The sequence below is a fragment of the Theobroma cacao genome, chromosome 4 (assembly GCF_053813885.1).
Source record: "Theobroma cacao isolate CCN51 chromosome 4, ASM5381388v1, whole genome shotgun sequence".
Lineage (NCBI taxonomy): Eukaryota > Viridiplantae > Streptophyta > Magnoliopsida > Malvales > Malvaceae > Theobroma > Theobroma cacao.
The window spans coordinates 3,582,753-3,643,700 of NC_142642.1; the positions used below are offsets into that span (position 1 = coordinate 3,582,753).

At 35.1% G+C, this 60,948-nt stretch overlaps 2 protein-coding genes across 3 annotated transcripts; both read left to right on the forward strand.

Annotated features, from left to right (window-relative positions):
- Window positions 1–50,691: 50,691 nt before the first annotated feature.
- On the forward strand, window positions 50,692–52,242 carry LOC18601175 (uncharacterized). The gene has a single exon (XM_007032024.3). It carries the CDS (start codon window positions 51,290–51,292, stop codon window positions 51,917–51,919), a length of 630 nt encoding a protein of 209 aa, XP_007032086.2. The 5' UTR covers window positions 50,692–51,289; the 3' UTR covers window positions 51,920–52,242.
- A 190-nt stretch (window positions 52,243–52,432) lies between these two features.
- On the forward strand, window positions 52,433–59,233 carry LOC18601176 (P-loop containing nucleoside triphosphate hydrolases superfamily protein). Of its 2 annotated transcripts, none has more exons than XM_007032026.3 (3): window positions 52,433–52,724; window positions 52,939–53,030; window positions 56,884–59,233. In XM_007032026.3, exons 2-3 carry the CDS (start codon window positions 52,961–52,963, stop codon window positions 58,428–58,430), a joined length of 1,617 nt encoding a protein of 538 aa, XP_007032088.2. In that variant the 5' UTR covers window positions 52,433–52,724; window positions 52,939–52,960; the 3' UTR covers window positions 58,431–59,233. The 2 variants fall into 2 exon arrangements, with proteins under 2 accessions (XP_007032088.2, XP_017975090.1); XM_018119601.2 differs by having other exon boundaries at window positions 52,433–52,685.
- Window positions 59,234–60,948: the final 1,715 nt, after the last annotated feature.

Genomic DNA, 60,948 nt, shown 5'->3' on the forward strand with positions numbered 1-60,948 from the left:
TAATCAAAATGAAACACTTTTGAATCAATCTTGACCATCCATTTAGAGTTATAGGCATCAAACATGCTCCATAATTATCAAAATTAAAATTAAAAAATAAACAATTTAATTCTTTAATTATCATTTAGAGGTCTTGATAAAATAAAACTCTTTATTGAATAATAACTCTTATTTTATTATTATCCATCTTTATTTAAAAGAATTAATAATAAATGAAAGAGTGATAGTCAAACATGGAGTCTCCTTTTATCAACATGGATGTCTAGATTCATTTTATAAGAATCCTCCCAACATTATCTTAATTTAAAACAATTCTTTTCTTTAATTAAGACAAAAATATTTTATCTTGTCTAAATTCAGACAAATATGTTTTCTTGTCTAGATTAAGACAAAAAATATTTTTCTTGTCTTAAATTAAAACAAATATATTTTCTTATTTAAATTAAGACTAAGCATGTTTTCATGTTTAGATTAAGACAAACACGTTAAAACTGCTATTTTTGTACACAATTTAATTAATCGAATTAAAACATGCATTCCAACTTAAACAAGTTAAATTCTACGAAGTTAAGTGGGGAACTATTTGGACATAGATATTCCAAGTTCCAATAAACTTAGAATTATTCTTAATCTCATTAAAAATAATTCAAGTTTATTAACCATGAAATCACTCCATCATAGATTCATAGTTGCACTCTTGGATTAACAATAATTACAAGAAATAATTCAATACTTGATATTAATTATTAGTTGTCTAATTGCAAACCTTGTATTATTAACCCTCATAACCATCCAATGACAAAATATGAAATTACCATTTTACCCTTTATGTCAGTTTTGTCCTTTAGTCTTAGATTTCATCTAATTAGTGATTTAATATTCTAGATCTAATCTTTTGAGTATCCATATGTGATGAATAGCTAATTCATCAATCCACTAGGCTCAGATTAATCACCAATCTTCTTGAAATCACTAGAAGTGATGTTAATGCTATGAACTCCATTATCTAGATATATGTTTCGAGATGTTCATCTCAATTGTAATTCCAAAATATGGAGTCTAGATCAATGCTTTATGATGATCATGTTCATGGTAAATCAAAGACTATAAGGAAATTAAACACGAGTCCACTGTCTATCAGGATTTCGGTTCTACTATAAGTAAATGCATAAGTGTGAGATCAAGATTTAAGTAACGGTAAAGCTTAAATTTGATTCTCACATGATTCCAGTTCATGTTATAGTGTCATTACTTGAAGTCAACCATTTCGATGATTTGAGACTCATCATTCCTTTGAAATAAATCACATTCATTTCGTTGGCAGTAATTTGGACACTGCAGCCTTGACACAATAAAGTGACTAGCTTATTATATGGCTGTGAACAATTTTTAGATTCAATTAAAATACATGTCTCCCATGTATGACTCTTCATACAAATATATTTTAATATATCAATAGAATCATGGTACCTTAATAACTAGCTAATGAATGCTTACTAAAATAACTTCTTCGTCTTATTATCAAAATGCACTTTCATTACAAATAAATTTAATGAAATTAAGCATGAGAATATACTTGCTTTCCAAGGCACCATATTCTCAAAATTCCTAACAATATCTCGAATGAGATGATACTTCTTTCAATATATTTTGCTGCTTAATGATTCCACGGTTCTTTTGAGTTAGCCACTGCTCCACTGTTATCACAATAAAGTGTAATAGGCCTGTCTGCATCTGGAATTACTTCAAGGTCCATAAGGAACTTATAGAGCCATACAACTTCCTTTGCTACTTCACAAGCCGTAACATACTCTACCTTTATAGTAGAGTTTCCAATATAAGATTGCTTTACACTCCTCCAAACTATGTCTCCTCCTCTAATGATGAAAATAAATCCTGATGTTGAATTCCTTGAATCAACATCAAACTAAAAATCTGAATTAGTGTACCTTGCTGCTACAATATCACTTCCAAAATATACAAGCATGTAATTCTTTGTTCTATGAAGATATTTAAAAATGCACTTGATTGCAGTTCAGTGCTCCATGCTTGGGTTTGATTAAAATCTACTAACCAATCCAATTACATAACAAATATCTAGCCTAGTGCACAGCATAACATACATGAGACTTCCAACGACAGATGCATATGGAATTCATCTCATGTTTTCAACTTCCTTTGGAGTTTTAGGTGACATCTCCTTAGAAAGTTTGATTCCATGTCTAGAAGACATAAAACCTTTCTTGGAATCTTGCATAGCAAACTTGCCCAAAATCTTGTTTATGTAGGATGCTTGAGATAATGCTATCTGCTTGTTCTTATGATCCCTTATAAGTTTGATCCCCAAAACATAGCTAGCTTCTCTCGAATCCTTCATATTGAATTGTTGGTTTAGCCAACCTTTAACTGTTGATAACATTCCTATATCATTCCCAATGAGTAAAATGTCATTAACATAAAAGACTAAGAAAACAACCTTTTTATCTTGTATCCTTTTATAAACACAAGGTTCGTCAACATTTTGCTAGAAACCGTATGATTTGATAACAGTATCAAATCTTATGTTCCAAGACCTAGTGCTTGCTTAAGTCTAGAAATAGACCTATGCAATTCACAGACTTTATACTCATGGCCTTTTTTAATGAAACCTTCTGGTTGAGGCATATAAATGCACTCTTTAAGATCTCCATTTAAAAATGCGGTCTTGACATCCATATATCATATCTCATAATCCAGATGTACGACTATAGACAAGAGGATTGAAATACCCCATACTTTGATATAGTGATAAATAAAGTTGATCGAATGCAAATTGAGGTCAATTAAAATGTTTAAAAGTGATAAAAGACGAAAAGAGTAGTTTACGATAAAATATTTCGCAAGTGAGAAAATAATAATAAAATAATAATAATTTTATCAGAGGAGAATTTGTGAGATAAAAGGCAATTCAGAAGTCAAGTGAGGTATAATAAGGTATTTCAGGTACCAAGGAGACAAGATAAAATTTTTAAAATATTAATATTTAGCCGGATGTCGAAATCAGTCAAGAAGAAGGATCATATTGTGGATCCAAGTGGGGGAGAAGATGACAAGCCCGACTCTATAAAAATATTTGTCATGACATACATGTGATGGATAGCATGTTTGCATGCTAGGAGAGTCCCGAAAAATTTACAAAAGTCGATATTTTACCTAGAGGTACAACAAAGTTGATTTAAGCCTCGAACTAGATCAAATAGAGAATTTACGATGAAATTAAGAATTTTAAAGTCCCAGAATGGTTTAATATGGTGATTCGGAGTTCGAGGATCAATTTGGAGTCAAACCGGAATTTTCGCTATCTAGGGGCAAAATGGTCATTTGCCACCTGGGGACAAAATGAGAATTTTAGAAAAGATTTTTTTGGCCCCATTTGACTTATTGGAGTATAATTTGACTTATTGGAGTAAGATTTGAGGTTTAGAAGTGAAAAATTTTAATTTCGGTATAATTTGGAGTAAAAGGATAAAATGGTAATTTTGCCACCCTAGGGGCAAAATTGTAATTTTCCACCACCAGGACATTTTTCCAGCACATGGTCTTCCTTTATCCTCATTTTGACCATTGACTAATTGTGTGGTGGAGATAAAAAGGATTAAAATTTTTAAAATTTTAAAAACGGGCCAATGACTTGATGCCATGTGTCATACCTTTATTATTTTATTATTTCTTTATAAAAAGGCATAAAGTCAGCCCATCTTCCACCCCATGGCCGGCCAAACCAGCAAGAAGAGAGAGAAAATAAAAACAAAGCCCTAGAGAGAGAAAATCAAAGAAAAAGTGTGAATTTTCAAGGAAATTAAGTGAAAAAGGTGAGATTTTTCTATTAAGCTTGAGTTTTCTTATTCCCAAGCATTTCTCTTTATTTTTCATGATTAAATTACATGTTTTCATGATGAATTCAATTCTGAAAAAATGGGTTAGGAGAGAGAAAGTTGTTAGATTAATTTGATTTTAAGTTATGTTAGTGTTTTAAGTTAGTTTAGCATATTTAGGAACAAAACAACAAGAAAAGAATTTATTTTCCTCCATTACCATTATTGGCCGAATTTTCTAGGGGAATATTGGCTGATGATCTTGATGTTTATTTGAGGAATTATGATGAATAATGATGAATTATGAGCCTAGAAAAATAATGAAAATTTTCGGAGCAAAAATACAATTTTTACCCACTAGGGGTACTTTCGTAATTTGCTATCGAGACTGATAAATTGAATCTCATTCACAGTCATGGAGGTAATTTAGTTATAATTGGAGTGTAGAAAGTGAGAATAATTGATTTGGAGTTAAATTGAAAATAATAGGCCGAATTAGGTCAACACCGCATTTAAGCGGTTGTCGGATAAGTTATATATCATATCATGCATATATATCGAGCCTGAATTGATTTTATAATGGTCAAGTATTGATGTGGTAAATTATGTATTGTACATTGTGGATAGGTGGTGAACAAAGTACACTGGCAAAAGTACAGAGATTGTGCTTGGAGACTGAGATTAGGAGTACATCGACTCCTAGAACTGTGAGTGAACTTATTATCGTCTTAATTATCTAGAGTAGTTTTATACAATTGTGTGATTTTATGAAAAATGGGTTTAAATGGTAAATTGCTATGTTTTAGGAGAAATTGTAATTTTATAAAATGATTTTATAAATTTTCTGGAAAATCGAATATTGGTTTTGAAAATAGAGTAATTGGAGACTGCTTGCTTGTGTTGTAAATTTATGGTTTTAAATTGAATGGCTTATGACAATATATGAGCATGAATGGCTAAACTGATTTTGGTGTCAGAATTATTTGTATTGTGTATTCAGCCTTGAGAGGCTAGATTGTGATAAATTGCCATGCCATGCTAGAATGAATTTTATTGAATTGGTGGAGTATATATTAATTATTTACTGCAGAGGGGGTTCCGTGGACCAGCCTATTAGAGGGGCACGGTAAACTCCATTATATTATTACCTCGAACGGAGAGGCGCGTAGGGTATCTCCTGGGGTAAAGCTTAGGGTTCACTTCACGCCAAACCACCACGTGAAGGGGAACTCAGCCAACGCCAAGGAACGGCTGTATTTTTCTCAAACTAAAAATATATTTTAAGTGTATACAAAATTTTAACAACTTTGGCAGACTCGGTTGGATGCCCTGCGCAAGGTATCACCGAGTATGAGTTTTGGCACGAGCCAAAGTTTTAAGAAATTCATAAGCCAAGTTGATTACTCGATTTATATGGATTGATTTTATTTGGTTGAAATGAACTGAAAGGTAATGAAATTACAGTATGATGACTTATTTTAATTGTCTCTATTTACTCGGCTTTAGATACTTTTGATGGTATCTGTTTACTCACTGGGATTATAAAATCTCACCCCTTCTTCCTATACATTTTTCAGGCTCAGGACAGTTTGTAGATAGTCGAGTAGAACGAGAACTAAGCTCGGAACTGCATTATAGAAAGTAAGAGTTCACGGTCTTACATCATCTTGGTCAATTGGAGCCCACGTGTCATTGCAGATCAAAACTTATATTTTGGTTATCTGTATTTCTATTCATACAATTTTTACTTTACTTTCATGTGCGAAAAATTATTTACGAATATTTCTATAAAAATTTATTTTATGAGAAAATAGAATATTTTATTTATTATTTTTGAATAGTACTAGTTGTCAACAATTTGCTTTCAAATGAACGTTTTAGATACTTAATTATTTTTAAATCATTAAATATATATTTTTTGCTTACCTACTACATTTTTAGCAAGTTTTGAGATTTTTGATAAAAAATTACGAAAATGCCCTTATGAGCCAAAAAATAATATTTTATTTTTCTTATTTGAAAATGACTTATGATTTATTTAAATGCGAGATTTAATAATTGTTGCTCATCGGGGAGATGCGGAAGTTGATGCTAAGCTTTGCGGGGTTTCGATCGGCATTCGGGGTGAAGAATGTCTGTCGAGGCCTCGCGGCGGTTGTCACAGGCTCGATGGGGAGTTCCGGGTCGTGACAAGGATCTTGATGGATTTAATCATAGCAAGTGGGGAGAAGGTTTCCTCATAGTCAATCCTTTCTCTTTGGGTAAAACCCTTGGCCATTAGTCTAGCCTTGAAGGTCTCCACATTCCAATCACTTTCTCTTTTTCTCTTGTAAATCCATTTGCACCCTATGGGTTTTATCCATTCAGGTGGATCTACTAGAGTCTAATATTTGTTGGAATCCATGGAGTCCAACTCAAATTTCATTGCCTCATGCAACTCTTCAGCTTCTACATTGTTAATAGCTTCTTTATATGTAATAGAGTCAAATTCATGTTCATTTGAGAGTGCAATCATGTTTTCTCCCAAACCCATGTATCTTTCTAGTTGTCTCACAACCTTCCCACTACGTCGAGGGACCACTATTTGATGTTCAATTTGTGTTTCTATTTCAACCCTTGAATCAGACTATGTTCTGACATCTTTAGAATTAACTCTTAAGTTTGAAGGATCAGACAATTCTTTTAAGACAATTTTATTTGTAGATTTGTGATTTCTTACAAACTCTTCCTCTAAGAAAGTGACATTCGCACTAACCAAAACTTTCTTATCTTGAGGACTATAGAAGTAATAACCTCTTGTTACTTTTGGATATCTTACAAACAAGCACACCTCAATCTTTGGTTCCATCTTTGCGGACTCAGGTTTTAAAACATGTGCAAGACACCCCCAAATTCGTAAATGACGTACAGATGATTTACGCCCTGTCCACAACTCCCTTGGTGTCTTAAGCACAACCTTAGATGGAGCAAAATTGAGCAAGTACTTAGCAGTTTGCATACAATATCCCCAGAATGAGATTGGAAGGTTAGCATAGGACATCATTGATCTAACCATTTCTAAAAGAGTTTTATTTTTTCTTTCAGCAACACCATTATGTTGAAGTGTTCTTGGCGTTGAAAAATTGGAAACTATCCCATTGTCAATGAGATATTGCTAAAATTCATTTGATAAATACTTACCTCCCCGATCTGATAGAAGTTGTTTCAATGGCTTGTCTAGTTTTTTTTCAACTTCGACTTTGAATTTTCTGAACTTTTCAAAGGATTCACTTTTTCTGTGCATTAAATACATAGAGACATGTCTTGAGTAGTCATCAATAAAAGTTATGAAATATTCATAACCTCCTCTAGCTTATACGTTCATTAGTCCACACACATCTGTGTGCACCAAGTCTAGAATGTTTGGCATTCTGTTACCTTTTGCCTTAAAAGGCCTTTTAGTTATTTTAGCTTCAATACAAGACTTATATACTAGCAAAGGACCCTCAACCATGTCTGGTAGAGTACCATGCTTTATAAGCCTATTAAGTTTATTTTGATTGATATGATCTAAACACAGATGCCAAAGATAATTTTGATTTATATTAGATTCTTTGACTCTTTTAGTTTTAAATCGTATTGCTTTTATAGCATTTGCAGAATAAGTTGTAGGCTCAAGAAAATAAAGATTATATCTTACAATTCCAAAACAAATAATATCTTTATTTAAATAATAGTGAGTGTCTCACTAAAATAAACTGAATATCCAAACTTTATTAGACAAAAGACAAAAATCAAATTTCTATAAGTCTCTGGAATGTAATAAACATTTTCCAAAACTAAGCTATAACCATAAGGAAATTGAAGAATAATGGCTCCTACTGCTAATGCTGAAACGAATGTGCCATTTGCCATCCTCATCTGAAACTACCCTTTACTCAATTTTTTCCTTTGTTGAAACCCCTGTAAAGAATTATAAACATGGTTAGTGGCTCCCGAATCTACTATCCAAGTATCCATAGAATCAACCACTAAACAAGCTTCTAACATATTTAGAAAACCTATACCTTGTTTACTGTTCTAGCTTTCTTCAAGGTAAACGTTGCAATTTCGCTTTTAATATCTTTTCACACCACAATGGAAACATTTTCTTTTGGAGTTGTCTTTTGAAGCAGTCTTTTTCTTCATGGGCTTTTTCTTTGCTCCTATTGGGCCCTTAGAAGTTCTTTTATTTCTAGCTATCTTCTTTTTACCCTTGGGTTTGGGCTTAGAAGGGGAAACTGCATGTGTTTCAAGCTTCTTTTCAAATCAAGAACCTTATCTACATTTTGGAGATCATTCATTACCCCACTTAGGGTGTAATCCCTAGTGTGCAGTTCATAATCCAATTTGAACCGTGAAAATGATGAATTCAAGCTATGAACAATCATTGATATTTGTGTTTTCGCATCTATCTCAACACCATTTAGCTTTGCCTCATTGAGACAAGAGATCACTTTTAGCATGTAATCTCTAATTGGCTCCCTAGGTTTCTACTTAAGGTCCTTAAAAGTATTGATTGCTTTCATTTTAGCAGACCTTGTTTATGTACCAAACATCTCATGTAGGTGCAACATTATGTTAGCAGCATTACCCATGCCTTCGTGCTGCTTTTGCAATATATTGTTCATAGAGGCCAGTATATAGCATTTAGCCAGGTCATTTGCATCATGCCACTTTTTGTGATATTCAATATCTTGTGGAGTTGATTGGGGAGTTAGTGCTTCAAGCTCATTGTCAAAAAGAACCCATGTGATCTTGTCATAATTAAGGATGATATTAAGGTTTCTTTTCCATTCAGTGTAGTTATCACCATTCAAAGTGCATTTGTTCAGCAAAATTGAAAGTGGATTCATATTTGTGATATAGTTATGTTTCTGGAAGTACATTTTGAAATTATGTAAGCATACTAGTTATTTATGAACCTTGAACATTTCATGATGCATATATGGATGATGACAATACATAAAACCTTGTAAATTATATTATTAGTTTGACGGTCATCTACCTTTTTGTAATAAATTAACCGACTATGGGCTGTGATAATTTACTACTAGGCAAATTAGGACCTTCCCACTTAACTGTGTTGCCCAATATCTTCATACTTAACATGGTTAAGGAGCACGTTCATTTGGTCCGCTAAGTTTACTAACAAAGCTATTGTAAGCATGTTAATAATAAATTCATGTTGCATGTTGAGTGTAATAGCAATTGTTTCATTCTTTTAAGTTCCTTACTTAGTGAGCCTCTATGGGAGGTCTCACTTTAGAATCCACCTAAAAAGATTTATCCTTTCAGAGATCTAGTCCGTCATGATTTAAATTCACGTCCGCCTGTAAGGAGTGACATGTTTCACATGCCAATAGGCCAACAATGGAGACTGTGGGTTCTAGGATTACTAGCATCCTCTCCTACTCAATATTTTTATACTTAGAGTTTTGATTGACTTTTTACTGGATATTCTAGATGCATATTTAAAATATCCTAAGTCAAATTATGGGCTTGGTTTTGTTTCCAACTAAACGCTTTTAATATATAAGTAAGTCCATATAACCATCTTGTCTAGATGTGATTTATTTTCCCATATTTATTATGTATCTCATAACATAAAACTCCTTTTAAACTAAAATACATAATGTATGCATAGCATTCCTTAAGAGAAGTTGGCACCTTAATTCTAGATGACATGTTTTCAAGTATACAAATAATATATAACATGTAAAACCCGACCCTATAAATACATGTCATAACATACATGCATTGAGTAGCATGTTATTACGCTAGAAAAGCACCTAAGAATAGACGAAACCTGATATTGTACCTAACGGTACACTTAAATTGATTTAACCTCGAACTAGTTCAAATAGGAATTGTATGATGAAATTTAATATTTTATAGTCCAAGAATGACTAAAAATTATTGTTCGGAGTTCGAGGGTTCATTTGGGGTAAAATTGAAAATTTTGATATTCAAGGGCAAAATCGTCATTTTGCCACCTAAGATAATAATTTGATCATGGAGTGAAATTTTTTTTACCAAGATTAACTATTTGGAGTATAATTTAATGATAGGAAGTGAAACAGTTTAATTCTGGTGATTTCTGGAGTGTAGGGGCAAAATCGTAATTTTACCACCCACGGACAAAATTTGAGATTTTGAGAGAATTTAGATCAAATTTGACAAATTGGAGAATGGTATGAGTATAAAGGATGAAAAATATGTCTATGAGCAATTTTTCAGTTTTTTGGGCAAAAATGTAATTTTTCACTTTTACGGGGGCAAAAGTGTAAATTTCAAAAATTACTCCACCGAGACTTTGGATAAGTCTGAGAATTTTATCTAAGCTATGGATATGTGGGACAAGTGTATGGTGAATATTTGGAAACAAATGGATAAAATTTTAAAAATGGGCCAATGGGAAAGTGACACGTGGCATTGTTTTAATGAAATAATATTATTTTAATGAAAAGTCAGCCCATTTAAACCCAAATTTTGAGTGCTGGCCGGCCATAAGGAAGAACAAGAGAGGAAATAGAGAGGAAAGGAAGAAAAAAAGAAAACCAAAGAGAAACAAGAAAATTCAAAGGGAAATTCACGGTTTTCGACCGTTTACGCGTCTAACGGTAAGATTTTTCGATTTTAGCTTGATTTCTACCTTTCCTATGCCTTTATTTCCATTTAGCATGCTTGAGGAGAGAGATCAAAAAGTGATATCAAGGTCTGGACGAAATTCTAGGGGAGAGAAATTGAAATTTTTAGGTTTTGATTTTTAGTTAAATTGATAGTTTTAGTTAGTTAAATGTGTTTAGAAATTAAATTGGGCAAGAAATCATTAAATTTTCACAATACCCACTCTTGGCTGGATGCTCAATGCTGTACAATGATGATGAATTGATTTTATTCTAAGGGAAATGAAGAGAAAATGATGAAAAACGATTAAACATGATAGAAAAACAAAGTAGAAAATTAATCGAGTTAATGTCCCATTTTTGGCCGAATTTTCCAAGGAAGGGAGTGAGCTGATTTTGTTGTTTTTAGAAGGTTATTGGCTGATATTTAATGGTTAGAAATGTTGGAGAGAGAATGGGATGATTTAGAGCTAAAATGGAGCGCGTTAGCAATTTATCGGGCAAAGTGCCAAAAATAGGTTAATACTGCGTTTAAGCCGGTTTAGGCTATTGCATTTCATACCATGCATTAGTATAGGATTTAAGTTAATTATATAGTGATTTAGCATCAATGTGATGAATTGTGTAAATTTTTGTAATGTGTCTAGGAGGAGAGCCTTCCGGAAAAGGCAAAGAAGTCGTACCCGACGAGTAGTGATCGGGGCGCTTAGAAAGCTTTTAGTTTGTACAAACGGTGAGTAAACTTATTATTATTGTAAATTATCTAGAGTTTATTTTTAAATACCCTTTATGTATTTTATGAAATGAAAACGGGATTTTTGATGTTTTAGGAATAAATGTGATCAATAAAAATATATTGTATTGATTATGAAATTGAGTAATTGGAGGCTGCAAACTGACTTGAAAAATATATATTTTCCTAGGAATGGCTTATGAGAAATGAGTATATGTGGCTATATTTTGTGAGTGCATTTGGAAAATTTATATAAGTTGATTTTACTATGCAGGCTGGATAAATAAATAAAAGCCGCGTTATACTGTCGAAATTTTATTAAAATTGGTGGGTTAGTCACTGCAGTGACGGGTTTCCATGGACTGCCTATTAGAGGGGCACGGTAAACCCAGTTATATAGTTACTCCGGTTGTAGAGGCGATGAGGGTAACTCCCTGGGTAATATTAGAGCTCACTTCACGTCGAACCCCCACGTGAATGTGTAACTCGGCCAACGCCAAGGAACGGCTGGTTTTTAAAAATAAAAATGTGTTTCACGTGTGAATATTTTAACACCCTTGGCGGACTCGGTTAGATACCTCGGCCAAGGTATCCCCGAGGATTAGTTTTGGCTTGAGCCTTGTTTTAATAAAAGACATAAGCCTTAACAATTGTTTTGGTAAATTATAAATATTTTATGGTTTAAGAAATAAATTGGAAACATTATGAAATGGGTTGAAATTTGTTGTTTAAACTTGCCTCCATTTTACTCGCCTTTAGATATTTATGATAATGTCTGTTTACTCATTGGGATTGTAAAATCTCACCCAACTCCTTTCCACCCATTTCAGGTTCAGTATAGACTGTAGATAGCTTATCTCATCGAGGACTACCATTGGATCTGCATTTTCCAAACCGTAGGTTCACAGTCCTCTTTACTTTTGTTTATTCGGGGGCCCTCTTGTTATTGTAAATTAAATTAAATATTTTGGCTTACTGTATTTCAGTATGTATAAATTTATTTAGCTTTTACGCTATAAAAATTATTCACGTATAACTCTATAAATATTGTTTTATAAGAAAACAAAATATTTTCCTTAATATTTCTTTTATTTTCTTATTATATTCAAATAACCGTAATTTCGTTTTAAATGAAGATTTTAGACTTTTAAACTCATTTTTAATATGAATTATGTGTTTTGTACTTGTATATTACGTTTTAGCCAGTTTCGAAATTTTTGAGAAAAAAATGACCAAAATACCCCTGTGTGGCGAAAATTTTATTTTGATTGTTTTTTATCTAAAATAGTATATATTCTCTAAAAACTCGATATTTAACAATGATTGCTCACAAGAAAGGAAAGAAACTGATATGTAAGCCTTGTGGGGTTCCGATTGGCATTCCGGATAATGAGTGTCAATCGGGATGTCGCGACGATTGTCATGGGCCTGGGGGAGGTTCTGGGTCGTGACAATTCTATTGGTATCAGAGCTTTTAGTTTTAAAGATAAGAGTTTTTGGTTTTAAAGTGGTTTTCAAAAATTACAATATCAGTGTGGCCCCGGATTAAGTTAAGTTAGGTTGAATAGAATGCATGCATTTTCATATAGAGCCTAAAGTTCCCTAAGCTTGCTCGTTTTCTCTTATAGATTATTATGCCTCCTCAACGCGGACGCCCACCTCTCACTAGATCGGTTGGGAGGGGAAAAGGTCGTTCCCAACGTCGTCAGCTAAATGCAGTAGGGGAAGAATCGGCTGCGTCAACCATTCGGGCAGCACCTGCTGCTGAGCAGGCCGATAGTCCTCCACATCCTCCACCTCCTCCGCCACCTACAGGTGTTCCCACCATGCCTACTGAGGCAGCACAAGCATTGGCAGCTTTCTTTACCGCAATGGCTGGTGGAGCTCCGACTGGTCAAGTTTCAACTATAGTACCACCAATTACTCCTTTAGTTCCACCACCGGTACAAGATGTATCCATTTTCAAGAAGCTAAATGAGGCTAGACAGCTCGGTTGTGTGTCTTTCACGGGTGAGTTGGATGCCACTATGGCAAAGGACTGGATTAATCAGGTTTCATAGACTTTTTCTGATATGAGATTAGACGACGACATGAAACTGATAGTGGCTACGAGATTATTAGAGAAGAGGGCTCGTACTTGGTGGAATTCAGTGAAGTCTCGTTCCACTACTCCTCAGACGTGGTCCGATTTTCTCAAGGAGTTCGATGGTCAGTATTTCACTTATTTTCATCAGAAAGAAAAGAAAAGAGAATTTTTTAGTTTGAAACAGGGGAATCTAACTGTAGAGGAGTACGAGACTCGTTTTAACGAGTTGATGTTATATGTGCCGGATCTGGTGAAATCTGAGCAGGATCAGGCCAGTTATTTTGAGGAAGGGCTCCGTAATGAGATTAGAGAGCGGATGACAGTGACTGGTAGGGAGCCGCATAAGGAGGTGGTACAGATGGCTTTACGGGCTGAGAAGCTCGCGATTGAGAATAAGAAGATTCGGACTGAGTTTGCAAAAAGGAGGAATCCTAGTATGTTTTCTAGTCAGCCAGTAAAAAGAGGCAAGGACTCAGCGATTTCAGGGAGTACTACTTCTGTTTCCGTGACATCTCCTCGACCTCCATTTCCACCATCACAACAGAGACCTTCGAGGTTTAGCAGATCTGTTATGACTGGTTCTGGGAAGAGTTTCGGAGGTTCTGATCGATGCAAAAATTGTGGGAATTATCATAGTGGGCTATGTAGAGGGCCAACAAGATGTTTCCAATGTGGACAGACGGGTCATATTAGGAGTAATTGCCCACAATTAGGACGAGCCACGGTAGTTGCATCATCTTCACCAGCTCACACTGATATACAGAGGAGAGATTCTTCTGGGTTGCCACCGAGACAAGGAGTGGCCATACGGTCCGGTGTGGAGAGTAATACCCCGGCACATCCACCTTCTAGACCACAGACTCGTACCTCGACAAGAGTTTTCGCTGTGACGGAAGATGAGGCACAGGTCCGACCTGGAGCAGTGACAGGTACTATGTCTTTATTTGATAAAGATGCTTATGTTTTGATAGATTCTGGCTCAGATAGGTCTTATGTGAGCACCACATTTGCATCAATTACTGATAGAAACCTGTCACCATTAGAGGAAGAAATTGTAATTCACACCCCTTTAGGAGAAAAGCTAGTTAGAAACAGTTGTTATAGAGACTGTGGGGTAAGGGTAGGCGAGGAAGAATTTAGGGGTGACTTAATTCCTCTAGAGATCCTGGATTTTGATCTAATATTGGGTATGGACTGGTTAACTGCACATCGGGCGAATGTGGATTGTTTCCGAAAGGAAGTTGTTCTTCGAAATTCGGAGGGAGCAGAGATTGTGTTTGTAGGGAAACGCCGAGTATTACCGTCTTGTGTAATCTCGACCATCAAAGCTTCAAAATTAGTGCAGAAAGGGTATCCGGCTTATTTGGCATACGTGATTGATACTTCAAAGGGGGAACCTAAGTTAAAGGATGTCCCGATAGTAAGTGAGTTTCCTGATGTATTTCCTGATGATTTACCGGGACTGCCTCCTGATCGAGAGCTTGAGTTCCCTATTGATTTACTTCCGGGTACTGCACCTATTTCTATCCCTCCATATAGAATGGCTCCGGCAGAGTTGAAGGAGTTGAAAGTACAATTGCAAGAGTTGGTGGACAAGGGTTTTATACGTCCTAGTATATCTCCGTGGGGAGCACCGGTTTTATTTGTGAAAAAGAAAAACGGTACACTTCGGTTATGTATCGATTACCGATAGCTTAACAGAATGACCATTAAGAACAAGTATCCGTTACCGAGGATTGATGATCTTTTCGATCAATTACAAGGAGCTACAGTGTTTTCCAAGGTTGACCTAAGGTCTAGGTATCATCAGTTGAGGATTAAAGAACAGGATGTACCCAAGACAGCGTTCAGGACTCGGTACGGTCATTATGAGTTCTTGGTCATGCCTTTCGGGTTAACTAACGCACCGGCAACTTTTATAGATCTCATGAACAGGGTGTTCCACCCTTACTTGGACAAGTTTGTTATTGTGTTCATTGATGACATACTGATTTACTCGAGAGATAATGATGAGCACGCTGCCCACTTGCGTATAGTATTACAAACTTTGCGGGAAAGACAGTTGTATGTAAAGTTTTCGAAGTGTGAGTTTTGGTTACAGGAAGTGGTATTCTTGGGACACGTAGTATCGAGAACTGGAATATATGTTGATCCTAAGAAAGTAGAGGCAATTTTACAATGGGAGCAACCTAAGACAGTGACGGAGATTCGTAGTTTCCTCGGATTAGCCGGTTATTATCGGAGGTTTGTTCAGGGGTTTTCCTTAATAGCAGCTCCTTTGACCCGTCTAACTCGTAAGGGAGTTAAGTTTGTGTGGGATGATGTTTGTGAGAATCGATTTCAGGAGCTAAAGAACCGGTTAACCACCGCTCCCGTTTTAACACTTCCTGTTAATGGTAAGGGATTTGTAGTATATAGTGATGCCTCAAAGTTGGGGTTGGGGTGCGTATTGATGCAAGATGAAAAAGTTGTGGCTTATGCTTCTAGACAGCTAACGAGGCATGAAGCAAATTACCCTACCAATGATTTAGAGTTAGCAGCAGTGGTGTTTGCTTTAAAAATCTGGAGGCATTACTTGTATGGTGAGCATTGTCGGATATTTACGGATCACAAGAGTTTAAAATATTTGCTCACCCAAAAGGAGCTTAATTTGAGGCAAAGGCGATGGTTGGAGTTGATAAAAGATTATGACTTGGTGATAGACTATCATCCGGGAAAGGCGAACGTTGTAGCTGATGCCTTAAGTCGTAAGTCTTCATCGTCTTTAGCAGCACTTCAGAGTTGTTATTTTTTAGCATTAATAGAGATGAAATCTCTTGGGGTCCCGTTGAGAAATGGTGAGGATGGATCCTTATTGGCAAACTTCATTTTGCGACCTTCGTTACTTAATCAGATCAAGGACATTCAGAGGTCTGATGATGAGTTAAGAAAAGAAATTCAAAAGTTGACCGATGGGGGAGTCAGTGAGTTCAGATTTTGAGAGGATAACGTCTTGATGTTTAAAGATCGAGTTTGTGTTCCTGAGGGAAACCAGTTGAGACAGGCGATCATGGAAGAAGCCCATTCATCTGCCTATGCATTACATCCCGGAAGCACCAAGATGTATAGGACTATCAGGGAGAATTATTGGTGGTCGGGTATGAAGCAAGACGTAGCAGAATTCATAGCAAAGTGTCTCGTATGTCAGCAAGTTAAGGCGGAGCATCAGAGGCCAGCAGGTACACTTCAGCCTTTACCTATTCCCGAGTGGAAATGGGAGCATGTAACTATGGATTTTGTTTTGGGATTGCCGCAGACACAGAGGGGAAAGGATGCGATCTAGGTGATCATAGATCGGTTGACTAAGTCCGCTCACTTTTTAGCTGTCCATAGTACATACTCTATTGATAAGCTGGCTCAGCTCTATATAGATGAGATTGTGAAGCTACATGGAGTTCCCGTTTCTATAGTGTCAAACCGAGATCCTCGATTCACTTCTCGATTTTGGCCAAAATTCCAAGAAGCTCTCGGAACTAAGTTGAGATTTAGTACTGCTTTTCACCCACAAACGGATGGTCAATCCGAAAGGACTATACAGACTTTGGAGGATATGCTACGGGCTTGTGTCATTGACTTTACTGGGAGTTGGGATAGACACTTGCCGTTAGTGGAGTTTGCTTACAACAACAGCTTCCAATCTAGCATTGGTATGGCACCATACGAAGCTTTATATGGAAGGAAATGTCGTACTCCACTTTGTTGGGATGAAGTGGGTGAAAGAAAGTTAGTTAATGTGGAATTGATCGAGCTAACTAATGACAAGATCAAGGTTATACGAGAGAGGCTAAAGGTAGCCCAAGATAGACAGAAGAGCTTTGCAGATAAACGGAGAAAAGACTTAGAGTTTGAGATCGATGATAAAGTTTTTCTTAAAGTTTCTCCTTGGAAAGGTAATAATTTGAATACTTTGAAGTATTAAATCTTATTGATTATATTATCATGATAAATTATGGTGTTTTATTGGATAATGAAAGGTGTGATTCGATTTGCGAAGAGGGGAAAGCTCAACCCGAGATATATTGGACCATTCCGAATCATTGAAAGGATTGGACCAGTGGCTTATCGGTTAGAATTACCTCCAGAGTTAGATCGGATCCACAACGTTTTCCATGTCTCCATGCTTAAGAAATATGTACCATATCCCTCTCACGTCCTCGAAGCACCTCCGATCGAGTTGCATGACGATTTGAAGTTCGAGGTACAACCTGTGAGTATCTTGGATCGAAAGGATCGAGTACTGAGAAACAAGAGTATTTCAATGGTCAAAGTCTTGTGGAAAAATGCTCGAATGGAGGAAATGACATGGGAAGTAGAGCATCAGATGAGGAACCAATACCCGCATCTATTTGTCGAATCTGGTAAGTGAAATTTTGAGGTCAAAATTTTATTTTAAGGGGGGTAGAATTGTAAAACCCGACCCTATAAATACATGTCATGACATACATGCATTGAGTAGCATGTTATTACGCTAGAAAAGCATCTAAGAATAGACGAAACCTGATATTGTACCTAACGGTACACTTAAATTGATTTAACCTCGAACTAGTTCAAATATGAATTGTAGGATGAAATTTAATATTTTATAGTCCAGGAATGACTAAAAATTATTGTTCGAAGTTCGAGGGTTCATTTGGGGTAAAATTGGAAATTTTGATATTCAAGGGCAAAATCGTCATTTTGCCACCTAAGATAATAATTTGATCATGGAGTGAAATTTTTTTTACCAAGATTAACTATTTGGAGTATAATTTAATGATAGGAACTGAAAAAGTTTAATTCTGGTGATTTCTGGAGTGTAGGGGCAAAATCGTAATTTTACCATCCACGGACAAAATTTGAGATTTTGAGAGAATTTAGATCAAATTTGACAAATTGGAGAATAGTATGAGTATAAGGGATGAAAAATATGTCTATGGGCAATTTTTCAGTTTTTTGGGCAAAAATGTAATTTTTCACTTTTACGGGGTCAAAAGTGTAAATTTCAAAAATTTCTCCACCGAGACTTTGGATAAGTCTGAGAATTTTATCTAAGCTATGGATATGTGGGACAAGTGTATGGTGAAAATTTGGAAACAAATGGATGAAATTTTAAAAATGGGCCAATGGGAAAGTGACACGTGGCATTTTTTAAATAAAATAATATTATTTTAATGAAAAGTTAGCCCATTTAAACCCAAATTTTGAGTGCTGGCCGGCCATAAGGAAGAACAAGAGAGGAAATAGAGAGGAAAGGAAGAAAAAAAGAAAAACCAAAGAGAAACAAGAAAATTCAAAGGGAAATTCACGATTTTCGACCGTTTACGCGTCTAACGGTAAGATTTTTCGATTTTAGCTTGATTTCTACCTTTCCTATGCCTTTATTTCCATTTAGCATGCTTGAGGAGAGAGATCAAAAAGTGATATCAAGGTCTGGACGAAATTCTAGGGGAGAGAAATTGAAATTTTTAGGTTTTGATTTTTAGTTAAATTGATAGTTTTAGTTAGTTAAATGTGTTTAGAAATTAAATTGGGCAAGAAATCATTAAATTTTCACAATACCCACTCTTGGCTGGATGCTCAATGCTGTACAATGATGATGAATTGATTTTATTCTAAGGGAAATGAAGAGAAAATGATGAAAAACGATTAAACGTGATAGAAAAACAAAGTAGAAAATTAACCGAGTTAATGTCCCATTTTTGGCCGAATTTTCCAAGGAAGGGAGTGAGCTGATTTTGTTGTTTTTAGAAGGTTATTGGCTGATATTTAATGGTTAGAAATGTTGGAGAGAGAATGGGATGATTTAGAGCTAAAATGGAGCGCGTTAGCAATTTATCGGGCAAAGTGCCAAAAATAGGTTAATACCGCGTTTAAGCCGGTTTAGGCTATTGCATTTCATACCATGCATTAGTATAGGATTTAAGTTAATTATATAGTGATTTAGCATCAATGTGATGAATTGTGTAAATTTTTGTAATGTGTCTAGGAGGAGAGCCTTCCGAAAAAGGCAAAGAAGTCGTACCCGACGAGTAGTGATCGGGGCGCTTAGAAAGCTTTTAGTTTGTACAAACGGTGAGTAAACTTATTATTATTGTAAATTATCTAGAGTTTATTTTTAAATGCCCTTTATGTATTTTATGAAATGAAAACGGGATTTTTGATGTTTTAGGAATAAATGTGATAAATAAAAATATATTGTATTGATTATGAAATTGAGTAATTGGAGGCTGCAAACTGACTTGAAAAATATATATTTTCCTAGGAATGGCTTATGAGAAATGAGTATATGTGGCTATATTTTGTGAGTGCATTTGGGAAATTTATGTAAGTTGATTTTACTATGCAGGCTGGATAAATAAATAAAAGTCACGTTATACTGTCGAAATTTTATAAAAATTGGTGGGTTAGTCACTGCAGTGACGGGTTTCCGTGGATTGCCTATTAGAGGGGCACAGTAAACCCAGTTATATAGTTACTCCGGTTGTAGAGGCGAGGAAGGTAACTCCCGGGGTAGCATTAGAGCTCACTTTACGTCGAACCCCCACGTGAATGTGTAACTCGGCCAACGCCAAGGAACGGCTGGTTTTTAAAAATAAAAATGTGTTTCACGTGTGAATATTTTAACACCCTTGGCGGACTCGGTTAGATACCTCGGCCAAGGTATCCCCGAGGATTAGTTTTGGCTTGAACCTTGTTTTAATAAAAGACATAAGCCTTAACAATTGTTTTGGTAAATTACCAATATTTTATGGTTTAAGAAATAAATTGAAAACATTATGAAATGGGTTGAAATTTGTTGTTTAAACTTGCCTTCATTTTACTCGCCTTTAGATATTTATGATAATGTCTGTTTACTCATTGGGATTGCAAAATCTCACCCAACTCCTTTCCACCCATTTCAGGTTCAGTATAGACTGTAGGTAGCTGATCTCATCGAGGACTACCATTGGATCTGCATTTTCCAATCCGTAGGTTCACAGTCCTCTTTACTTTTGTTTATTCGGGGGCCCTCTTGTTATTGTAAATTAAATTAAAGATTTTGGCTTACTGTATTTCAGTATGTATAAATTTATTTAGCTTTTACGCTATAAAAATTATTCACGTATAACTCTATAAATATTGTTTTATAAGAAAATAGAATATTTTCCTTAATATTTCTTTTATTTTCTTATTATATTCAAATAACCGTAATTTCGTTTTAAATGAAGATTTTAGACTTTTAAACTCATTTTGAATATGAATTATGTGTTTTGTACTTGTATATTACGTTTTAGCCAGTTTCGAAATTTTTGAAAAAAAAATGACCAAAATACCCCTGTGTGGCGAAAATTTTATTTTGATTGTTTTTTATCTAAAATAGTATATATTCTCTAAAAACTCGATATTTAACAATGATTGCTCACAGGAAAGGAAAGAAACTGATATGTAAGCCTTGTGGGGTTCCGATTGGCATTCCGGATAATGAGTGTCAATCGGGACGTCGCGGCGATTGTCATGGGCCTGAGGGAGGTTCCGGGTCGTGACATAACATCATTTATATAGATAAATATAAATATATATAATAATAAGCCACATTAATGTCCATCCTAGAAAAAAATAAAAAAAAATTACAACTTGTAATTCTCTTCAATCTTGCTTGCTTCCGCTGCTTGGTAGGATCACATCCATTTGGCACTCTTTTGAATTTTATGACTATTTAAAATCCCCAATTTTAATTTTAATTTTAACCCAATTTAAGAAAATAACTTTATTTTGTCCAATTATCTAATCTCATTAATTAATACCAAAATAAAATAATTTTCAACCCAAGGGTAAAGTAAATTAATTTTCCAAAAAAATAAATTTTGAAAAAATTTTAAAAATATATATAATTTTTTTAAAAAAATTAATTGATTAAAAAAATTTGAGAAGGGGCCCACCTTAATGGGTTGTTGCCCAACAGCCTAAAGGTGGGCTATAGCGTTGCAGCAGCACTTGCTTCTTCACCTAGCAATAGCTTGTGCTGTAGTCCAACAGCACACAACAAGGGACTGTGCTGCTCGGCAGCATAACCCACCTCTCATTCCTTTTTTTTTTAAATCAAAAAAATATTTTAAAAGAAAATATATATATTTTAATAACAGAATTTTAATATAAGAAAAACTCTTTTTCTTAAAAGAAAGATACAAGAAAACTCTTTTTTCTTAAAAAAATTAATAGTTATAAAAAAATTAAAGAGACTAAATATTACCTAATTACCTTTTTCATTTTGGCTTTGAATTTCTTTCTCCATGGATGCACCAAACACATAAAGCAATATTAAAATTACAAGGCTTTTCCTAGTTACATAAATCTAAGGAAAAATAAAAAAAAATCACAAAGGAAACACGACAATGATAGGCCACCTCTCTTGTTACATAGCCAAGAGAAAAAGATTACATGTAAAATTTTCTAAGACAATTCATGTGGCAAAATCTTGAATTAGCATCATAATATACAACCATACATTGATCATATCAAGATAGTTAAATACATGTAAAGGTGCCAACCATGCAAAATAAATATAGGAAACAAAATTTGCGATAATCTTTACTTTGATACCAATTGTTAGAGTAGATATCATTAAGAAAGCTTACACTTTGTACGTTAATCTCACTCTCAACTCAGTTAACTCATAGAACTAGATGTGTAGGATGTTTGTGGGAAAAGTTTTTTTCTACCTAAAAGAATGTGACCCTTATTGACCTAAAAAGAGAACATCAAAAAGCAAAAGAGGATCTTATGGAGTACATCTAGTGATTTGGGAAATGCGTATTGAATATACAAGATTCTCATGATAAAAAGGAGCTGGTCAAAGTATGCATCCAAGGTATGTCCAATAAATATAGGGTGTATTTGGAAAACATACCTCTTCCTACTTTTGCCACTTTAGTTGAAGTTGTACAATGGAACAATAATACGATCCTAAGGGAAAAAGGAGCCAATCATTTCAACAGAAGGAACATCATTATCGTGAATGCAATTTAAAAGGGAGGTAGAGAAAGAAGAAGCCCTCAAGAGAACCTGAGGCCAAAGTGGGACAACTTTATGAGAAGGCGAGATGAAAAGGTTGCTAACACCCTTTCCATTCTCAGTTCCACTTAACAAAGTGAAGACACTCCTTCAAGAATGGATTAGAGACAGACAAATAAATTTGTTTTATGTATCGAAACCACTAATGACAAAGGAGAAGTCCAATTTGCTGTATTACAATTATCATCGCGTGGTGGGACATCTATTTGGTGAATGTAGAAATATGCATAAGATATTTCACAAGAAGACACAAACAAGAGAAGTCCTAACTAGAAACAATAGGATTCAAAATAATCCACTCCCTACTTATCCAAATGCCTGAGGACATGTAAGTGCAATTATCAGTATTCAGGAAAAGCCTACTCTTCTTTCCAATCAAGAAGAATATACATGTGCAGCTGCAATGGTTACCTCTTCCATTGCCAGCTCACTCATAAAGACACTTAGCTGTAGGCACTTCTTAGATAAATTTGGCTTCTTAGAGGAATCAAGGATGAAGGCAGCCACAATATTAGTACAAATAGTCGATTCGTAGCATGGAAAGTGTTGTTTGGTGGGACAACCTATGACAAAAATGGAAAGCGGATATAAGAACACCATAGTATTCACAGAAGCAAACATGTGCACATACCTATCACAACAAGCCACTCTATGTGGAGAACAATGTTAATGGATACCCAATACGAAAAATGTTCATTGATAACTATTCCTGGATAAACCTCATGCCACTATCTACTCTGAACACTGTGGATATATACTTAAAGAGTTTACGCCGTCCTATGACCATTACTTCCTTTGACAACAAAGAAATTAAAACTCTAGGACAAGTTATGGTGAACTTCAATATGGGATCTATTCAAGACCAGACTTGCTTCCACATTATTGAAGTTGATGTGGCCTATCACCTTTTCATATGAAGGAAATTCCTACACACTCATAATATCATTCCTTTCTTGTGCCACCAATGCATCAAAGGCTACTAGAAAGGGAAAGTAATCTTCATTCCAACAACCAAAGCACCATTTAAATGCCATGAGCTGAGTTACATCGAACCTTCATTCTTTAAGGTACTAACAGAGGAAGGCGAAACTACCATAGCTAGGCCCATAAGTGTTCCACTACCACAATGGGAAAAATACTTCCAAAAAGAGGAGGAAATCATATCAAAAAAGAAGAAGCGAGGAAAAAATAGGAGACATTCCGAAGGAAAAAGGGGAAACCCCACTAGGATAAACTCCTATGCTTGTGAAGATGGAAAGATGGTTTACTGCTTTTGATGGGTGCGAGGTTTGGATAAACATCCTCTTTTAACCCCAGCTGCTTCAAGAACAACTGAAGCCATAAGGCAACAAGTTGGAAGAGCTCAACTTAGTTGAGGAATGAGAGACTCGCAAACCATTTTTTATAAGTAAAAGCCTTTTGAAGAGGTAAAGAATAGCAATAGTTCAGCTGCTAAAGGAATTCCAAGATGTGATCGCTTAGACCTATGAGCAAATGCCCAGATTGGATGAAAAACTTGTCACTCATGAGTTGTACATCTCTCCTAAAACTAAGCCAATGAAGCAACATGCACGAGTATTCCGCCATGAAATAGAAAACCAGATAAAAGAATAAATTAACAATCTCTTCCAAGTTAGATTCATCACCCAACTTGGCTAGCAAACGTGGTGCCTGTAAATAAGAAGAATAAAGCAATTCGGGTGTGTGTGGACTTTAGAAATCTAAATAAAGCATGTTCTAAGGATGATTTTCCTCTTCCAAACATTGATACTCTTATGTATGCCACAGTTGGTCATGAAATGTTCTCATTCACGGATGGATTCACCGAATATAACCAGATAAAGATGACACCTAGTGATACAGAGAAAATAGCTTTCAGAACTCTATTTGGGAACTTTTACTATACAGTTATGCCATACGGATTGAAGAATGCAAGTGCAACTTATCAGTGTGCCATGATAGCAATTTTCGATGACATGATGCACAATTACTTGGAAGATTACGTAGATGACATAGTAGTGAAGTCCAAGAAAGCCCTAGATCATCTTGGAGATTTACGAAGGGTGTTCAAACGATCTTGAGAATATAAGTTATGCATGAGTCCCTTGAACTGTGCCTTTGGAGTAACAATTGGTAAGTTTTTAAGTTTCATGGTTTATCGGAAAGGCATAGACGTGGACCATACAAAGATAAAAGCTATTCAGTTAATGCCACCTTGATCAAATCAAAAGCAACTCAAAAGCCTTTTAGGGAAAGTTACTTACATTTGGAGGTTCATTCCAGTCCTAAGGGAGATTATTATGCCCTTTTAAGCTTTTCTCAAGATAAGGGCCCTATTTTCATAGGGTGAGCAACAATAGCATGCTTATGAGAAAAGCAAAGGTATTTTTGCTTTTCCTAAGACAATGACTATGCCAATCCAAAGGGAATCAATGAAGCTATACCTCACTTTAACTCCACACTCAATTGGTGCTTAATTTGTTCAAGAAGTGAAGGGGCAAGAACGACATGTGTATTACTTGAGTAGATGTTGTTGACTCAATGAGTTTTTGATAATAACAAAATATTCCCATTTATTAATGTCTAACTATACTACTTGAGTGTGTAGGATAAAAATGTATGTCACTTAGTAGAATAATCACTTAGAATCAAACATAAAAACTCATCAAAATAAGATGTCACAAAATGAGTTACAAACAAAAGCCTCTTAGTCAGATAACTAAGGGAGTTAGTCAACTAAAATCCAAAAGTGAAGTTAGTTGTTTCAAAGACAGTAAGTTCTTAATCGGTTAAAGTCTTATTTAACCGATTAATAGAGTAAAATAGACTGTGAGACAGAGAAGACTTAATTGACTAAGAAGTAAGGTTAGCCAGCTAAAAGCTCACTATCAAAAAATTTGAATTTAAATGTCGAACAACAAGCTAACAGTTAAAAAGGATTTTAAATTGTTTTCAATGATCTGAAGCTATCAACATCCATCAGAGTTGATTTTTCAAGTATCAAAGGCATCACTAATGGCTAAGAAGATCACGAGATGCTTCCAAAAACAGAAAGAGACCAAAAATAACAAAAATCCTCTCAATTCCTTTTGTGTTTCAATTCAATCTTTGTAATTGAGTTTAACACCTCATTTTATACCAATCAGATTAGGTTAGTGATCATAGGTACATTTTCATATTTGTATTCCTTGTTTACTTAGAGTGTGCAAGGCACTCTAAGAGATTTGATCAAGCTTTGGACAGCTTGATGTTGGCTCCATTAGTTTTTTATGATAATAAAACATTCACATTCATTCATGTCTAACTATGCTACTTGAGTGTGCAGGATGAAAAATGTATGACAATAATAAAATAATCACTAAAAAGCAAACAATAAATCCCATCAGAATGGGGAGCTACATTTGAGCCATAAAACAAAAGCCACTTGTCAGATAATCAAGGGAGTAAGTCAACTAAACTCAAAAGTGAAAATGGCCAGTTCAGAAACAAAACCAACTTAATCGACTAAGAGCTATTATTAGTCGATTAAGTGCTTACTGCTAGAAGCCGAGTTCAAAAACAGAAGCGACTTAATCAACTAAGAGGAATCATTAGTCAACTAAGAGCTTACTACCTAAAACTGGGATCAGAAGATAGAACCAACTTTATCGACTCAGAAATATGTTAGTCGACAAGAGTTCTTTGTCTGAAAATTTGAATTTGAAGCTAGAAGACAAATTAACGGTTATAACCAACTTCAAACTATTTTCAACAGCCAAAATCTATCAAACACCCATCAGAGTTGTTTCTTCAAGTATAAAAACCCTTCCCAACGGCTAAAAACAAGATTTGGTGCTTCCAAGATCAAAAAGAGCTCAAATAGAGCAAAAATCCTCTGCATACTTTCTGCACTTCACTCCTATCCTTGTAACAAATTTAAGCATTTCACTTTGTACCACTTAGATCAGGTTAGTGATCATAGGTACACTTTTATTTCTCTTCTCCTTGTATACTTAGAGTGAGCGATTCACTCTAAAGGGTTAATTCAAGCTTGGGTTGCTTGATTGGTTGTGTAGGTTCTAACTTATCCTAATAAAAGTTAGTTTGGTTTTTGGTTAATCCCGAGAAAAACCTTTGTTAAGGTTGTGACTGAGCTTGGTGGGAGCTTGGGAATTCCATAATTTTTGGTGATTTGATTGGGAAAATCCTTGGTTGAACAATCAAGGTAGTGGATGGTAGGTCTTTAACTGAACCACTATAAATTTTTGAGTATTGTCTGCTTTGTTTTTAATTTTCTTTTTCATTCCTTCTTAAACCATTCCCTTATCTTGCATCAAATCAGCCATTATTGATCTTAAACTTGCCCTCAATTTAGAGCCAATTTTAGAAAGAGCCAAAAAGTGCTATTCAGCCCCCCTCTAGCACATTTACTTAGGACCAACAAGTTGTATAAGAGTCTATCCCTCTTTCTCAAGGCTTAACATCCTAAGGGAGATCCTAATGGCTTTTAAACAATCAGTAATTGTGAGTGACAATCAACAAACAAACCACCTCTGTTTGATGGCTCAAATTACCCCTATTGGAGTACTAGAATGTCAATATATATAAGGGCAATAGACTATGAGATGTGGGATGTCATTACTGATGAACCCTTCATTACCTCAACCTTAAATGTAGTGACCAACAAGATGATTCCTAAGACAAGGTCTGAATGGACCAGAGCTGAAACAAAAAGAGTCTAAACAAATTTTAAGACAATCAATACATTGCATTGTACTTTAACTCCCACTAAATTAATTAAAGTGTCAAGCTGTACCACAGCTAAACAAGCTTGGGACAAACTTAAGATTATTCATGAAGGGACTTCACAAGTCAAGGAGTCCAAATAGCTCTCTTAACCCACAACTATGAGATGTTAAGATGGAACCTAGTGAAGATATCACCAGCATGTTAGATAGGTTCACAAACATCACAAATAAACTCAGTCAACTAGGCAAACCAATTTCCGAACATGAAATTATCAAAAGATTTCTTAGAAGCCTACCTAAAAATTGGAAGTCAAAGGTGACTGCCATTCGTGAAGCCAAGGACTTAAATGTCATAACTCTTGATGAAATTTGTAGGTCTCTTCTCACTCACGAGTTGGAACTCAAGGAAGAGAAAGAAGAAGACAAGAGAGAAGCTAAAGAAAAAAAGAAAAGCATTGCCTTAAAAGTGAACATCTTTTAAGAAGAATTGGATAGTCTATCTTGTGATGATGATGAGGAAATGGCTATGGTTGCAAGAAGGTTCAGAAAGCTTATGGGCCAAAGAGACTAGAGATTGGCTAAGAAAGGGTATAGAAGATATCAAGGCTATTCATGGAAAACCAAAAATAAAAAAGAGTCCAACAAGAAGGAAGTGTAATACCCTATACTTGATGTGGTGACTAATAAAGCTTATTGGATGCCAATTGAGGTTAATTATAATATTTAAAAGTGATGAAAGATGAAAGGTACAGTTGGGATAAAATATTCTGCACGCGAGAAAATAATAATAAAATAATAATATTTTATTAGAGAAAAATTTACGAGATAAAAAGTGATTTAGAAGTGAATTGAGGCATAATAAAGTGTTTTGGGTACCAAGGAGACAAAAGAAGACAAGAGGAAAATTTTAGAATAAAATAATATTAAAAAATTAATATTTTATTCAATGTCAGAATTTTCCATGAAGGAAGAGTATATAGTCAATCTAAGTGCGGTTGAAAAAATGAGAAAATTTTGGGGAAAAACTGACGTTAATGGGGTTGCGTGTCTTTATTAAGTAAAGATAGAGCGGGTAAATAAATATTTTAAATATTACAGAGACAACGCGTTGGAGTACAAACTTCATCCTTTGTTTGTACATGTTTAGGAGAAGATAATAGAAGGAAGTTGGAGTTAAATGAATGTTCGGAAGACTAAATTAAAATGGAAAGAAACAAAAAGGGCAAAACCATAATTTTACATAAAGTTTGGTCAAAGCTTCCAAATGAAGCTGACTCTAATTTTTTTCAGCCCAAAAGCATTCTTATCTCCTCCAGCAAGAATTTTTTCCTCTTCTCCATGCTCCACACCATTCTTGAAGCTTCCATGCCATTTTCTCTTTGTCCACCATGAAACCAAGTTTTCTTCATTTTTCTTTCCATGTTTTCTTTTCCATTCTTCTTCAAACTTCTTAAGCACTAAATTTACAGCCTTTAACCCCAATTTCCAACACATCTAAAACCTAGGAGGAGGAGAAAGAAAAAGAGAGAAAGGAAGAAAAAGCTAGGTTTTAGTGATTTAAGCAAGGAACAGTAAGAATTCTTGTTTTTGGCTTGAGTAGTCTTTGAAAATGAGTTAGTGACTTAGAGAAATGTCTTGTGGCAACAAAGATTGGCTTGATTGGAGAAAAATTGGTAACATGTAAGCCAATAAAACCATGGGTACATGAAGGACTCAAAGTGGAAAAGGAAAATGGTAAGCTTAACACTATGTTTTAAAGCCTACGGTTAGTTAAATATTGTGAGGAATTACGGTTGTTGAAAGAATCTATTTACCTAAGCTAGTTGAAAATTATTAAGATTGTGTCGTAAAGTGCAGGTCCGGGAACCCGATCGCTAGACGCAAAATAAACTCTAAAACTAGCAGTCGCCACCAATCTTTTTTTACTAGGTGCGATTGGCCACCTATTAACTCGATAATAATCGATGAAGCTTTAAATTAATTTTAAGCCTATCGAAAAGAACCTTAAACTAGTCTACATTTTTCTAGATCTAAGTTCGAAAGTACGGTTACACCCGGGGAAGGATTAGCACCCCTGAGACGCTCGTTCCATAAACGGTACCATATTTTAGATTATCCTATTAGGCTTTAATTTTTAAGTTCACTATATTTTCTTAGTTATTATTCTCTTATTTTATCTCCTATTTAACCTAAATGGAATGCAAGTGTGAGGCAAGATGAAATGCATGGCATGGGATAAAAAAATGTCAGACGAATAACATTTTATCGAGGATGTTCTCCCGAATCCGCCCATCATACTGGTGGGATCCGGGGTGTTCCCTCACCTAGGGAATTATCCGAGAAACTCGCCTTCGCAAATTCAACAAATAATTCTCATCATCAGGGTCATCGTACATTTTCTTTTAAAATAATATTTTTATGTATAATGAACCTAATTCAGGCGAAAGCCTTTTATTAAAGATGTTTCTCGAGCCCTCCCACCATATTGGTGGGACCTGAGGACATCTTTTCACCTAGAAAACTTTTCGAGAAATACCCGCCTTCGCAAGATCCTCGGGAGATCCCATCATCGGGGCTTAAACTCGAAAACAAAAATATTTATATGCAATGATATGCATGATACAATAGATATATATGCTATGCTAATGCAATTATCTATTTTCTGTCATTTTTTATTATTTAATTATTATTTTCATTTTATTTCATATTATCATATTTTCTATTTTTTATTCTCCTATATTTTATTTTTTTTTTATATTCTAAGTTTCTCCTATATATTCCTTTTATAATTAGATAAATTGTTTATAATTCCTTGTTATTTTAGTGAACAAAATTTTATTTTTCTTTTACATAACATTTTATTAATCTATAGTTTATACTATTAGATATTTAATGATTAATTTTAAATTAGCTATTGTTTTGGATTTTTTTTCTTATTTTTTATTTATTTTGTCTTTTTATTTAATGTCATGGATATTAACTTTTCATAAATTTATTATATATATATATATTTGAATCATTATTATTGTTTTATTTTATATTTTTTTTTCTTCTCTCTTTTTTTTATTTGTTTATTTATTATTTTATTTATTATTTTTTTTGATGATTTTGTGTTGTTAATTTTTTATTTATAAAAAAATTTTGGGATCTCGAAATCGAGGCTCTCCCATCGTACTGGTGGAGCCTTAATTCGGATTTTGAACCTAGGAAAAATGAGCCCGGGGTTGCGACTTCTCGCATCCCGACCGACCATCCCATCATCGATATCAAATTAAATAATATCCTCGTTAATAATTCTTTATTTTATCCTATTTTCATTCTCTCTCCATTTGTATCCCTTTATCTACTTCGTATAAAGCTATATTATTATTTTTGTTCATTTATTATTATTATTATTATTTATTTCTCGTTTGATTTGCATGTTCACTTACTTTCTATATCTTTTTCCCTATCTTTCCTTTTCACCTTATCTTGTCTTTTCTACTTATTTCATTCTTTATGGAGTATTAATATATATATATATATATATGTGTGTGTGTGTGTGTGTATTTACATAAGACTAAAGTAACTCTATTAGCTTTCTAACTATCCCTTAATTTATTCTAGACATATGTGCGTTAAATCTTGAATTTTTGTCAATCACAAAGTATGTGAATTTATTTCTTTTACCCCTAACATTCACCCTTATATTTGTTGTTTGCAGTAACTCTTAAGCTTTTAAATATTTATTTGTCCATTTTCATTTTTCATTTCATTCATTGTTCATTTAAAAAAAAAACTTTAAAACATTATACTAAAGGATTTAGCTAACCCACATTCAGTCTAACACAAGACACAAAGAGCCCATAAAGGAATAAGTGAAGATTTTACCTGACTTGGACTCAAAGGCCAACCCAAGTTCAACGGGACAGCCCACTGGATCCTTTTCCCGAATACACTATTGGAAGCCCAGAAGAATGTTCTTCTTCCTTTGAAACGACACCATTTCAGCTTCTTTATGGCACTCAAAAATCGATTAGCAAAACGGCACCGTTTTGCCCACTGCCCTTTAAGCTTCTCCTTTTTTTTTCTTTCACTTCCTCTCTCTAGTAGCACCGGTTATCTCCCATCTCTCTAAACAATATCTCCTTCTTCCTTCTCTTCACCAGCTCCGGCTTGGGGACTTTTTCTCCTCTCCCTTCTTTTTTCTTTCGTCGGCCTCCCTCTTTGGCGCTGATCTGCGGCTGGTCCTCCCGCCGACGATACAACTCGAGGAAACCGATCCTCTCTAGCTACCATCGCTCTCTCCTCTCTCTTCTCTCCCTTCTTTCCTTTCGCCGGTCACCTAAAGGCTTTCCCTTTCCCGGCTCCGGTCAGCTATTTCTCACTACTCCTCTCTCTTCCCTCTCTTCTTTCCTTTTGTCGGTCACCCAAAGGCTTTTCCTTTCCCGGCGTCGGTCTGCTCTTTCTCACTACTCCTCTCTTTCCTACCGTCGACCACCCAAAGCTCTAAATCCCTCCAAACTGTCGATCGTCTCTCTCTCTTTCTCCCCTAACGCCGTTCGATCCTTTCCCTTTTCTCTCACTGTGTGTATTTTTTAATTTTTTGGGTATATTTTTTGGTATATTTCTTTTATTTTTGTGGATTGTTGTGGCTGCTAGGAAGCTTAGGATTTCTTGATTTGTGGGTTATTGTGGCTGCCAAAAAAAACTAGGATTTTTGCAGGTCACTGGGTTTTTTCATTACTGGTTGTTGTTTGATCCTAGGGTTTTTGTCGGTATCCCCTCCCTCATGTTGCTACAGTGCCCCCTTTATACTGGGTTGAAGGGGGCACGCTCCCACTACCTTGCCAGATGCTAAAAATTCGAGTCTGGCAGGGTGAGGGTGGTGGCTGGCAAGGTGCGTCCACACCCTACCAGTCGTACCTCTCTCTTCTTTTTTCCTCTTTTTTTGTTTATTTTTCATTTATTTTTAGTTAATGATTTTTTTTAATTTTGTTATAATTTTTATAGTGTCTACAGATTGTATGGCATGTTGTTTGAAAGAAATGAAAAAAAGAATATTGTGGATGGAGGATTGAGAAACAAAGTATTGAAAGTTAGATAGATAACGATGCATGTAAACTAGGAAATAATCGAGTGAAAGTGAGAATGATTGTTGCTACCATATATGTGGATTATGTGTGGAAATATAAGATGGATTTGGGCAAAAATTATTTAGAAAGGTTGAAGTAGGCACGTGACATCATAAATAAGTTGCCGGTGATATAATCTAAGGAATTACATAAGCAATGGATATAAGTAATTTTAGTAAAAATGTATTAAAAGTTAATTGAAGATGGTTTCATGATAGGATGAAAAATATAAATTTGAGTAAGGATTAATTGATTGAAGTGTTGCCCGTATACATATGTAATTAAATATATTGAGTTCGTATTATTGCTAGGAAGTGCAGAGATAAGGTTAGAGTACTGTGGTGGCATGTCGGAGTAAATAACGAACAACCGGCCAGTGAAAATAGTTAGAGACACCTCTGAACAAATAGCGATTTAATATCTCGTTGTTGCCAGGTGAGTGAACTTGCATTTCAAAATGTTTTGGGGAAATGTTTACATGTTTTAATGAATCATTTGAGAATTTTATCTGTTTTTGCTTTAAAATTGCCTAGGAACAAGTCCTTGATAAAATGTTTTGATGTTGTGAAATGTGAAATGTGTAAAAGGATGAATCCATATGTTTTGTATAATGTTGATATACATATATATATATATATATATACTATATCATAAATGGTACCATTATGTGACAAAGGTAACCGTGCATGAGCTGGGTGAGATGTGGTGTCTGACTATGTGCACGATGTGGTGGGATGCACATGAGCTGGGTGAGGTATGGTGTCTGGCTATGTGCACGATGTGGTGGGATGCACATGAGCTGGATGAGATGTGGTGTCCGGCTATGTGCACGATGTGGTGGGATGCACATGAGCTGGGTGAGATAAAATGTTTTCTGAAAATTTCCTCTCTTTTCGATTTCATGATAAATATGGTTCTTTCATCATGAAATGATCTAATAACCAAGGGTTTAAGGAGGGATTTTAATAAGAACTTGAACTAAGTTGCATTGTTTTCAAAAATGTGCATCATGATTTCTTAACCTTCCTTAACATTGCTTGTTCCCTTCCTATGTTCACTCACTGAGTTTGTACTCATGTTTTTAAAATTCATGTTTTAGGTTTCCTGAGTTAAAGGTGATTGGATCCTAGGACGAGGTGCTCCTCCTTATACATTGCTCGGTAGGTTTAACGTGACACTAAGTGTTATCAATCGTGTCCAAAGTCACTCCGCTGACAGTCAAGGTCTAATTATGTGTATATGAATATTTAATGTGAAACATTAAGAATCATTTGTTAATCTATTTATGAATATATTGGTAGATGATGCCATTATCAATGTATGATTGGGTTTTATGAATCATTTTCAAATAAACGGTATTTGAATATTTCGAGCTTTGGATTCTAAAGGAATAGGGATTAATGTATAAGATCAATTAAGTAGGCTTACTTGGGCTTAGTAAGCTGAGCCCATTAGGCCCTTGAGTCGGTCATGGCCCGAAAATTAGGCTGTGACAGAAAGAGCTTATATGCTTCGAATGCAATAAGCCATTACATTTCAGGTCAGAATGCCCCTTGCTGAAGGAAGAAACGCCAAAGAAAAACAAAAAATCGAAGAAGGCAATGGTGGCTACAACTTGGTCAGATAGTGATACTTCAAGTTCTGATGCTAAAGAAAGAGCAAATTTATGTCTGATGGCATAGGATGATGAATTTGAGGTATCTTCAACTCCTTGTGATATTTCTATTGATGAAATTCAAGAAGAGTATGAATGTCTTTATGATGAATTTGAAAAACTTGCTTCAAAATACAAGATTTTAAAGAAAAAGAATGCATCTCTTGAGACAGATTTAGAAAAGATTAGACATGAATTTAATTCTATTTTTGAATAAAGAAACATTCTTCAAATAGAACTAGAACATTCAAAAACAGATTATGAAATTCTCAAATTGGAATTAGAAAATAGAATTGAAGCTTTACAAAATGCAATTGAAGAAAATGTTGTTCTTAAGAATATGAGAAAAGAAACTTCAAGAAGAAATACATACTTCAAGAAAAATTCTGATAAGGTATCATCTAGATGTTATAGTTGTGATAGAATTGGTCATTTATCCTATGATTGCTATGGCTTTGTGATAGTTGATGACTACTTTAGGTATACTTGGGTCTACTTTCTTGCTCATAAGAATAATGTTCTACCTACTTTTATCAATCATTGTAGGAAGGTTGAAAATGAAAAAAGACTTGTCATAGTTAGCATTAAAAATGATCATGAAGGTGAATTTGAGGGAGATGAGTTTGAAAACTTTTGTAATGAAAAGAGATTGGATTATAATTTCTCAACACCTAGAACACCTCAACAAAATGGGGTTGTAGAAAGAAAAAATCGAACCTTGAAAGAAGTGGCCCGAACCATGCTTTGTGAAAAACAATCTACCAAAGTACTTTTGGGCAGAAGCTGTCAACACAGCATCTTACATCCTTAATAAAGTCTCAATATCAAAAACCCCATATGAACTATACAAAGGTAGAAAACCAAACATCTCTCACCTTAAAAGCTTGGACTGCAAATGCTTTGTGTTGAACAATGGAAAACATCCTCTAGGAAAGTTTGATACTAAGAGTGATGAGGCTATATTTCTAGAATATGCATTGAACTCAAAAGCTTACAGAGTCTCTAACAAAAGATCTTTAACCGTTGAGAAGTCTATCCATGTAGTTTTTTATGAATCTAATGCCTTGCAAAAGAAAATTCCTGCTGATGAAAATGATACAGATGACCTTGAAAGACAAATGGAAGAAATGAGCTTAGGTAATAAGAAAAACAATGAAGAAAATTTCCTAGGAAAAGAAACAAAACCTCCACCCATAGAAACCTTGCAAAGGACTGAAAATCAACACAATGATCTTCCAAAGAGCTAGAGGTATATCAAGGATCATCCACAAGAGCAAATCATACGTGATATTTCTCAAGGAGTCAAAACTAGAAGAAGAACTAGAGAAACATGTGAATTCACAACTTTCATCTCACAAATTGAGCCTAAAAGCTTTGCAGAGGCAGAAAAAGAAAAAAGTTGGATATTAGCCATGCAAGAAGAGCTTGATCAATTTGAGAAAAACCGAGTATGAACACTAGTTTCTAGGCCACTAAATCATCCCATTGTAGGCACAAAATGGGTGTTCAAAAATAAGGTAGATGAGCAAAGAAATGTTATTAGGAACAAAGCTAGGTTAGTGGCTCAAGGGTATAACCAAGAGGAAAGAATTGACTATGATGAAACCTTTGCCCCTATTGCTAGGATAGAAGCTATAAAATTGTTGTTGGCATTTGCATGTTTCATGAACTTCAAATTATTCCAAATGGATTTGAAAAGTGCCTTTTTTTAATGGTTTCATCCAAGAGGAAGTTTATGTCAAACAACCCCCTGGATTTGAAGACTTTGAAAAGCCTGATTATGTCTTCAAATTGAATAAGGCTTTATATGGATTGAAACAAGCTCCTAGAGCTTGGTAAGAGAGGTTTTCAAAGTTTCTAGTTGAAAAAAGGTATGTTAGAGGAAACATTGATACAACATTGTTTATTAAAAAATGCTTGAATGATTTAATTATTGTTCAAATCTATGTAGATGATATTGTGTTTAGTGCTATTAATGAGGCTTTGTGCAATAACTTTGCTGAAGAGATGCAAGGTGAATTCGAAACGAGCATGACGGGTGAGCTGAAATTCTTTCTTGGCCTTCAAATCAAACAAAGTGAGGAGGGAATCTTCATCAGCCAAGAAAGGTACATTCAAGACATGCTGAAAAAGTTTGACATGCTGAAGCTAAAATCAATTAGCACACCAATGATTCAATCCACAAAACTTGATGCTGATGAAAAAGGAAAAAGTGTTGATCAAAAGCTCTATAGAAGTATGATTGGATCATTACTTTATTTAATAGCTAGTAGGCCTGATATTCAATTCAATGTATGCTTGTTTCCACGATTTCAATCACAACCCAAAGAATCACACTTGATTACTGTTAAAAGAATCTTTAGATACCTTTTAGATACATAACTCTAAGAATATGGTATCCTAGAGAATCATTCTTTAATCTTATTGGATATTCAGATGTAGACTTTGCTGGAAGCAAAACAGATAAAAAGAGTACTAGTGGAACTTGTCAGTTTCTGGGAAGTATTCTTGTGTCCTGGTCAAGTAAGAAACAGAATTCTATTGCACTGTTCACAACTGAAGCTGAATATATTTCTTTAGGTAGTTGTTGTGCTCAGATTTTGTGGATTAAACAACAATTAAAAGACATTGAAGTAATAATGCATAATTTACCAATATTTTGTGATAACACAAGTGCCATCAACATCTCAATGAATCCTGTCCAGTACTCTAGGACCAAACATATTGAAATTAGACATCACTTTATTAAAGACCATGTGACGAAAAGAGACATTAAGATTGAATTTGTTAACACTTTACAACAATTAGCCGATATATTCACCAAGCCCCTAAATGAGGAAAGATTCTGTGAAATTAAGAGAAATCTAGGAATGATTAATGTACAGGAGTTTTAGGAAATTTGTGAAATTTTTCATTCATAAGACAGTAGGCAGTTAGTTGATTAAAATAATTGCTTAATCAACTAAGAGCATTCTGTTTCCTTAAATAATAAGACTCAGCCAGATAAAATGAATAAAACAGTAACAGGAAACAGAGACAGCCTATCGGGTGAAGAAAAAAGAGGGAAAAACTGCTTAACTGAAAAAAAAAATAAAAATGAAAGGCAAATTTTTTAATTTTGAAAGAGAAGGTTACCAACCATATTTAAAGAGGGGGAGACTGATGGTTTTTGAGAAAAATTAATATCTCTTAACTCATTCTCTCTTCATTTTCTCTCATCTGAAGTCGACCTTCTTAAAACTGAAATTCGTCATTCCCAAATTTACGAAACCCTAAGCCAAAAACTGCTCAAAACCAAATGGCAAAATCCTCTCTACCTAAAGACATCCTAAAAAATAAGAAGGGTAAACGGTCAATGGAAAAGAGTCCATCAACATAAATTCAGAAAACGAAGAAAAAAATTGAGTCCGTTTCTACAATTGTGAAAATTGGGAAGAAGTAGAAAAAGAAGGAACAAAAAGCAGAGAAAAACAAAGAAAAAGGAAAACTCTCCAAGAAAGGTAATCTTCCGTCCTCAAAGTTTAGAAACAAAGCTCATGAGGATAGGTTTAGGAAGATAGAAAATGCTCCCATTACATGTGGTAGAATTATCGATTTGGATAGCTTTGTTGAGACCTTCAAAATTTAAGTGGGTTTATCGGATTATTTTGAGGAAATGAAATTGAAGAAATTAGCACTTTTAAGAATAGAACCTATAGTGCTAGCCTTGTAAACGAATTTTATACAAGCATAGCATTAGATGAGAATGAACTTGAGAAACTTGAGGATTTTATTAATGATGGTCTGAATGGAAAAGAGTTTGTGGTGACTATTGCAGATTTAGGAAATCTGCACAAAATTGAACGTGAAGAGGGTGATTATGAAATTCTTGACAATTATGATCCCTCATCTTTGTGAGAGATAATCACAGGAAAGAAAGAAAGGTAGTCATCCAAAAGTTATGTTAGTCTTATCAAAAGCCCTCACATTAGAATCCTACATTACTTTATTACAGCAAATATTCATGGGAGAAGTGGCAATTTCAGCTATGTAAGTCTTTAGGACATGTGGCTAATGGAGCATGCCTTCAATACTGCTCCACTCAACTTGAGCTGATTCATGATTGACAAGATGAGAGGAGCTTGTCAGATTGATAAAGTAAATCTACCTTATGGGAATATAATCACCTCACTAGTAAAGAAAAAAGAGAAATAGAGCTCTAGGTATGAGAATGATCAAGCAAAGAGCAGGGACCAAGCAATTTACCTTGGAAGTCTGCTAAAGATGGGGTACAAACTTGAAGGTGAAAAATTTGTTAAAACCCCCAATGCCTCTACAATCCCTGCTCAAACAGAGACAACCCCCTCCCAAATCTCTAACGACATGATTTTGAACTTGCTGATGAGGATCAATGGAAAACTCACTGATCAATCAGCAAAGATGCAGCAAATTGAAGATAAATTGAAAGAATTGGAAAATGTGATAAAGGAAAAAGGAAAATTTGCTATTGACCCTGCAGTTAAAGACACCTCTGCAACTGCAAGTCCAGAACAAGCTAAACAAGCTGCTGAAAATCCTGTCTTTCAAGTTGAAGGTCAATCTGATCAACCAAGGAAATCTTCTTTTCCTGAGCCCCAAAATGAAGAAGAATCCAATGAAGGCACTGAGATACTTGGATCTTTTAATGACAACCCTCCACCTAAGGAACCTCAGCCAGAACAGCCTTTTCCACCTAACTCTGAGGAAGTATCAATCATGGATTTTTTCATCAAATGGTCAAAGAAGAACAAGCAGAGAAAGAAGTAGCAAAAGCCAAAGCTCAAACATCAGCATCAACAAGAAAGTCCACTGAATCTGTTCACACTTCCAAAAAAAGTGTACCTGCTGATAAAGAGTAAAAGCAAATAGCTGCATCCACCAAAGACACATCCCAACCGATTGGTAAAGGCAGAAAAACCATGGCCACCAAGAAAAAAACCATCAGAAGAAGAAAATCCTCAAGGCTGGCTGACAAAACCAAGCCTGCTACTAAAACTTCCACCCATGATCCAGTACAAATCTCAAACACATCCCCTACTAAATCCTCATCCCAAAGAGCTTCCCTTGCATCCTCTCCAAAACCCCTTACTGTTCACTATGGAACAAATGAATCAACTCCCTCAAAATCTTCATCTGCTCCTTGATGCTTACTTTTTGATAATGACAAAAAAAGGGAGTAATAGAAAGCTTAAGGGAAATAAAAAGATTAGGGGATATAGAAGGTAGGAATGATCTAGGGGTAATTTAAGCATTAAGTTATTTTTGTTTTGCTGACAATTGAACACTTGAATTATGTTATTAGGTTGAAAATTGGATGTTAATAAGCTGTTTATATTATTTTGTTTGCTAATAACTTCGTGGTATTTCTATTGAATTGTGAATGGAATTTTGTTGTTGTGAATGGAATTTTGTTGTGAACAAGTATGGATGTCGATTATGATATTTTGTTGGATAGTTAATGGCATTTAATTTTGGAATGGATAAGGTTTGATAACAACAAACTAATGACAAACAGTTAGTTACAATATTGATATTCTGTCAAATGCTTGTATATATATACTTGTCATTTTTTAAGAAGTAATAAACACTTGTTGAATTAAAAAATAAAATTATGCATACATTAAGAGGGAGCACACACTTAGGGGGAGAAAACCCTCATTTTGTACAAAACAAAAAGGAACTAATAGACACCATGCTGTTAATCAAAGAATGTTTTGTCATCATCAAAAAAATGGGAGATTGTTGGCTCCATTAGTTTTTAATGATAACAAAACATTCTCATTCATTTATGTCTAACCATGCTACTTGAGTGTGCAGAATGAAAAATGTATGACAATAATAAAATAATCATTAAAAAGCAAACATCAAATCCCATAAGAATGAGGAGCTACATTTAAGCCATAAAACAGAAGTCACTTAGTTGGATAATTAAAGGAGTAAGTCAACTAAACTCAAAAGTGAAGATGGCCAGTTTAGAAACAAAACCAACTTAATCAACTAAGAGATATTGTTAGCGACTAAGTGTTTACTGCCAGAAGCCGAGTTCAGAAACAAAACCGACTTAATTGACTAAGAGGAATAGTTAGTCGACTAAGAGCTTACTGCCTAAAACTGGGATCATAAGACAGAACCAATTTAATCGACTAAAAAGTATGTTAATCGACTAAGAGCTCTCTGTTTGAAAATTTAAATTTGAAGCTAGAAGACAAATTAATGGCTCGAACCAACTCCAAACTGTTTCCAACGGTTAGAATCTGTCAAACACCAATCAGAGTTATTTCTTCAAGTATAAAAACCCTTCCCAATGGCTAAGAACAAGATTTGTGTTCCAAGATCAAAAAGAGCTTAAATATAGCAAAAATCCTCTGCATACTTTTTGCACTTCACTCCTATCCTTGTAACAAATTGAAGCACTTCACTTTGTACCACTCATATCAAGTTAGTGATCATAAGTACACTTTTATTTCTCTTCTCCTTGTATACTTAGAGTGAACGAGTCACTCTAAGGGGTTAATTCAAGCTTGGGTTGCTTGATTGGTTGCATAGGTTCTAACTCATCCTAGTAAAAGTTAGTTTGGGTTTTGGTTAATCCCAGGAAAAACCATTGTTAAGGTTGTGGCTGAGCCTACTAAAAGTCATTGTAAAGCTTGGTGGGAGCTTGGGAATTCCACCATTTTTAGTGATTTGATTTGGAAAATCCTTGGTTGAACAATCAAGGTACTGGATGTAGGTCTTTGACCGAACCACTATAAATTGTTGAGTATTGTCTGCTCTATTTTTAATTTTCTTTTTCATTCTTTCTTAAACAATTCCCTCATCTTGTATCGAATCAGCCATTATTAATCTTAAACTTACCCTCAATTTAGAGCCAATTTTAGTAAGAGCCAAAAAGTGCTATTCATCGCTCCTCTAACACATTTACTTGGGACCAACACTTGGTTGTTGTTCTATGTTCTAACTTAGCCTTAGAAAAGTTAGTTTGAATTTTTGTTGATCTCGAAAAATACCATTGTTAAAGGTTGTGGCTGAGCTTGTGAAAAGCCATTCTAAAAGCTTGGTGGAAGCTTGTGAATTCCACTGAATTTAGTGAAGTAATTTGGAAATCCTTGATTAGGAGATCAAGGTAATGGACGTAGGTGTAAAGGACTCAACCACTATAAATCATTGTGTTTTGTTTACTTTCTTTTATTTTCTTCTCACTCTTGACACTTAAATCATTCTTCCAACAAACTTTAAACTTCCACTTTCAAATTCCCTTCATTAGCTCTTAACTTAGAAAGAATTTTCTTATCATTCGGAAAGTTCTATTCATCCCCCCTCTAGCACACTCTTTGGGCGCAACAAGTGGTATTAAAGCCTAATCCATAATTTTAGGTCTTAACATACTTAAGGAAGATCCCAATGGCTCTTCAAAAATCTATTGTTGTCGAGAGATAGTCCATAAATAAACTACCTCTGTTTGATGGATCAAACTACCCCTATTGAAGCACCAGAATGTCTATTTACATAAGAGTAATAGATTATGAAATGAGGGATGTTATCACTGATGGACCTTATATCCCTTCGACCATAGATGTTGTGACCAGTGAAAGAATTCCTAAGCCGAGAGTGAAATGGACTAAAACTGAAACCAAAAAAGTCCAAACAAATTTTAAGGTAATTAATACTCTACATTGTATGTTGACTCTCATAGAATTTAACAAAGTGTCAAGCTGCATCACTATCATACAAGTTTAGGACAAACTTATAATCATTCATGAAGGGACTTCACAAGTCAAAGAGCCCAAAATTTCTTTGATAACCCATAACTATAAAATGTTCAAGATGGAACCTAATGAAGTTATCTATAAAATGTTTGATAGGTTTACTAACATCATCAACAAACTTAGTTAGTTAAAACAAGTGTCAAGACATTAATTTTGACAACCAGAGTTGAGGACATCTTCCATGAGAACCACCATCTTCTATAATTCTTCAAAAGAAATGTCTACCCATGAAGAGGCAGCAATCTCAAAGGCACTACCCAAGCTATCCATAATAGCTTTGTTCATGAATTTGCCTTTAAATAAATAATATTTGAGTTATTTTGAATACCTCTAAGAGAAGAAAAAGCCTTACGAGTACTATTCAAAACACCCTTAGTAAAAGAAGAAGAATTGTGAGAAAATTCAAAACACCCTTAAGAGAAGAAATGTTACGAGTAGAATTTGGAATAGCCCCCAAAGAAGAAGGATTACAAGTAGTATTCAGAATAGTCTCAAGAAAAGATGCATCGCAAGAAACATTTGGAATGCCCTCAAAAGAGGAGACATTGCGAGTAACACCAAGAGTAGCATCAATTCCAAAGTTGTTTTGAATACTTCGAGTAACTCCAAAAGTTCCCCTAGAAAGATACTTGCATTGTTAGGCTAAGGAGTTCCAAAGCCAAGCCAAAGAACACTCTGACCAACTTCAGTAATGGCATTCACATCATCACCACTAACTCTAGTAGTGGCATTCACATTATCACCATAGACTCTAGTAGTGACATTCACATCATCACCACTAACATTTTGCATAGTAAAAAGTAAAAAATCGATCATATCTGTCAAACCTTCTTGGATAGCAATACCATCTACTCCTCCTCCTAAACTCAAGTATTCATGTCTAGGAAGCCTCTCCTTAACTAACTCATCATTCAACTCATAATCATTTGTATGATCACATGATTCTTCTTCACTCTTAAACTTTGAGATATCTTGTTCCTCCATCTCTGCACTTGAAGTTGACTTTCTTTGAAAAAAAAAGGCAGAGTTCAATGTCAAGGTGAAAATGTAATGGAAAAAGAAAAGGAAGAGAGTAAGAAACAAAATTACCTGACTAGTGGTTTGTTCCTCTTAAAGCAAATTAAGCGAAGTGACATGTCATTATTATTGATGGAAGGAACATGCAATTGCACCTTAGGATCAGGTACAACAAATGAAGTCCATTCCTAAAGACAGTCTCCCCAATTTGTATACCAACCAGCAGTATAGGCACTTATTCTATCAAAGGCTAAGATGACGTAGTTTTTGAACTTATCCCCATTATGATTGAGCACACCAATAAGAATTAGGGAAGTACAAGAGGAGAAGTTTTCAAGAAAAAGGGGTTTAGGTGGAGTTGGCTAATCATATCCAAATTGATAAATAATTGGATCACCAAAACCATTATTTGATCTCACATATTGCCTTGCAGTAAATTGATTTACCTCATCCAACACATTAAGAATGTTGTCCCTAGAAGTCTGGCCATGCCACGCCCAAGCCCTATAATTGTCCCTGAAAGCTTTACTTGTAAAGGAAGACACAAAATGTTGATTCACCTTAGGAGTGGGGCCACAACTACGAAATCTCTCCCATAAACACATCTAAATAAGTGATACATCCACATAAGTCAAGACTCTGTAAAGGCCAATTGATTCAATAGTTTTAGAGTGATACAAGTCTAACCTTTTATACAAAGATCCCAAGATTATTGAAGCAAAAGGAAAACTCATACCCTTAACAATCGTGATCGCATAAAGAATAACTGAAGAAGAGATCCCATCATATGGACAACCTAAGAGAACATATCTAGCCAACCACATGGTTAACAAATCCACTAACTCATGAGCATGGTCTAGATATGTAGAAGGATTGCTTTGTCCTTTAATATTGAACTTGTTATAGAACAGACCCACCCAATTTGAAAAGCACAACACTTTGAAAGTTTTAACTTAGCTCTTAAACAAGTCTTTAAAGAATTTTTTTGACACTCTCCTCTTCCTTAAAAAGTATAATGAAACAAACGTCGTCTCTACCAGCACAAGAAAGTTTCAAAAGAATGAGCATGTCTTCAAGGGTTAAAGTAAACTCCCCCCAAGCAATAACCATGGTATGTGAAAAGATACTCCACCTTGCAAGAATAGCGCGCCATGCTTCAATTCTGGATTTCCTATGAATATGAAGTTTTGTGCTGACTCTTACAACATCAAGGACTCTAGCATTGTTAAGAGCAGTCACGTAAGTGGGATACTTCAATACTTTTTCTACCCATACATCCGAACCTTGGACCCATAATGAGTTGGATCCAAATTTAGTGATAGAAAATGGGAATTCACTACGTTCAAATATGAATTTCAATACTGATGCTTCTAGGATGGAAAACCTTTTATCTGGAGCAGTTTCATTACAAATACAGTCTCAATGATAGCCAGCAGACCCACATGGATGCTTATCCACCTGTTTTGAACGCACTACTTCCCTGAAGCAATCCTCTCCTTTTTCCCTGATGACACCATTATCCCAATTTTCAGGCACAAGAGGTATTTCATCAGTTCTCCCTACTCGCATTTCCTTAGAAAGAAAAATTACAGCAATAGTCTTCTTTTTCTTTCCCAAAGCAGCCCTACCAGGCTCACCATAGCGAACTTTTGGGGTAAAACAAATCTTGAGCATAAGATGAGGCAACAAAATTCCTACAAATGACAAAGACAACTAGATAAATATTCATGCATTATCATTCCTACTTATGCATTAATATCCCATGTTTATTTATTTGTTCTTATTTTTGCCCCATTTTTGTTTGATTATTCCTATCTTTATGCCAAACAAAACAAATAAAGATGTATGTATATAAATCACTAAAAAAAACCCTCTCAAGGAAAAACAAGCAATAATAAATAATAAATAAATAAATACTCTTTCTATGTTAAAAAAAAGGAATAAATAAACAACTAGTATTCATTTTAACTTTCAAGTCTCTCTGAGCATCTAAGGTGTTCATTTTTTGAGCAATTCTACTTTTTATAATATCTTTATAGTCCATAATCCATACATATATGCCAAAAAAAAGGAAATAAAAGGTTGAAAACCATATGAGCTTGGGACAACAACTTGGGAACTTTTATGTGCTAATTTGCATTAAGAATCTGCAGTTACAATTTTAAAGCCTTTTGTTAACCTTAAGCTTTCTGATAAGTGTTTATAAGAAAATTACTAGGAAAGTCTTTATAGCATATACACCCAACTCTTTTTTTTTTCTTTTTTCACGATTCAAATTATATTGAATTATTCAACCAAAAAAAATTAGTATTCTCTTGTAGGCAAAAACTGTGTTGCGACATGGGAAGTAAAAGTTGTAATAACAAAATTTTTCTTTTTTATTCCTACGAGAATCAAAACAAGAACAACAGAATAAATAAAATTATTGTAAATAGAACTTAATTGTTTAAAAAAAAATTTTAGGGAATAGTCTTTAAGATTGATTGTGCATTTCTACAAAACTATCCTCTTGTATTTATAGACTTTAAGAATTATTTTCCTAGTACGAATCTAACACTTTAAATTTTCTTATCAAATCCGTTTCTACATCTCGTTGTTTTTTCCTCATATGTCTCTACTTCTCCCTCCTATCTTGAATTTTCCTATTATAGTTGATTAATTTCTATCTCATCCATTAGAGAGAGTGATTTTATAATCCTAAGTAAGGAAATGGGAAGGAAAGTATTATAATTGGAGTTGGTCAAAAACAAAGATACGATAGAACACAAAAGACTTTAGCTAGAAAATTGATAGATGAAATCGCTATCCCATACAAGGAAAGAACAAAGAAAAAAATGTGTCAATGTGAACCAAGCATGTTGAATAAAAAGTACTTGGAAACAAAGAAACTCATTGCAAGTAACAATTATCTCATTCCTTTAACACACAGAAAAAGGGATATCTACCCTTATTAAAACGTGAAATATTGTAAATTAATGAGTAAACAATATTTTCTAAAAATTGCTTATTCTCATTATTTCAAAAGTTCTGCATGACGTTTCTTGCCCTTGAAATTGAGTAGCAATTTTCAAGAATTGGGTACTTGATAGGTGGTGACATTCATAACTTTATTAGCAATAATTTAAGCAAAGAAATTGTAAGATTCCATTTTTAATAAGAGCTCTACCAGGCTACTAGATTACTAATGCATCCAATACTCTTTCTCCAAAGGAGCTTAGGTCAAAGGTTCTGTTCCATATAGTCAAAGCATAAGCATGTCCTTAACATTCAATGCACAATGATTGTTTCTGATGCCTTATTTGGTAGTTTGCGACCGACAGGTCAAAGTGAGCTTTTCTAGTGGATATATGGTAGTTTTCAATCAGCCCTACTTCACACCGGTTAAGCTCATGGCAAGTATTATATTCGTCTTACGAAAAAGAATAACAAACGGAATAGATTCATTAAAAGGCTATGAACTCTTTATTATCTAGAGGATTTTTTATATATATATAAATCAATAGATTCATCTACACACAAGGTTTGATATTAATCCAATATTCCAATTATGCATGAAAGTTTCATTTTTTATAATAAAATTTTCATGCAAGGGCTAAAAAATAACTATGCTAAGTGCTTTAGGGGTTTTTCAAGCACAGAAGTACCTAAAGTTGTTCCAAACGTGGAAGCCCCCTAAAGCGTTCCAAGCACAGAAACGCTTAGGGTCGTTCCAAGTGCAAAAGTGCCTATAGGTGTTCCAAGTAGACTTTAAAGAATTATTTTCCTAGTATAAGTCTGACACTTTAAATTTTCTTAACAAATCTTTTTATTCTTATTATCATGCTTAAAAAAATTCCAATATAAATCCTACTTTACTTTAGAATTTAAAATCTAAGCTAGCATGTCAGTTTATGGGAAAACCTCCATCATAAGCATAGATAACACAACTGGGCTTATTTTTGGAAGATGAGAATATGCCATATTAACATTGATCAATCTTTTGTATTTCACTAAGCTTGGACTATCGTTGCTTTTAGGAGAAACAATCTATTTTTTTTTAACAATATCATAGCTAGCAACGCATCTTAACACGTTGCTATCAATTAAATCTATATTCATCAACATTATGTCTTACAATTACTTACGCACAATAATTGATAATTGTTGTGCAAACACTAAGGCATGCACAACACACAGTCTCACAGCGTTATGAACAACACACAGCCTCACAACGTTATGCACAACATACAGATTATAAAATTCACTGAGAAACCATCTACATCATTCCTCTCATTCACTTCTTTGCATTATCATTCTTTGGTTCTTTACTAACCCATAATCAAGGGTTTAAAGATTGATGGTAAGATCAAGATTCTTTGGTGCACAGATTGACTTGCTTCAAAGCTGGAGTTACGAGACTTTAATTCAACAAAACAATTGATGTAAATTTTTATTATTGAAAATAAAATTTTTATGCAAAGGGCAAATGTGAAAAACACCCAAGAATATTCCAAGCACGGAAGCGCTCAGGGACATTCCCAAGTACGTAATGCATAATGATAACAAATAAAAATAAAATAATAATAATAAATGTATAAATTTGCAAGCTATTCTTTATTTTTTAAAAACAAAAAATATATATTAATAAGCATTGTCATGCTTATTACTATATGCATCTTTTTATTTTATGCATAAAACTCCTTATAAGAATTTGTATGTAAGGGGCAAAATGTAGATGCCCTATTTTGGCTAATTATTATTTTTGAAGTATAGTGTTACAGAAAAAATTACATTAAGGGCATTCTAGAGCAAAAGCACCTAGGGGAGTTCCAAGCGCGAAAGCGCTCAAGGTCGTTTTAAGTGCGAAAGTACCCAATAGTGTTCCAAGTGTAGAAGCGCCTAAGGGCCTTCCAAGGATAAAAACACCCAAGAACAAGCATGGAAAAACTATTTATATGAGAAAGTGAAAGTAACTCAGAACGAGTGGCAAGGTTCATGAGTTACTTTCATATTTGGAATGTTCAAAAGAGCTTAGCTTAGTGGCTCAAATATGAAGATAGTTAAGAGGACTTCCTCTTAAGCTTTCCTTGACATACATGTGCTTTACTCTTTTTTCTTTCTTTCTTCCTTAAAAATACACGTGGCGTACTATCAAATGTTACTATTCCTTTATCCAAAACTTACACCCACTACCCAACTACGTGATCATTCTCTTAATATCCCATAAGCAATTCTTTAACTACTTTTCCATAACAAGCATGTTCTCCCATGATTGAACGTGTTCTCCCCAACTACTCGTAAAAAAGTGCTCATGTTCAGTATAGATATGAGAGCATTGGAGGTTGGGAGACAACAAGAAATTATTAAAAACCTAGCAGAGACTATCTTGCAAGTTCTCTCGAGACACCTCCAAACATTCTTTTTATTCAGCCTTTCCCATTCGCTATAATTCGTCACTTCCACCACATTTCCTTATTTCTCACCACTTATCACCAAAGCACTTACGCTTCAAGGATTGCTCCAATCTTCCTCTCCGCTGCATCTAACGGATTCCACTTCACTCATTGCAACATGTCCCCTTTCCCTATTAGAAAAATCCTCTACGAGGTAAAACAGACATGTGATCCACACCCCCCTTCCTATCCGTGTTGGCCTGCTGCTACCTTTTCCTCCAACAATTTATGGAAAATGGTTTTGCTTTTTCTCACTTCTTTATTAGTATTTGATCTCCATTGGTTCTTCCATGAATTATTTGGGGTTCATGATTGGTCACTTAGACGAAGATGGAATCAGAAAAAGGAAAAAAAAGAAGTTGGTGGCTGCAGTTTGGATAAGGTCCTCATGATTTTAAGCCCGTTATCAGATAAGTACATTTTTCATTTTAATTCAGATTAAGGCATTATGCTGCCAGCCTGCCACTAAGCAGATTATGTCTCCGGGGAATTAAAGATAAAGGGCAATTAAAAGAGACTAATGGAGTTTCCAGCCATGGAAAAGAAGCCCTATACCAATAAGAAGTTGCATATATGACCCCAACTGGTTTTGCGAATTCTTCCCAACCAACTTGGCATGTTTCAATTTCATGAATTTTGCAAGGAAAAGAAAGAAATATTGAATGTAGAAATGAACTATACATAGATTAAGGCATCATGAATCACAATGACAGAATTTGAACTTTGAATTTCAACCCTCCTACATTTTAGCAAGTTGCTTTAAGAAATTAAGTTTCCTCCCTTGTAACTATGGAAGATACAGCCTTGTTTTGTAAAAGCAGTTTTCAGCTGGAAAAAGTATTGGAGGATGCTTTCTTTTCCTTAACACAATCAAAAAGATATCTCCCAAAAGATACTTCAACAGTAAAATTTGAATAGAAAATTTCCCACCCCTCCACCGACCGCTTAGGACATCTGGCTACCCTTGCAAATGCAGAATCTCCCACCCATTTGGTCTTTTCACATGCTAGCAACAGCTGCCATGCTTGTGGAAAGCAAAGACTCAACGATTGCCCTGATTAAACAAGTTTAATTGCTTAGCCATTTGCCAGTCAGCCCTGTCTATTTGATTTGAGATTCATGTTCATCTGATAAACTTTAATTATATTTATTCGATAACAAGTAGTAATTTTATTTATCCAAAACACCAAGCGGAAACAGCAGAAGAACTAAAGAAAATGCAGTCAAGACTTCATCTCAACATCAATTACTTCACCGACCATTAGTTTGAAAGATTCGATCGTTTTTCCTAATGGAAGGTGAAGATTAATGACACATTTTGATAATAAGCAGATTGATCTTGTGGTTGGGCTGACAGACAGCGCTCCTCTTTTGCACCAAACAACAGGCTACCACTTATACAATTGTTTGGCAGATAAGAAAAAATCAAACATTGATAAAGAAAATTCAAGTATGGGAAAGGGGAAAAAAAGAAATACTATACTTTTCTTCTTTTGGGGTAAGGTGTTGGCCCGACTTGATTCACCAACTCCTAGCTTCAAGTCAAATCGGAAAGTAGCTGTAACCAGGCTGTGTATGCAGGCTGCCTGTTTCTGTTAAACAATTAAATTAATCAACAGAACTTTCTCATATGTTGCACGAGAAATATCTAAGAAACATGGAGCTTTGATGCTGAAGTCTCCTCCTTTCTTCTCCCTTTTGAAATTATTGAGGTGCGGGAACAGGTTTACTTTCTGCAATCCCTTTTTGTTTTCCAATTACAGCTTTGGGTTGGAATTTGCCACGAAGAGCATACCCTATTCCCCTAGCTTCTTAGGGTCTCCGCCAGACATCACTCACTTTTCCAATACATTCTTTAACTAAAATATTGCTATAGGATATGATCAACATTGCAAACTATAATCATGTTATAATTTGTTGGTGGTTTGGGAAATGTTTTTGCTGCTAGCAGCTTGTTCCTTTCTGTAGCAGGATTACTGCTTCTTTAAAAGAGAATTTTTCTTTCTTTTTCATTTTTTTTAGTATGGTATGAAAATGAAGACTTAGGGGTTAAGTTTTGACAGACAACAAGAATCATGGTCATTTCATATCATTCTGTGCAGTTGAAACCAAAACATTATGGGAATCTGGTACTCTTTTGACTGTCAGGAATTAGATTTCCCAAAGCCACAGTACCTGCTCGGTAGCTTTCTGGCTTAACAACTTGCGGCGTGTGTCGAACGACCAACACAACTGGATTAAGCAAAACCATTTACCCTATTAATAATAATTTGATAACAACTGGGCCAGCTCTCTTGACCCTCTGCTCCGCTCTGGTACAGGGAAAGTACTAGGACTAATTATTAAAGGCTGAAGCCAAGGTACTCTGCGGTTGTTTTTGTCACTACAACACCCCCCACAAAACCACAGTCAATAAAGCTAGCTGAAGAGTAAAGTTTCCAGATATTATAAGTATAATTCAGCAAGCACAAACAGATGTTATTGTACTGATCTGCTTTTTGGGCAAAATTGTAACAAGCAAAGGAAAATGGTGGTGGGCATAAAGCACACAATTGAGCAGCAGCGTGTGGTTGTGGTGAGTGTCCCGAAAGTGTCCTTGTAACCAAGGAAAAGCCCTTCCCAGTCCCATGCAATTAGCAAAGCAGTCACTCTCTTTTTTCGGTAAACGTGAAAATCAAACAAGTCGAGGCTAGGAAGGAAAAAGCCAGCTCTTCCCCACTGACATTAGTATAAACAAATCCAATGCAAAATCTTTCAGCTTCTGAAATCACCTAACGATCATCCAAGCTGTGTTATGGAGCCACGTGTCGTAGCTTTTGTCACTTTTACTTTCACTTTGATGGCTTTGGCCCCTTTTGCTTTTCCTTAGCCCCCACTCTTTCTCTCTCTGGCTCTCTGTTTCCGCACAGGCCACAGCAATATCCACTCAAACCAGGGGATTGCCATCGTCCCATTAAGCACTATATAAGTCCTTTGAGTCTTCATGTTCTCCGTTCGTGCCAAAACACTTCTTTTCCTCCCAACGTACAGTTTTCTATTGTACACACTTCCATCCCAATCTCCCTTCATTTCTTCACAGCTATCCTATCATAATCTCGCTCAGTCTCACTCTGTAGTCAATCTTAATCCTTATTTCTTGTTTGGGGAAGTCTAGGAAATTAAAGTTGCGAAGATGAAGAACAAAGCATCTGGACTCTTGAAGCAGATAATAACATATTTAACCACAATGGCCAAGGCCAAGACCCTGGCTTTCAAGAGCAAAACGAAAGCCATCAAGACTCGCCTCGTCATATTCTCCTTGCTTCGGAACAAGAAACTTTTGATGAGCTCCATATCCCAGAAGCTGAACGGCTTGATGGGGCAGAATGACAGAAACTCCAAAGAACTAGAAGACGGTGTTGCTGGTGGACTTGAAGATCAGCAAAGCCAAGCAATCATGCTTTGCAATAGTAATAGCGCTATGTGGCTCCCAAGTGCAACAAGGACAGAGACGGAGATGGAGATGGAGCTGCAAGAGAAAGGGGAGTATGAAGAAGGAGAGGATGATGAGGAGGTGGAAGACAAGTACCCAGACCTCACTCACTCACTTTTCGACTCTGAAGAAATGGAGTTTGAGGATCCAGGAGGCTCAGTGATAGATATAGTGAAGAACTCAAAAGAAGACAAAGGGGAAGAGTTCAAGCTGGAGGACGAGATAGACCGAGTAGCTGACTTGTTCATAAGGAGGTTCCACCGTCAAATAAGGTTGCAGAAACAGCTTTCATTGAAGAGACGTCAGGAAATGTTGGAGAGGAGCATCTAGCTGTATCCATAGGATTATATGGCAGATCTGACAGCAAAGGTTTTTGGTTGCTGTACATGACTACATGATTAATGCGGACCTTGCCTGCAACATTAGAGGATGGCCTGGCGCTCCCCCCCCAATGGCATATTGACAAAGAGGATCGTACTTTGTCAGCGTCTTAGGCTTAATTTCTGTTGTTAACGTGAAGAAAAGAAAATCAATGTATGCTCTGCTTTTGTGGAAATGAATGCCAAAGGGTTTTACATAAATTAATAAGAAAAACATGTTGGATATTGCTTTGCTTTTCAATCCGAATTGTGGGCTATTCCATTATGATAGAATGGAAGTACTTCGCTTTTTTATTGCGTAATAAACAAGTGATAGTAATATTAACAATAATTCATTCACAGTAGAAATAGTGTGTGAATTATCAAATATAATAACATATATAAAAATTAACCTTTTATATATAAGATTATAGACTTCTTAAGGAATACGGAGAATGGTTAGCCAATTGGGCTATTGAAAAACATGTAGGTCGGCGGAATCCAGCCCGATATAGCATGGGCTCAGTTTGTTTGAGGTTGCGTATGCGTGTGTTCGGTCGGGGGTTGAACTTCGAAGGGGTTGGCGTTTAATTAGTTCCTGTCTTCCTGTTACTGAATCCTGATGCTAAGTTTCCAAGTGCAGACGTCCGAAGTGGGGAAAGGCTGAGACTGAGCCCCCCAGTTTTCATAGTTGGAAGTTGAAAGACAAGGCCTTTTTCCGGAATCCCTTTATTTTGGTTCGCGTCTTTCTTCCTTTCCCTGCTTCTTGATTTTCTGTAAGGCTTTAGCTTTTCGAGCTTGTTATATCTGGGCAATCTTAGTTCGCATATGTCCGCATAATCCTCAACCTATATCTTTTATCATTTGTTTTTGCCTGGTAGAAACGTTTCATTGGGTTTTAAGAATCCATACATCTGCTCTTTGCAAACGACAGACTACAATTTTCTTCTACTTCACACCTTGTTTCATAATTCAAATTCTGTCAATTAGGTCATTTTAACCAACTTAAATCATGGAGGATGGAGATAGGAATGCTTCTTGCAGAAATTTAGCCTTACAAAAAGATGTTCATCAAGGGATTGGTAATTATACGCCACTTTTGACTTGATAATTTTCTTTTATTGTGTGTATTTGTAATTAAGCTATCAATTACTGTTTTCTATTATGTTTCATTCTTCGCTCTTGTGTGGCCTGCTCCTTGTTTGTTCTGTTTGCAAGCCATTAGCTTTGTATGTTGATTGTCCATTTTTGTTGTAGTAGGGGTTAATTACAGACCTTTTATGACATTTTTTTTCTTCTTCTGGTTTGCTCCTTGGTACCATAAGCTCAACTTATTATCTGAAGAATGTGCCAAGTTAGATGGCGCTGTTGCTAGATGTCTTTCTGGTCTTGCACCTGTTCCTGTATGATCCCCCACCTTCCTTTTCTTGCGTTGATTTGATTTAATTTCCCTTAACTTTTGAAGTTTTTTATCTTCTTCATAGATTAGTCTCTCTTATTTAGCTCTCTGTTTTCATTTTAAAACTAATTTCTTGTCGTGTTTGTTTTGTTTTCCCCTTCAATTCTATGAAACAGTCTGTGCAGTTCTTGTCAAGCATTTATTACCTCCAAGCAATGATGCATTTGATGTTCTCTTGTTGTTTCATCATTTATCCACTCTGCCTCTTCTTAGGGCCATGGCCTAGATTTTTACCATCAATGAAGTTTTTACTGCATTGCTTTCTGCATTATTAAAGTTGCCTGATCTGCATGGTCCTAGCTTATTATATTAATTCTGTTATTGCTATAATTTATTTCTTATTGAGTGATAGTTCTTTTTTTTTCTTTAAATGAAAGAGCGGTACTTATCTTATAAATACTTGAAATTTCAGCACGTCCCACACATAAATTCCTAGATTCCCAACATAAGTGATGCAAGTTTGGATCACCAACCTCTTCTACAGATGTATGTACTTAACAGTTTCAAAAGCGTAGTTTAGAAGCATTTTAAAAGTTTTCTAATCTTCCTTCATTGGGAAGATGTTGAAAAATATCACGATTATACATATCTATGTAGCATTGTTGATCAAAATTGGAAGACATCTTGATTGGTATACGTTATATTTATTGAAAAAATTGAATAGTTTAACTGATTTACATAAAAGAAATTATTTAGAGGATGAAATAAAGAATGTTCAAGTAAGAAATTAAGTGAAATCCATATGCCATTGAAGTCATGGCTCTTCAGGGTTGCACTGTAATCAATCTGTTGCCACTGCTTTCAAAAGTCTTTCTTATTTGATGTACCAAAAAACTGATTTTTTTTTTTTGACACAATAGTTGGAGATGAATTTACTCCATTATTTTCTTTTCCAGGTAGATGCAACTATGCTAGCATATCTTAGGTAGATGCAACTATGCTAGCGTATCTTAGGATTTGCATCTATGATTTATCTATGAGATCTGATATCTAACATAAATACTATCACTGTTTTCCTGAATGCTCAGCAGTCTACCCGCTGGACTTTTCACCTTCCTTCTAATATATGTTTTTTATTTACTATTTTTGGAGCCCATGAGTCTTATCCCTTGCAGGGAGTTCAGATGTATATGGTCTATGCTTACTTTGAAGACTTAGGTCTGCAGCAAGACATTTTTCTCTCAAATGATTAGTTCATGAATGTGTGTGCACATGGGCAAGCATCTGCATGGATGCACAAGTTTCTGCACGGCTGCATGCGACTCACAAGTAGTGCGTACACGTACGGAAATTTTAAGGCTCATGCTACATTCATAAGTAGGTGCATGTGACTCATTTGTTAATTGTTTACTGTAAGCTATAGCTTCAATGGAAAATATTAAGGCTTATGCAACATGATTTTCTTCGGGTGAGGTTGGAACTAGAGCATATTTTTGTCCCTACTTGGGCCTTAGCTTCAAGCCTAAATTCTTTTTCCTCTGTCTAGCAGACATCTCAAAGCTTACCTTTTCTTTCTTTCTTTTAGAATATGATTGAAAAATTTGTGATTAAGCTTATGCTAGAATGTCTTTGCATAGGGAGGGCTGCACCTTCTATAGTTTCTTGTTTTAGCTTTTTGTCTTGGGTAAAAGTATTCAGTAAAACACTCATTTTTCTCAGGTTCCATGTTTATGGTCTATATGAAGTGAAGGTCTTTGGTGATGGAAATTGTCAAATGGTTAAATTTAATCTCTCATTTATTTATCTCAACTATAGTCAAGCTTTATGACTAGTTATTCAAATCACATCACCTTGCTTTGCAGTTTTGTGCACTTTCAGACCAGATGAACAAATCCCCGGAGTATCACAAACATGTACTTAAATAGGTACAGTGTCTTTGTGGCTTGAGAATATTTTATGTGTAACTAAATCTCGGGCCCGTATTTCTAATCATTGAGATCATGGTGCGACCTTTCACAAGCGCATTGGTGTTTAGTTCACAATAGGAGATCTATGTATTCTAGGAGAAGATATTAACTTCATAACTTTATATGGTAGTCCCAGAGAAAACTAGTATAAAACCCAGTAGAAAATTTAACATCTCATGATCATTTGTATGCATCTCTAAATTGTTAATTTTATCTGTTCTCTTTACGAACAGCACCACTCTTCTTCTTGGTCTTCGGTAGTGGCTGTCTCAAGAATAATGGCAAAATGTCTTTGCAGCAGCTTCTTCCAGCTCCATCCTCAACCCATATCTTATTTCATTTAGTTTGCCTTGTTAATTGCTTGTAAAATAAGTAATACAAAGTGTTGAATTCTGTTCTGTCCTGCACATTTTGCTCAAGATTGAGAACACAATTATGGGCTATGGGCTGGCTGCTTAATCATTCCTTGCAGATTATCTGTTTCTCTTCATTAAAGATTTCTCGTTGTCTATTTCCTTCTCATAAATCACTTTTTTAATAAATATATTTTTTAACTATATTGTCGAAGGCACCCCCTTTCTTTTTGGTATTGTTACTTGCGTCATGGTCTTTTGTTTTTGTTGTCAATTAAAAAAGAAAAAAGAACATCCCTCTTTCTGTTTAAATGAAGTTTTATTTCCCAGCTAAGTGTGAAAAGAGGATGGTCCTGATAGTAAAATCGAACGGCTAATACCTTTGAGTATGTTATTTCATGTTACCCTTGTCTTCTCATATATAAATGGATGCGATTGCGTCTTCATTTCACCATTAGCGATGATATCAAGCTGCTAAACATCTTTCTTTCACTATTACTATACCTGTCTCCACATTTTCTGTTACACATCTCTCTTCAGTTCTCATTTAAATGTTTTGTTTAAATAAACTTTTTAGAATCTGTTTTAATGTGGAATTGCCATTTCCAAATGTCTTTGACTTTCTCTTGTGCCTGATAGAAACGTTACATAGGGTTTTAAGATTCCATATATCTGCTCTTCGCAAACAACAGACAGCAATTTTCTTCTGTTTCTTCTACTTTACACCTTGTTTCATAATTCTAATTCTGCCATTTAGGTCATTTTAACCAACTTAAATCATGGAAGATGGAGATAGGGATGCTTCTTGCAAAACTTCAGCTTTACAAATAGATATTCATCAAGGGATCAGCAATTATACATCACTGTTGACTTGATAAATTTTTTTTCTGTTAATTCTTGCAGCGTATTCCTCTCACCTGGGCAATCTTATTTTGCTTTATATAGCTGCATTTCTTTACCTTATTTTTCTTTTATTGTCTGTATTTGTAATTAAGCTATTAATTACTGTTTTCTGTTATGTTTCATTGTTGGTTTTTGTGTTAAGTTTGTTCAATTTGCAAGCCTTTAGCTTTGCATTTTGAGTGACCATTTTTGTTGTAGGATTTGATTAATTACAAACCTTTCATGACATTGTTTTTCTTCTTCTGGTTTGCTTCTTGGTACTATAAGCTCAACTTATCTATTTACTGCATTGAGTGTTGCATCTATTATGCAGATAATTATGTTAAAAAGAGTTCTACGGAACAGAGAGATGCTCTGGCTGAGGAACCTAAATGTGTTATTTGTGGCCGCTATGGTGAGTATGTATGCGATGAGACTGATGATGATATTTGCAGCTTGGAATGTAAACAAACTCTACTCTCTGGGATTGCTAACTCCTTGTTGCCAGTTGGTCCCTCCTCTACTCAAAGATTACCTGCTACTGATGAGTGCTTTTATGTAAGAGATTCTGTTGATAAATCAGGGTTTCAATTTTTAACTGGTGATCAAGCTGAATTGCTTAGAAAGAAACTTGAAATCCACGTCAAGGGAGATGTGATTCCTGCTCCCATTGTGGCATTTTCTTCCTGTGCTCTTCCTCAGAAGCTCCTACAAAATATAGAAACTGCTGGATATGGCATGCCCACACCTGTCCAGATGCAAGTAATCCCAGCTGCTTTAGATGGCAAAAGCTTGCTTGTTTCAGCTGACACAGGCTCAGGGAAAACTGCTTCCTTTCTGATTCCTATTATTTCTCATTGTGCAAATTTTCGCCGTAGCAACTTCTCAAATCACAAAAAGCCAATAGCAGTGGTTCTAACACCAACTAGAGAGCTGTGTATCCAAGTTGAGGACAATGCTAAGTTGCTTGGAAAAGGTTTGCCATTCAAAACTGCACTTGTGGTTGGTGGAGATCCGATGGCTAGACAACTCTACCGCATTCAGCAAGGAGTGGAACTCATTATTGGAACACCAGGCAGGCTTATTGATCTTTTAACAAAGCATGATGTAGAACTAAATGATGTAAAGATATTTGGTCTGGATGAAGTGGACTGCATTCTTCAAAGGGGCTTCCGAGACCAGGTGATGCAGATTTTTAGGGCTCTATCACAACCACAGGTATTGATGTATTCGGCAACAATTTCACAAGATATAGAGAAAATAGCAAGTTTTATGGCAAAAGATGTTACTGTTTTTTCTATTGGCAAGCCTAACAGGCCAAATAAGGCTGTGAAGCAGCTACCTATCTGGGTTGAGTCAAATAAAAAAAAGCAAAAGCTTTTTGACATATTGAGGAGCAAACATTTTACACCACCTATTGTGGTCTATGTGGGTTCCAGAGTTGGGGCAGATCTCCTATCTAATGCAATTACTGTCTCCACTGGAATTAAAGCTTTGTCACTTCATGGGGAGAAGTCCATGAATGAAAGGAGAGAAATATTGAGGTTGTTTTTAGTTGGAGAAGTTTCAGTAATTGTGTCCACTGGAGTATTGGGTCGTGGAATTGATTTTTTAGGTGTGAGACAGGTCATAGTGTTTGATATGCCCAGTTCCATTAAGGAGTATGTCCATCAGATTGGGAGGGCATCTAGACTAGGGGAGGAGGGTACGGCTATTGTTTTTGTGAACGAGGAGAATAAGAATTTGTTTCCAGAGTTGGTTGATATTTTAAAATCTTCTGGGGCAGTTATTCCTCAAGAACTTAGTAATTCACGATATACAGTTGTTTCTTTTCCGTCAGGCAAAGGCAAGGGCTTTAAAAAACGAAAGTATGGTTGCTGAAGTTGTGGCGCCTTTGGTTTGTCAGTGTAATTCATTCAGTTCAGTTGAGAGTCTTGGAAATATTTAGTAGCAACCCACCATTCTTACAGTTGGTTTTAAGAAGCCAAAAATGCAAAAAGGTTTTGCTTTGACCCGATTGTACAAGTGGGTTTGTTAGTTTGAAGTAGTTGATAAAATATGGCTCTTCTTCAAAGTGAGGAGTGAGGGCAGGTGTGTAACGGCACATTGGTACCGCAGCCTGGACGAAATGGTGTTGGATCAAGTTAGAACTTGATCTTGTTTGTGCAATGCTATGACTAAGCGGTATGTCTGTCTTCAGTTGAGGAAGGTTCACATAGATGATTCTTAAGATTCAAAAGTAGAAATCCTAACAAGACATTCACACGTTGAACTACTGAATTGCAGTTCGAGCAAAAGCTGTATATTTTCTTTTGTTTACAGAGCTTTGCCCTGAATGCGTATTGACGAAAGCAATGGCATATTCTTTGCTCCATGCTTCCCTTATTGTAACTGATGGTGTGAAATAATTTACCGGCTGGATCCTTAATGGCTGAAGTCCAGATATGTTGAAAAACTGGAAAGAAGGAAGGTCTGGTTGCTATATGAATAATGAGGACTAATATACTTAATAAATAATAATTTAGCTGAAACAGGATGCTGTATCGAACAGGTTCCGGAAGATGTATGGCGATATGGTCCGGATAGTGTATATGTCATGTGTCAAGACTTAAGCTCAACTAGAGAGCACAACTTGATCTTAAATTTTAAAATCTGAGCTTAAGTTGTTTTCGTTATTTTGTAAAGTTGGAGATTTCTTAAGTTCAGTTTGTAGAATTTAAGATTGCGCGGAGTTCAGTTAAGGACTTGCCATGAGACATCTATCCGGAAGCTGCGGGGAAATGTGTAAAGACTTCACATGGGTAAGGTGATTGGAATGGCAAAGAGTTCTTCTGGACTAAGGAAACTCAATCATTTGCATTTAACTTGAGTTACATCCTGACTTCGTTTGCTTCACGGAAATGGACTTTTAGAAATTTATTTTTAAATTTTTGGACGTTTAAAAGTCGATGAAAAAGATGTTAGAAGTCAATGAAAAGAAAGGTCAAAAAAAATAAATGAAATTATCTTTCATTTTATAAAAATATGATATCTCTAAAAGCTTAGTTTTCAGTAACGAAAATCGGACTTTACTTGCTTCGAAAATCAAAATATTATTTTATTAATAAATATTTATTTTTTTATTTTATTTAATAATGATATCTATAATATATATATATATATATATAAGTAAAATAACTAATTGAGTCAATTGGTTGATATTCTTAATTTTTAATTGCATTAATTTTTTCAATACGTAAATAACTTCGGAAAACAACAAATTTCAAAGACAACCCCAGTGAGGGTCAATCATTATTCAACCTTTCTTTAATCCGATCTCTTCTATTTCGAATCTTTTCAAAATTAAAATCCTCAATTTTGTGATACTCTTGCACATATATCATCAAACAGAAAAACAAGTGTGCACTATTATTGAAAAGTTTTGGCTTTTTGAGTTGAAATTGTGGTTGATTTGGTAAAGATTTACCGATAGTTTGAGCATAAGTAAAGGTTTGACAGCTATTTTTGTGTTTGTTTGGTGGAATGATACTAGCCAAGTACTTAATCTGTAATTTGATTCTCTCAAGATGTTTTATCTGCAAGTGAGTGTTTACTTCAAAATTTAATTAGTTGCTTTACTATTCTCTTTATTTGCATTTAATTAAGTGTGTGTAGAAAAGACTAGCCCTATTCCTAACTTTGTTTTTCAGGAGAGATGATAGTTTTTGAATTGACATGCAACGAAGCTAGATAGAAAAAATTAAATCAGAATAAATCAAATTTTTTTAGTTTCACCTAGTGGGTATTTTGCTAATGCATTGATTACTTAATTTTAGAATCTGGTAGACTGCCTTTTAATTGATTGATTTTTTTTCTTTTGTTAAAGAGTTTTCATTTTTGGTATTGCTATTTTTTATACTTGAGATATAAAGGTACGATTGTTGTCTTTTTTTTTTTGTTTCAATGTGTAATTTGATATTATTTCTATTTTTAGTTCGATATTGAATGATCTAATGAGCTATTTAAGTAACTATTTCAAAGTTGAATTTTGGAGTTCATATTTATATTTTTGGTTGAGTTTGGTTAAATGAGTTATTGCATTAATGTTTCATTGTTATTGAAAAACTACAACCAATCAGCAAAAGGATAAAAGAGATGCGGTTAATAGTAAAAAATTTTCTTTAAATCTTAGGCATGAAAACTAACCCCAAAAAATAGCGATCATAGGAACATTTCTCTGCACTCAGAATAAATAATAATTGTTATCCCGTTGCACAACATAATGCAATAATTATGGTGGTTTAAAAAGAATTTCTAACATTTTCCTTTCTGTAATAGCATTAGTGCAGTAGATCTGCAATCTAAGAAGTTACCCCTACCATGGAGCTCAAAAATATATTTACTTTTTCAGCTATAAAAA

Coding starts and splice junctions, on each gene's coding strand:
- LOC18601175 (XM_007032024.3), top strand. CDS start 51,290: ATGAAGAACAAAGCATCTGGACTCTTGAAGCAGATAATAACATATTTA.
- LOC18601176 (XM_007032026.3), top strand. CDS start 52,961: ATGGAGGATGGAGATAGGAATGCTTCTTGCAGAAATTTAGCCTTACAA. Junction 53,031..56,883: donor AGATGTTCATCAAGGGATTG/GTAATTATACGC, acceptor TCTATTATGCAG/ATAATTATGTTAAAAAGAGT.